Raw genomic sequence first — 60,948 nt, forward strand, 5'->3', positions numbered from 1 at the left:
GAGACAACATGAAGTCCTTGTACTCCTGAGCAAGATAGAGGCAGGAGAAAAGAGAACCCCCAAAAGTGGATTAGCTAGCAAGCCTGCTTACATAGCAGCAAGCAACAAAGAGATCCTGTCCCAGCCAAGGAGGAGGAAGGGGACTAACATTCAAGGTTGTCCTCTGTTCTCCAGATAATTGTGGAATGCATGCACGATTTTATTTATTTTTTTTTTATCCACCTGAAAGATGAGCATAGTGGGCCCGCCTCGGCTGCGGAGGAGAAAAAAGGAACATGATTTCCAGATATACTCGGAAGGCCCTGCCACAGAGCGTGGAGCTGAAAGGACTAACCAAGCACGTGACCTTAACCGTCATCCCCCTTCCAGAGTGGCCGGATGGCATTTCCTCAGACACAAGTTCTCAAAACGAGTCTGACATCACCCAAGAATCACCCTTTTAACATCGACTGACACTGGGAATTCGTGTTCTGCTTTTCCAAGCTGTGCAGGCACAGGGATCTCTACAGAAGGCAGCTCCGCATTCTCTTGGCGATATGGTGAACTTGACCAACTTGCCACTGAGAAAGCCCGAGCAATGTTCGCGGCCGTCGATGAGCTCCTGCGTGAGCAGAAGCTGAGCGTGAGCGCACACACACACAGTCTGCAGGAGGAATGCCAGCAGTGGGCGACTGGCTTCACTCACCTCAGGATTCTGGGTAGGCAGATAATCACTTCGAGTGAAGGCTTCGGATGATACCCTAGGTCCCCTCCTGCTGTGTCAGCTTCGCATGAAGCAACCTTGTCTCAAGAAAGAGATTCTACCATACTTGGCATAAGGGGAAAGAAGTGACATTTTTCATCTTCTTACAAAGCATCTCTCACCATTAAACCCTCTGGCTTGTCTGCCACGGGAGGAGAGGAGGCCAACTGTATGATCTCTTCTGAAGGAATAGTTGAGGGGTACCTGGCTTTTGACCACACGGATTTGGAAGAAGGATTTCATGGAAACAAATCATAAGCAGCTACAAAGAAACAGAAAGTAGGGTACCCTCCCATTGCTCCATTTTACTGCATGAAAGAGGATGTTCTTGCTTATGTGTTTGGTAACGTGTGGAGCAAGGTTGTGGGCTGTATGGAGCAGTTGACACATAGTCACTGGGAGGGATTTGCTTCTGGTAAGGATCCCCACGAAACCAATGTGAAAAATAATTACTTATGATTTACAAATCTAAATAATAAAACAAAACAAAAACAAACAAACAAAAACAAAACAAAACAAAACAAAGATGAGCCTAGTGGCGCATGCCTGTAATTCTAGCTCTTAGTCAGCTGAGGGAGTTAACAGACAGTTTTGGATAATTATCAAAGACCTGTCCAAAAGGGGATGCGAGAGGAAGAGAAGGAAGACAAGGAGGGAAGAGATAAGAAAGGAGGGGAGGGAAGGGTGAGAGGGAAGAAAAGAAGAAGAGACATAAAGAAAGAAAAGAGAAAGATGTCACTTTCAAATCATCCAATGCCACCTCACGGATTCACAGATAAAGGCAAGGTGTGGCCACATGAGACTTCCTGGGCAGCAGGAGCAGCAGCAGCAGCAGGAGTCATCAAGGTCCCTTTCCTGACACCTGCACGCTGCTTTCTGCCAGCGGGGATTTCTGCCTCACCAGGGCTAGCAAATGGTTTGGTTGGTCTACTCTAAAACAACTAAAAACAACCATAACAAACAAACAAACAAACAAACAAAAACCCTCAACATTTCCCAAACTATTTCTGTAATATAGAGGAAGTAGGAAGTACCTGCTAACAGGATGGGGTATAACAACAGTCCCCAGCCACCCCTGAAACTACCTCACCCCACTACATTAGCAAGACGCACAAAAGGCTGGAAGTATAGTATCCAGAAGAATAAGAAAAGTTACCATCCCTGGTCTCAACAAGCTTAATCTTAAAACAAAAGGAACAAAATATAAAGTATGTTTGAAAATGTTGCATTAAAACCCCATTACTTTGTATTCCGGCTAAAAGAAGAAAAAAAAAAGAGTTATGTTGCCAGGTGTGATGGTGGTTCTGTAAGACTGAGACCTCTAGAGAGATCTCCACTCTATTCCCAGAGTCCCCACTAAGAGACGGACTCCGTTGTCGATGCAAATGCATAAGAATAGGAATTTATTGAGCCATCGCGATGGGGTCTGTCCACTCTTTCAAGCCGCAGACCCCAAGAAACAGAGGCATGGGCCTTTTATAGATTTTAGACAAAGAAATTAGTTTTACAGTATGTGATTGATTGGCATTTGGGCAGAAAAGCTGCAAGCAGGGAGTTACAAGTCTTGGCATTTGGTGGTTGGATAATGGGCAGACGGGCAAGTCAACCTATGGAAAAGATTGGTTAAAGCAGTCACAGGGACGTTTAGGAACTTTTTTAGTTGAGGAGGGGTAGTGGAAATTTTAAACACAGCTGGTTGTCCTTGAGTCCAGCTGGACTCTGAGCACAGACTGAGACCTTGAGTCAAATTGGACTCTTCAAGGTTTTTCCTGTCCCTGCCACACACACACAGTGATCTGATATCTGTCTGTCCTTGGTTCAAGCTGGACCCTCTAGAAATTTACATGCTTTGGCCTTAATGGGGGTCTTTAAGGGAGAACTGAATAGACTTTTACATTTTCCCAGACTTTGGCCTTAATGGGGGTCCTTAAGGGGGCTGGTTCCTTCAGTTCATGCCTTTAATCCTAGCACTGGAGAGGCAGAGCCAGGTGGATCTCTGTGAGTTCCAGGCCAACCTGGTCTACAAAGTGAGTACCAGGACAGTTGGAGTTCCATAGTGAGATCTTGGTTAAAAAGAGGATAGAAGAGAGGGCTAGAGAGATGGTTCAGAGGCTAAGAGCAGTGGCTGCTCTTCCAGAGGTCCTGAGTTCAATTCCTACCATCCACGTGGTGGCTTATAAACATCTATAATGAGGTCTGGTGCCCTCTTCTGGCATGTGTGTGTATATGCAGGCAGAACACTATATACATAATAAATAAATCTTTTTTAAAAGTCCATAAATAAATCCTAAAGCTGAGTGTGTACATTACTCTATTCTTGCTTAATTTCTATTTTTGTTTATGCAGAGGATCCTCCTTCCAGACTTCTGTGGAAATACATGTGACTCTGCATAAAGTGGCTTGACTTACCACGAATAATTACTGTCTTTTGTGGTAACTCAGGTGTGGTCCAGCAGGACAAACCTCTTAGTGTTCTGTCTACTGTTGACCAATAATCAACATGACCCAGCCACAGACCCAGCCTCAACATCACATGAAGCACTCTTTTGAGCACAGGGTCTCATGTATCGTAGGCTGACCCAGAATCATTACTTTATGCAAGGACAACTTTGCATTTCTGATCCTCCTGCCCCACCTCTTCAGTGCCAGATGACAAGCGTGTGCCACTGAGACTGGCTTATATGGTGTTGGGGATCAAATCCAGAGTCTAGCTGTATTGGCTGGTTTTGTGTGTTCAACTTGACCTAAGCTAGAGTCATCAGAGAGAAAAGGAGCCTCAGATGAGGAGCCACCTCCGTGAGGTCCAGCTGGAAGGCATTTTGTCAGTTAGTGATCTGTGGGGGAAGGGTCATCCCATTGTGGGCGGGGCCATCCCTGGGCTGGAGTTCCTGAGTTCTAAAAGAAAGCAAGCCACGGGGAACCAGCCAGTAAGCAGTACTCCTCCAAGATCTCTGCATCAGCTCCTGCCTTCAGGACCCTGCCCCGCTTGAGTTTGGTCCTGACGTCCTTTGGGGGTGACCAGCAATGTGAATGTGGAAGCTGAATAAACCCTTTCCTCCCCAACTTGCTTTTTGGTCACGGTGTTTCATAGCAGCAATAGAAACCCTAACTAAGACACTAGGCGAGCACATTCTTATTTAGCTATCAAAAAATCCTAACTTTATTCTTAGATAGCGATAGTGAAGATAACTTTGAGAGACATCACCCTATTAGTCCCCTGAGAGGATGTAGCTGTGTCCTTGGAGTAACAAGTTGTTAGCAATGGGAAACCTGAAAAACATTAATGATCGCTTGCTTGGTCCACTTCAGGGATCCCATGGCTGCCTGCACTATTATTTTGACCTGATAATTACCCTGCAGTCGATGAGGGCCACAGTGGAAGTTAAGGTTTTAAACCATAATTATTAAATAAAACACCAACTTGCTCAGCCCTCCTGTCTGTGATGCATCGCTCCCCCACAGGGCTTACAATGTTAAGTTCTTATACGGCAAAACTTACTGAGGTTCGCAGGAAAAACCCTGCCCCTTGCTGCAAAAACAAAGTCTTTCCTGAAGGAGGTCTTGGCCTTTTGTATCTCTTCCCTGAAAGCTAGCTTCAAGCTCCAGACTTCTGCATTCCTGCTGTGGCCTGATGTGAAAGGTAAGGTCACAAGCATCTCTCCTTAGCATCTCTCTCTTTCCAGCAGCGCATCAGCACAGGATGAGTACTCCATCACACCATCACGGCTCTTAATAACACTCTACTCTTGGTACTAACTCCAAGAAATCTTTAAGCAACTTTATAAGGCCCAGTGACTTCTGTGATCACTCCTTAGCAACTCTCACAGTTACATCAAGGAACAGAAAGGATAAGGTCTCTTTGACAAAAGACGGTGGAGTTTTTTTGGTTGTTTTGTTTTGTTTTGTTGAGACAGGGTTTCCTGGCTGTCCTGACCTCACTATGTAGACCAGGCTGGCCTCGAACTCACAGAGATCTGCCTGCCTCGTTTTGTTGTTTTAATCTCTCTCTCTCTCTCTCTCTCTCTCCCCTCCCTCTCCTCTCCCTTCTCTCTCGTCCTCTCTCCCCCCCACAATTCTCACTCTCTCTCGTCTCCTCCTCCTCTCCTCGCTCCCATCTCTCACTCTCCTCTCTCTCTCGCTCTCGTGTGTTGTGTGTGTGTGTGTGTGTGTGTGTGTCTGTGTCTGCGTTTCTGTATGTGTCTGTGTGTGCGCATCTGTGCATACATTTATGTATATGAGTGCAAGTGGGCTCGTACCAGGGTGCACACATACCATGGTGCACATGTGATCAGAGAAAAATTTCAGGAATCTGTCTTCACCTTCCACTTTGCTTATTTTGGTTAAGGCAGAGTCTCTTCTTGTTTGTTTGGTTGGAGGGGGGTTCAGTTTTGTAAGACAGGGTTTCTCTGTGTAGCCCTGGCTGTCCTGGAACCTCTTCTGTAGACCAGCCTGACCTCAAACTCACAGATATCCACCTGCCTCTGCCTCCCAAGTGCTGGGAATAAATGCATGGGCCACCACTGCCCAGCAGCAAGGTCTTTTCTTGTTTTCCCACTATGTCTCTGTCTACTTTCACTCTATCCAGAGTGTGTCAAAGCGTCTTATCTGGGACTCTCTAAACATAGCAGAAGCTCTAAATATCCTTTGCTTTATCAGTAGTGTTGACAGGAACTTTCTGGCAGAAGATAATTAATTCATACAGTATGCAAGCTGCTGCTTTAATTTCTTGGCATTTTTTTAAGATTTATTTTTAACTTTTTAAAGTGTGTGTGTGTGTGTGTGTGTGTGTGTGTGTGTGTGTGTGTGTGTGTGTGTGTGTACTTGGGTATGTGCATGTGAGTGCAGTGCCTATGGAAGCCAGAGGAAGATGTCAGATTCCCCTGGACTGGGGTTCTAGGTGGTTTTAAGCTGCTACATGTGGATGCTGATATCCTGACTCAGGTCCTTTGGAGGAGCAGGGGATTTTATTGATAAACGTCAGCATCACTGTGGCTCTTGCTTGGATCATTTATACCAAGAGGTCCACTGCTCTTGCATAAACTCCACATGTAAGGCCGTCTCAGAATGTACTATTTAGAAGTCTTACAGAAACCATAATTTGATACATATACACAATCATATTACACAAGCAACAGTGACTTTAACAAGATATTTATTTAGTCATGAAGTTTATTTCTAATCATTTTTGTTGAGACAGGCTCTCACTGTGTAGACCAGGCTGTCCTGGAAGACATTGTGCACTGATGTTCCTGCCTCTCCGTGTCTTAAGGGCTGAGCTCACAGGTGTGTGAACCACCACACGCCGTCGCAAACAATTTTGATCTCTTGCATCAAGTAGTCTTTCTTATTTCTTTTCTTGCTTTCTTCTTTCTTTCTTCCTTTCTTCAAGTGGGTAGTGCTGAGCACTGAATGTGCAGGGGGCATCCACAACATGCTGGAAGCAAGGAATTCCCCACGGGGAAGCTTCCTTTGGTTTTGGTTTTTGGTTTTCACTATGTGCCCTGGGCTGTCCTGAGACTCACTCTGTAGACCAGGCTGGCCTCGAACTCACAGCAATCCACCTGCCTCTGCCTCCCAAGTGCCACCCCTGCCCAGTTTAAGTATTATTTCTTGATAAGGCAGGTTTGGACACCTTAAACTTCATGGGTATATAAACTTTCTCGTAGGGGCTTGCTATTCCAAGTAGCCAAACAGCACCCGCAAGGACTCCTAGCACTGTAGACTGAATTATGTTCTCAGAATTCAGATGCTGAATGAAGCCTCACTTAATTCCATGTGCCTTGAGGAGAAACTGGGGTAAGATGAGAGCATGAGAGAGCAGCTTCATCATGGCATTACTGACCTGGTTAGAAATCAGAAATCTAATTTATCTCTCTCCCTCTCCAGCCTCAATGTGATGCCACAGTAAGACAGAGGCTGCCAGGGCTGAAGAGATGGCTCAGAGGTTAAGAGCACCAACTGCTTGTCCAGAGGTCCTGAGTTCAATTCCCAGCAAGCACATGGTGGGTCACAACAATCTTTAATACGATCTAATGTCCTCTTCTGGCATGCAGATGTACAGGTAGACAGAGCACTGTATACATAATAAATAAAATAATTTTTTTTAAAAAGACCCTTTCTTAAAATGGAAGTTGCCTCCACTCAAGAGTCTTCCCCAGATTCTAGCCATGTAAACCTTGGGTTTTAACTCCCAGAAAAATTTTTTTTTAAAAATGAAGTTCTGTTAAGTCATCCAATCTGTGGTACTTTATCACCCCAAGCTAGTAAGACACCAAACCCTCCAAACATATACTCTAAGCCTGACAGAGGTGACACATGCCTTTAATCCCTGAGGCAGAGGCTTCTGGATCTCTGAGTTGGAGGCCAGCCTGGTCTACAGAATGAGTTCCAGGACATCCAGGGTGACACAGAGACACCCAGGGCTTATACCAGACCAGCCAAATCAGAATCTGCATTTCTAGAAAGTGCTTGAGTGATCTGCACACTTGTCATAGGCACAGTGACAGATGGAGAAGCTCTATTTGGGGGGAGCCGTTTCAAGATAGAATAAAATCACCTGAACATCCCAGTCCTAAAAAGAATGTCCAGTTAGTTAACGCACTCTGAATCAAGAGGTACTGGATTTCATAGCAGTCCTTGCAAATGAAATCTCAGGGTTAGCTGTATCTGCTTTCTTTCCACCTCACAATCCATCTTTGTGGGGGAAGGTGCTGTATTAGGAGATCAGAGCAGAGACAGAAGATAACAAGGCTGTAAAAATTCTCTGGTCTATTCCACCCCAAAATTACATGTTAGGGCATCAGTGGAAACTAACATTAACAGACATTTGTAAGGAGCAAAACTCGCCCCTAATCTATCTCCAGGCACAGTGAAATTCCTGCACATTTTTGGCATCTGTGATAGATCACAAAACCTCTCCCTTTTCTCTTCAGATTTTTTTGGGGGGGTCACATTTCCACCTTTTAAAAACCAAAATCTTAAGCACCACACTAGTGCTTTTATTGTTCAGTTTATATCTAAAACTACATATGGCTGTACTTGGTATTTGGTTTAAGGTTTAGTTTACTGTTTGTTTTATATATGCAAATTTCATTTTTCTAAGTGTTGTGGTTTCCCAAGAAAACTGAATCTAATGCATGGAGATTTCCCTTACTCCCCACCCCACGCTGGATCCCTCACATACACAGCCTCCTCCATTATCAGCACCCTGCGTGGAGTGGGACATTGGTCACAGCTGCTAAACCCACAATCATGCACATTATCAAAGTCTATAATTGACATTAGGGCTCAGTCTTGGTAAGGTACATTGTGGCTTTGAACAAACTATGATACTATTCACCACCATAGTAATATTCTTAGCTCCCTGTCCTCACAGCCTACCTTTCCAGTTTAGAGCACATATTTGGCCAGGTTAAGCAACAAGTGACACAGGCTAGTTTTGTCCAAAAGCAAGAGTGAATAAGACAGAACCATATTCAAAAAAAATTTTTTTCCAACCACACATGGTCTTGCAGGATATCAGAGTACAGACCACCTTTTGAGTAGTGGTTTGAAAAATAGTGTACTCACTCGCAAACTGCTCGCTTCAGCCTGTCCCTTGCCAATCCCATAGACCTCTGGGGGGAAGTATATGTATTTCCTTAGGTGTCAACAGTAGGAGACACCTTATCCTGCCTGCCCTGCCCTTTGTAGTGTGTGCCCTCAAGCATGTCTCTCCCTCTCTCCCTCCATTCCTCCCTCCTTTCTATCCCTTTACAATGCACTAATGCTGCAATAGCTTTCTAAAAGCTGACTTCCCCGGACCCAACTTTCCCAGCAACTGTAAGAGCCTGTCCACCACTTGCTTAGACTAATAAATAAAGCCAGGAGCTATTTTAAGTAGCCGGCTTTCAACTCTGTAGATTGAACTGTCCATCTCTCCCCAAAAAACTAGTAACAAATCTAAAAGAACAGAGTGTAACAAACATTGTGTCACTTCGCCAAAAGCCACAGCCGCTTTTTTTTCCTCCAGTCACATCGCAAAGCCAAAGGCTAATCGCATTTGAGCAACAATGTCACCAAGTCTTAGTCATGACCCTGACAATCCACTAAGCTGAGTCCCTGTCTTCCTCAGTTATAGGTGACTGACGTGCTTCCAACTGTACCTTCTCAGCCATAGGTTGCAAATACCCTTTGTTACATGGCAAAAGATTGTGAGGGGAACTGAAAACAACAAATAGAAGCCCTCTTCCACAAGCCTAAGCCTGACTACAAAGAGGACAGGGGAGTTGTTCCAAGACAAGTATTTTTGTGCCCCCCAAGAAGACAAAAACAAAACAAAACTTTAAGACGAGCGTAGTGACGAGCCTGTAATCCCAGCACTAAGGGAGGCAGCGGCAGGTGGATCTCTGTGCGTCCAGCCTGGTCTACAAAGTGAGTACATAGTACTACACAGAGGAAACTATGGGGGTGCTGTGAGGGCGGGGAAGAAAGAGAGAAAGCCTTAACGGCGAAGCAAGGGGCTGCGCTGTAACTCAGCTGGTAGAGTGCTTGCCTCGTATGCAGGAAAGCCCTGAGTTTAATCCCTAGCTCCACCTTGATTGACTGTGGTTGTGCAGGTCTATAAACAAAGCACTTGGGACATTGAAGATCATCCCTGGGACAGCCTGGGATACGTGAGACCCTATCTCAAAACAAAACAACAAAAGCTAAGGGGCCTATGTGTCGTGTGTGTGTGTGTGTGTGTGTGTGTGTGTGTGTGTGTGTGTGTGTGTGTGTGTGTGTGTGTGTGTAGATGGTTTCTTCCTTGATTGATGCCTTTTTTTTTTTTTTTTTTTTGAGACAGGGTGGGGCTTGTTGATTTAGCTAACCTGGCTGGCCAATGAGCTCCAGGGATCTGTCTGTTTCCCTTCCTCCCATGCCAACCCACTGTGACTACCCAGCTTTTATACAAGTGCTGGAGATTTGAACTCAGGTCCTCATGCTTGTGTAGCAGGCACTTTACTGACTGAGACGTCTTTCCTGTCCTTATCATGTTAATCTAACCCATTATTCACTTAGAAAAAAAATTGTTTTGTTTTTCGAGACAGGGTTTCTCTGTGTAGCTTTGCCTGTCCTGGACTCGCTTTGTAGACCAGGTTGGCCTCGAACTCACAGAGATCCGCCTGCCTCTGCCTCCTGAGTGCTGAGATTACGGGCATGCACCACCGTGCCCAGCCATCTAGCAATGCTTTTAACTTTATTTTTGGGTGTTTTGTTTTTAAATACATATACAGGAAGCTGGACACAGCAGCACACACCTGTAATCCCAGTACTCAGGGAGGCAGAGCCAGATGGATCTCTGTGAGTTTGAGACCAGCCTGGTCTATAAAGCAAGTGTCGGACAGTGAAGACTACACAGAGAAACCATGTCTCCTAAAACCAAAACCAAACAACAAAAAAAAAAATGGAGTTTTTGCCTGTATGGTTGTCCATGAATCACACAAGTATGTAGTGTCCTCATATCTCCTGGCACTGGGGTTATAGATGGTTGTGAGCTGCCCTGTGGGTGTTAGGAGTCAAAGCTGGGTCCTCTCAAAAAACATCCCGTGCTCTTACCTGCTGAGCCATTTCATCAGCATCATCAGCAATCTACTTGTTAAGCACCAACACTATGTGAGGAGTTGGGAGAGAGGTGAGCAAAATAAGACCGAATCTCAAAGAAGTCCTCCCCACGTGAGTCTTAAACTCCCTGTCTGTCTTCAAGGAGAAAAGTCCCCCTCCACAGCCCCACCCCCTAAGATGAGAATATTCACACCGCTGAATGCTGATTGGGTCTCCCTTTTAGGTTCCCTGAGCTGGCATCTCCAATAGGTTGGGTCTTACATTTGCATCCACAACACCTGGAAAAGCCATGAGGCAAGGAAAAGGAAGACATTATCTAGTAAATGTGTCATCTCCACAGAGAGAAGCTTAGGTCTATTTTAAACCTTGGAAGACTGGCAAGCTAGCCTGGAGCATACCTATAACACCAGTACTCAGGAGGCAGTGACATCAGGATAGCAGTGTGAGGCCAGCCCAACTACACAGCAGAGAAGGGAGAGAAGACAGTGCGAGCACGTGCACTCATAGAGAGCCTGCTATGGAGGTGCATCCTTTTTGTTTTGGTTTGGTTTGGTTTGTTGTTTTTTCAAGACAGGGGTTTTGTGTGGCCCTCGCTGTTTTGGAACTTGCTCCATAGACCCCGCTGGCCTCAAACTCAAGAGATCCACCTGCTTCTGCCTCCTGAGTGCTGGGATTAAAGGCATGTACCACCACCACCCCACAGAGATTCTTTTTCTCCTTCTTCTTCTTCTTCTTCTTCTTCTTCTTCTTCTTCTTCTTCTTCTTCTTCTTCTTCTTCTTCTTCTTCTTCTTCTTCTTGTTTTATTTATTTATTACATATATATGCCAGAAGAGGGCACCAGATCTCATCATGGATGGCTGTGAGCCAAACTCAGGACCTTTGGAAGAACAGACAGTGCTCTTAACCTCTGAGCCATCTCTCCAGTCCCAGAGATTAATTTTTAACCCGGCACTCTGAATGCTGAGGGGGAAGAATCTCAGGAACCCAGGAATTCAGAGCCAGCTTGGGCTCCATACTAAGACTGCCTCCTTCTTCAGATTTTTTTTCGAACATTTGTTTCTCAACCATTTCAGATTCCTCTATCAAGAATTCTGTTTGAATCTGTACCCCATTTTTAATTGGATTCTTTGGTGTACTTATGTCTAGTTTAAGTTCTTTATATATATTTGGATATTAGCCCTCTATAAGATGTAGAATTGATGAAAATCTTTTCCCATTCTATAGGCTCCCATTTTGAGCTATTGGCCGTGTTTTTTTTGCTTTATAGATTTTCAGTTTCATGAGCTCCCATTTATTAATTGTTGATCTTAGTGACTGAGCTGTTGGTGTTCTGTTCAGAAAGTTGTCTCCTGTGCCAGAGAGTTCAAGGCTATTTCCTACTTTTTTTTTTTCTTTCTTTTTTTTTTTTTCTTCTTTTTTTTTTCTTCTTGCTTGTTTGTTTGTTTTTCGAGACAGGGTCTCTCTGTGTTAGCTTTGGCTGTCTTGGACTCATTTTGTAGACCAGGCTGACCTCAAACTCACAGCGATCCACCTGCCTCTGCCTCCCGAGTGCTGGGATTAAAGGTGTGCACCACCACGCCCAGCTTTCTACTTTCTCTTCTATGAGGCTCAGTTATCTGGTTTTGTGTTGAGGTCTTTGATCCACTTGGACTTGAGTTTTGTGTAGGGTGATAAATATGGGCCTATTTGTATTCTTCTACATGCAGTTAGACCAGTACCATTTACTGAAGATGCTTTCTTTTTTTCCCATTGTGTATTTCTGGCTCCTTTATCAAAAATCAGGTGTCCATAGGTGTGTGGATTTATGTATGGTTCTCTAATTCTATTCCATTGATCAATGTGTCTGCTTTTTAGGAAAGTGCAAATCAAAACTAATTTGAGATTCCATCTTATACCCATCAGAATAGCTAAGATCAATAACACAAGTGACAGCTCATGCTGGCAAGGATGTGGACAAGGGGAGCACTCCTCCACTGCTGGTGGGAGTGCAAATTTGTACAACCACTAGGGAAAATGGAATCGATCTACCTCAAGACCCAGCTATACCATTCCTGGGCATACACTGAAAAGACACTCCATCCTACCACAAAGACACTTGCTCAACTATGTTCACAGCAGCTTTATTCATAATAGCCAGAAACTGGAAACAACCTAGATGTCCCTCAACCAAAGAATAGATAAAGAAAATGTAGTACATTTACACAATGGAGTATTACTCAACCGTTAAAAAAAAAAATCGTGAAGTTTGTAGGCAAACGAGCTATACTAGGAAAAAAAATCATCCTGAGTGAGGCAACCCAGACCCAGAACGGCAAACACGATCAGGGCGTAGCCCAAACGTCACCAGAGAGGCTTCCTCTGGCAGGTGATGGGAGCAGATGCAGAGACCCACAACCAAACATTAGGTGGAGCTTGAGGAAGCCCACAGAAGGCTTCCAGCAGTCAGAGGATTATGCAAAGGAGAACACGGCATCAACCAAGCAGGGCTCATAGGGGCTCATAGCCTGGCGCAGCAACCACAGAGCCTGCTTGGGTCTGTGTGACATCCTCTACATGTGTTAGGGTTTAGCTTGGTCTTCTTGTGGGACCCTGAACAGTGGAAGTGAGCGCGTCTCTGACTCTTTCGTCTGCTCTTGGGATCCATTTCCTCCTCCTCAGTTGCCTCAACCAGCCTTGACATGAGGGTTTGTGCCAAGTCTTATTGCATCTTGTTACCATGCTCAGTCTATCTCTCTCAGAGGCCTGCTCTTTTCTGAAGGGAAATAGAGAAGCAGTGGAACTGGGGATATGGAAGGGGGACCGTGAGGAGTAAAGGGAAGGAAACTGAGATCAGGATGTATTGTAGGAGAGGAAAAAAAAAGTAAATATGCTTTTATATGAAATGTAGATTTCATTAAAAAGTAAATACACTTTTATATAAAATATATATGAAACATATATATATATGAAAAATCTTCTTATATGCATGTGAATGTTGTTCCCAGAGGCCAGAAGAGGGCACCAGATCACCTGCAGCTGTTGTTTCAGGCCTTTATGAGTCACTGCCTATGTAAGTGCTGGGAACTGAACTGGGGTCCCCTGTAATAGCAACAAGTCCTTTTAACACTGAGCCACCTCTCCAGCCCCACCTTTTAAAAATAAATGTAAAAATGTAAAGCCAGAGGTAAAGTTCTGGGATTTTTATAAATGAAACGTGATGAGCCAGTCACGTCAGCATTATTGGTCCAGACAGCCCACTCCTGTCCTTCACTTGGAGGCCAGGCACACACAGGCTTACTAGGAAAGACACAGGCTGAAAGTAATCCTCCCGCCCCCCATCCTGATGATCACCCTGGAAGATTAACCATCACAGCTATCTTGCCTCAGAATCAGGGCTAACAGCAAATAGTCTCATTTTCCCACTGCCTGGAGCCAGTGGCATGGCAAGGCTCACACTGCCCCCTGCTGCCCAGTCACATATTGTCTCTTCCTTGACCATCTTTAGCTCCCACTATGAAAAAAGAAAAGCAACAGAATGCCCCCACAAAAGTCAAATGTCTTTATTTTATATAAAAAAAATTTTGTACAGTTTTAGTTCCTATGTTTAAGAAAAAAAATCCCTAAAATTGCCATAATGTTTAATTCACTGCAAACTGTAAAAACAAGCTTTTTATATATTAAAAAAAATTTACATTTTACAATTTTCTACACGCATGCACAAGGTCTCAGCTCTGTAACAAAAAAAAAGCCCAAAAATAAAAAGAAAGAAGATAAAAAAAATAAAAAGGACAAAAGAAGAAAAAGAAAAGGGGAAGAAAAAAAGGAATTTTTTTAAAAATCTAGATCCAATAATGGAAAATTCTACATTTACAATCTCACTTGGAAGAGATTTAAAAAGCCCCTTCCTTTTGGACACAGAAGAACATATTACAACAATCACACATCAGAACAGAATCCATCAGTAGATGCTGCCCCCCACAGGGAGAACAGAGGATAGAAAAGAGACTGACAGACACCAGGAAGGGACAAGGCAGAACTAGGTCCAACCACCAGGGAAAGTGCAGACCCTGGGAAACAGACACTGGGCAGGAGGCTGTTGCAAGATCCCACCTCCTTACCTTTTAAGTTAGGCAGGGCTTACAGTGGGATTGCTGGGGCAATGGGAATGCTGGGAGCAAAAGCACAAGGGCAGAGACAGAAGGAAGCAGGAAGAAGCAAGAGGCTAGAGGGACATAAATAAAAATAGAACAAAAACACAAGCTTAGGAGAAAGTAGAAAGGGACCAATGGGGAGAGTGAGCATGGCGAGGTAGGTGAAGGACTGAGGCACGCTGTCCTGGTGTGGAGGGAAAAGAGCCAAGAGCTCCGAGGTCATGAAAACCAAGGCCAAGTTGTGCGGTGGGGATGAGGGATGAGCTAGGATGCCACACAGCCAGAGCAGCAAGTGCCCTGAGTAGCCCAGCACAGCATCCCCTACGGAGACAGTAGTGACAGCGCTGAGCTGGGTAGCCACATTCCCACAGTGGAAGAATCAGAAAGCAAGTTGTGGGACAGAACTGGTTGGGGAAACTTCTCAGAGGGACCAAGTCAGCTGCCCACCCATAGCAGTTCACAGCATGAAGACAACTTCCCGTCCTGGAGAAGCAAGACAGACAGACAGACAGACAGACAGACCCACACACGCACACAGGCACACAGGCGTGCGTGCACGCGTGTGTGTGCGCGCGCACACACACACACACATACACACAGCCATACACTTGGCAATTCATCCTGACACTTAAAAAAAATAATAATAATAACAACCAAAGTAGACGAAGATACCACAGTTCTGACACAAAGGACCAAAATGTTACCATTCTTAGTCACAGCCCTTAGTGCTTTAGACAGAGTCGGGGAGACATTTTCTTTTTTGTTTTAGGAAAAAGGAATGGAAATATCACAGTGATTAAAAAACATGGCAGGTTCTTAAAAATAAACGCTCCTGTGCCCCTAACCTAGGGCATCAACTAAGATCCCAAATATTTTCCTTCTGCCCACCCCACCCATGGCTAAAACCAACACCACACCCCATTCTTGTTCACAAAGGCAACACCCCCAATCACCATCCAGGCCCTGCTTGCCAGGATAGTGAGGTATTTACGTGACCCAAAAGGTTCTCTTCTGAAAGCTGATTTGTCATTGTTGTTGTTGTTTTAAAGAAAAGATACCATCCCATGACCCAGTGGCATTAATTTCACTGGAATCTATCCAGGCACCTCTACCACAGCCCTAAGCTAAGCTTGAGGCCCTGCATTAAGTCAGCTCCAAACACCATTCCTATGGGAACAAAGCAAGCACTAATGGACGAGCCCCTTAGCAAGTGATGGGCAGGCTCCCACAGCCGCACGGTGAGATCAGTGGGTACCTCATCTCAGAGTGGGCTTTGCACAGCAGATACCAGCAAAATTTCCAAGGAAGTGAAGGACCTATGCAGGGGCTCTGGGAGTTGTTTAGAGAAGTGGTCCAGGGGCATCGCTCCATCCCAGCCATAAACACCATCTCCACACGGATCCCAGAAGGATGTGTGGGTATGTCCTATTTCTATTCCTTATGGTATAAAACAATTTTTTTAGAGGTGTCTGATTTAAAGGCTCAAATCTGCTCTGAAAATATCCATTAGAGGGTTAGTGAATCCTGCTAAAAATGAGCTTTAAATTACTGAGATTTAGATTTGGTGCAAAGGCTATGTTAGTTAAAGTGGGGTGAGGAGCTAATACCCACAAAAGGCAGTAATCCCTGGTCCCTCACCCTGATAGAGAGCCCAGAAAACGAGGCGGAAAGAGAAGAGGATGGGACCCTGGAAGAGGCCATGGAAAAGAGACCCCTGAGGCAAAGAACTGGACTTAAGGCAGGGGATGAGAAGGAGCTGCTGGCCCCTCCCCCGAAGAAGAAGAGATGAGGCCACAGGTCTCTGGAGCTAGAAGTCAGCAGGACTGGGGTAGCTGGTGCAGAAAATGCCCTGGACCACAGGGTTGGTCGGGGTCTGCATACCATATAGTCCTTACAGAAGTCAACATGCATCCTTCACAGGTAAGGGTGAGAATGAATGGCTCAGAAGGAGAGGGGTCAGTGGGTTCAGAGGGGTCAGGGCAAGGGTCTCTCCAACCTCAGGGGTCTGTGTATCCTGCCTGTCTGTCTATCCTGTCTTTCAGGAGTAGTCCCAAGAAAGACACACAGGACCTCCCCCACAGCCCTGGTAGAGTGGTCAGAGAGATTTCATCTCAGTTCACCTATGATCGTGTGACCATACAAGTCAGAAACAGCAGTGAAGACTCCTGGGTAGAAGAAGAAAGCACTTCCCTGTGTGTGTGTGTGTGTGTGTGTGTGTGTGTGTGTGTGTGTGTGTGTATACCAGAGAGTACAGATGTAACAGTGGAAAGCAAGCAACACTGCAGGGAGAATCTTAACTCTGAGACCGTTACAGGTGCTTCCTTGCCCAGGGACTCCGGGCTATAGCTGGGGACAGGGGATAGGGTTAGCTGCTGTCCCACAAGAATTTGGCACCATGGTTCTCCGGGGTCAGAGCTGTGCCCTCCCCTAAAGAAACCCTATCGGGGCCACTAGAGAGAGTGGCACTAAGAACTTCGGTTTATAAAGGTACAATCAGGAAGGCCCTGCATCTCTCAGAAGGGGCTCGCATCCAGGAGACATTTGGGGGAAGAACAGGGTATGAGGCACTGTTTCCTGCAGGGCCTGGAGTGATAACAAAACTGGGGGCAGGGTGGTTCCCAGGTATTGTTAAAGCAAGACGGTCTCTCCAGATTTACATGGGGGAAACTGAGGAGGAGAGGAGGAGACCGGATACGGGATAAGTTAATTCAAGTAAGAGAGAGAGAGAGAGAGAGAGAGAGAGAGAGAGAGAGAGAGAGAGAGAGAGAGAGAGAGAGAGAGAGAGAGAGAGAGCACAAAACAAAGCAAAACAAAAACAAGAGCAAGAGCAAGTAGGATGGCAGAGATGTGACGGGCCCAGAGAACCCAGCCATTCCCACCTGCAGGAACTCCCACATGTCCCCTGCCCCTGCTGCCGTAAAGTCACACAGAGGTCTCCGACTGCAGCCGCATGACGAACTTGTGTGACTTGGGATCCACAAATTCCTCAGAAAGTTTGAAGAATGGCACCTTCTTGGTGCTCACGACCAGGCTGAAGTCCTGGCGTTTTAAGAGGAAAACGATGCCGTCCTTCAGCCCATTGGTCACTGGCTCCTCGCTCACCAAGGTCCACTGTTTGGCCAGCCAACGTTCCTTGTGGTACTGGATGGTGGGTCCAGCTGCCAAATATCGCTCCAGGAAGGCCTGAGGAAGAGTGAGAGAACTCTGTCTAGGCATCTCTCCCGCCCACCTCTCCTTCAGGCCCTGAGACACAGCTTTCAAAGATAGATGCTTCTGAGCTTATTATAGAACGAACTGGTGTCTTCAAACGTGAAAGCAGAGGAGAGTCTGAGAGACGCCTGACGTACATATGGCATGATGACATGCACAGAAGTGGCACAGCTCCAGTCAGGACCAGAATTCACCCCCCCCCCCATCCTTCACTCTGTTCCTTGCACCAGGCCAACTAGGAACCTAAGTCTTTCTTTTTTCTTCCTTCCCTTCAATACAGCTGATATGATTAGAGCCATGGAGGGTTGCCCTAAGAGGGAAGTGGGCCAAGCAAAGATTCATATGCAACATTGTGTGTGTGTGTGTGTGTGTGTGTGTGTATGTGTGTGTGTGCGTACATGAGTATATATGCATGTATGTGTGCATGTACATGTATGTGTGTGTGCATGCGCGCATATACGCATGTATGTGTGTGTATGTGTGCATGCACAGGTTTTACTGGTGACTGAAATCAAGAACACAGGCCTGATCTAGCACTGAGTTACTTTCCCAGCCTCAAAGCACAACCTCTTTCTCACCTGCTCACCAAGAAAGCTATACTAGGAAGCTGGTAGATGGGGTGAGGTAAGCAATGGCTAAAAGTAAGCACCCGCAAAAAGCTTACTTTGGGAGTGAAAGGGGTCAGGAAGGCAAAGGTGAGACTTGGAATGCAGACATTGTAAAGATGAGAAACAGGCCTCTGACATCCCCCAAATAATTCAGAAGCCTACGCTTGCCTCCTCCACTCCACGCATGCATGCAAGACAGACAGAACAGGAAAAGAGATCTGAAAGAAGAGACGAAGAAGGGGTGAGGAGAAGGCAGAGGAGGGAGGTGAGAACAAAAGGGACTGGAAAGTGGACCCAGAGAAAGGCCTACGCGGCAGGACACGGCTGCAGGACACAGCGGCAGGACACGGCGGCAGGACACAGCGGCAGGACACGGCGGCAGGACACAGCGGCAGGACACGGCTGCAGGCCTACCTTGGGCGTCATGTCGTGGGTGATGCAGAACTCCAGGTGCTGCAGGATGCTCTCCATAGTGTGGTAGGGCTGCTGTTTGGTGGTCCGAAGGTACTTCTGCATGGCACGGGCCATGGATGCAAAGATGGCTTGGGCTGCTTCCCGGGGGTCCATCACCTCCCTGGGGTTCTTCTGTTCCTCCTCCTGCAGCCGCTTAATGTGAGTGAAGGCCTCTTCCACGGCCACCACGAGCCTGGGAGACAGGCAGTATCTGCACCAGATGCCCACGGCTCATCCTACCCTCTACCCATGGGCTCTGACTGCTGCAGCCAGAGCGAGGTCAGGCCGCTAGGCTCTCCCTCAAATAAGAGAAGCCCGTGTGGAGCCCAAGTGCCTGGGGATTAAGAGATAGGAGGTGCTTTCCTCACAGGCAGCAAGAACAGTTGTACTCAGTGGAATCGGATTAGGGACTTAACGTAAATGAGCCTAGCATCAAATCCAGAAAGTCGCCTAGGAACTAAGCTACAGAAAACGCCAAGTAGCCCATCAGACCCTAGGAAAAGACTCCACACCACACTACACTATGTAAAAAAAATCATAAGTAATGACTAAAGGGACATGATTCATTACTACTACTACTATTATTTTTTTTATTTTTATTTTTTTATTTATTGGGGGAGACATGCACACACCTTCTGTGGGGGTTAGAGTACAGTCTCTCCTTCCAACATGGATTCTGGGGATTGAACTCAGGTCATCGGGCTTGGCAGGGCTCCTGGCCCTGAAAACAACATTTCTATTCAGCCACAACAGCACATGCAGTGCTGACACCTGACTGGAGTGGGAGCATATATGCAGCAGCTCAAGACCAGCCTGCACTCCATATTAAGTTCCAGGCCAGCCAGGACCCTGTCTCAAAAAAAAAACCGGAAACAAAAAAAATCCAAGTATAGTGGCCTGTACTTTTAATCCCAGCACTAGGGACGCAGAGACAGGCATATCCTTGGGACCTGGTGGCCGGCCAGCTGAGTCTAACCTACTTGGTGAGCTCCAGAGCAACAAAGTGAATGACACCCGAGAAACAATAGCAGAGACTGTCCTTTGGCCTACACACACACACACACACACACACATACACACACACACACACACACACACACACACACAAATTATCCCGCTGGGCCTGAAAACCAGTCTTTTCTGTAGGTGGAAAATACCAGAAAGAGCTGCCTCCTGTCAGAAAAAGCCAACCAGCACGCTGAAAACTGTGGGGTAGCAGGACGTGGAGGTGATCCCATCAAAAGCCAGGGAGCTTGAAAGGGAAATCCAGGCACAATGGGAGTTGCACAGATTTTAGCCTACAGGGTCCAGGCAGACGGTCCAGCAAGCCTGAACCTGACTCACGGAACACAGCAATAATAAGTGTGTTGTTTTACAGCTGTGGTAGTCAGTCGTGGCAGCACTAGGGAACGAATATACAAACTCTATTTCATACCTGTTTTGCTTCCTCGCCCCTGCTCATCCCACAGGCTCCCTCCCTGAGGTCTCCACTTAGCCCTGAACTCATGCAGCCAGCACCCACCTGGCCCTGCGCCTGCGTACTCTGCGCTCATGCAGCCCGTACCCACCTGGCCCTGCGCTTGCGCACTCTGCGCTCTTGTTCGGCTTCCTCATAGTAGTACTCATTGTGGCTGTTGTCCCGCCTCCGTGCCGCTGCCGCAATCACAGCCCTCGACTGGCCAGTGGAGTTATTGGTGCTGTTTTCTGCACAGGAGGATAGAGGAGATGGTCAAAAATAAAAAAATAAAATATAAAAAAAGCGCGTAGCCTCTGCACTCCGTTGGAGTTCTGGGAACATGGCCTGACACATCCAGAGGATGTGTCCCCACCACCCAGCAATGCCTCCCAGTCCCAACCCTCCTGGCCACCTCTCTGGGAGAAACTGTAGGAAAGCAACCAGAAAGGCATCGGAAAAGGCAGGAGTCCTGTATATATGCCTCGCGATGCAGGAGGTTTTGCAGCGCACGGCCAAAGGGTAGAGACCGGGGCTAAGAGCAGACCCAGGAGCTAAATCAAGCATAAAAATCATAGCGTAAGAAGAATCAGCAGCTAAGAGCAGCTACCTGAAGTCAAGGGAAATGACAGAACAGAAGGGGCAGGGACACAGGCCAGAGAAAGGAAAAGACTAGGGAAGTAGCTTGGAGCCCTGCTCAGGAAGAGGCCGGGAGGGGTGGAGGAGCAGGGCCGCTCACCCTCTCCGAGAGAATACACCTTGAAGCCAGACACTTTCTTGGCCAGGACGGACTTGGGCAGGTTGAGGAGGGCGGGGTTGTAGACAGGGAAGTCATGGTAATACTTCTCCAGGATCCACACCGCCACTCGCTGGATGCTGTTGGGGAGACGGCAGGAGGGGGTAGGGAGAAGGGACAGACAAGGGGCGCGGGGGAAGGGACACATCAGGGCAGGTCGGCAGGGCTGGAGGGGACATACGACAGGGACAAGCTGCTTCCAGGAAGCCTGGCTCAAGCCTGAGGCCTATAGTTAGCAGGCCCCTAACCTTTCTTTCCCACTGCTGGGTCTGTTAGCCGTTTCCGCCAGCGCTGAAGCCCAGGGGTAAATGGGCCCCAGCCAAAGGTCTTGTCCCCTATCCCACATTCTCCCAAGGTTTCTGATAGGACCTGGGAGGTGCCACTGATGCTCTGCACAGCCTGGGGGTAAGGAGGGACACATCCTGCCCATAAGCCTATGAAAGCTGACTTTCTTTTCTTTTTTCTTTCTTTTTCCTTTTTTTTTTTTTTTTTTTTTTTTGAGACGGGTTTCTCTGTGTAGCCTTGGCTGACCTAGACTCGCTTTGTAGACCAGGCTGGCCTCGAACTCACAGCGATCCACATGCCTCTGCCTCCTGAGTGCTGGGATTAAAGGCATGCACCACCACCGCCTAGCTGGGAGCTGACTTTCTATCTCTTCTTCAGGTGGTCCGTTCCCGGGCTGGCTCATCTAAGCATCACTCACTAACTACTCACAAGAAACTGGGCCTCCAAGAAAAGGCTAGAGACCTTCTGCTTACACCCCACCCCCACCCCCGTCTCGCTCCTCCTTGGTCCATCCTCCTCTAAGATTCCTGACTTGGAATTGTTTCTATCACTCCCAGCTCACAGCTCCCACTGACATCTTGCCCACAATCCTACCTTACGGCTTCGCACTTAGGCTGAGAATATCACCGAACTCTTTATTGTGTGCACACTTCCCTTCCACCCAGCCCCTCTAGCCCGTCCCTTATTAACCCCACCATCAAACCCTTCCCTTCCCCTCCCCCACCCCCAAACCCTTCTGGGTCTCATCTTTGCCCTGTGCAAGTCCCACTTACAGTTTCACACACCCGTACCTGAGATGGCCAACATTGTAGAAGCGGCTGGCCCCATCTGTGGACCGCACGACCTTGAGTGTGAACTGGGGCTGGAGCTGCCGGAGCTCCAGCAGGACCACAGCCAGATAGTGTACGAAGAGGAGGGCATCCACTAACGAAACCGCAAACTGAACCACACCCTGGTAGCTGCGCTCCCGGGCATCCAAGATGCGCACGCCGTAGAAGAGCCAGTAGGAGATAACGAGGAGGAAGACCAGCACCATGAGCAGGGCACGTAACACGAAGACTCGGGGCAGTGAGGCCTTGGGCCGGCGGAAGAACAGGGCCCAGCTGCCCAACAGGAGGATGAGCAGCTTGAAGGCCACAGAGATGAAGAGGCCCTCACAGGCTGTCCCGCACGGTTCCAGCTCCTCCCGCCACAGGAGTGGGGGCAGCAGCAGGAAAGCCAGCGGGGTGAGGAAAGAGAGCAGTGCCAGAGTGGCCCCTGCTGCCACACCCAGGTGGCGTGAACAATCCAGAGGGACACTGTCCTCCATGTCCTTGGCGATGCGTGTGAGGTCATCGTGGGAGATGCTGTGCTCGGAAGTGCCTGTTACTACCGTGGTTGTTTCTCCCCAGTTGTCATCCTAAAGTCAGGTGGGGGGATGAAGAGGAAAGGAGAAGCAGCAAAGACGGGAGGGCGTGGGAAAGGAGAGGGGGAGAAAGGGGACGTCGGCAAATATGCAATCATCGGAGAAGTTACCGAGCTTCACCGTGTGCCCGTCTTAACGCTGCAGAAATTGCAATCTAAAAACCCAACTCCCTGGGGAGCTAGCTGCACAGAGATCAGGGAGGGAAAACACCGTGTGGGCAGCGATGACCCTCAAGAAAACAGAGCACAGGACAATTGCCTAGGGAGCTGCTCGGGCAGTGACGATGACCCAAGGGCAGGCTTGCCAGGCAAAACAGACAGCATGCAGAGAGTGATAGGGCCCGAGCTGACCCCCAGCAGCGGGTGACATGCAAAAGCTCATCTGAATTAGTGGTTCCCAACCCCAGCTGCGCACATTAGAATCACCTAGGGAGCTTGGAAAACATACCAATTATGCAAAGTGAGATCCGCTTGTCAACCTTTTTTTTTTAAAAGCTCCCCAGATGATTATAATGTTCAGCCAAGATTGGGAACTCTGAACTGAATGATCTCTAGGGGCCCCGCTAGTCAGAATGCGCCCCGAGGACCAGCAGTGTGGAAAATCACCTGGGAGCGTGTGAGAAATGCAGAACCACAGGCCCACCCCACATTTAACCAAGCCACAATCTGCACTTAAACAATATGCCCGTCCACTGTCCCAACATTCAAGTTCTAGAAGAGGTCTCTCAGGTTTTTTCCAGTTTTTTGCAGAAGTCCATGATCTCAGCAGAAGCTAGAGACAGACATTCAGAGCAGAGACTCATGAGCTAAGGCACCCCAAAAAATGAGAGAGCTGGAGTGGGGGTGTCCAAGTGCAGAGTGGCTAGGAAAAGGAAGTCAAAGCCATCTGGGCAGGCCGTGTGGCAATGCCAGGAGGATCGTGGGGGCAGTGGTATATGCCTGTAATCCTAGCACTTGGGAGGTGGAGGAAGAAAGACCAGAGGTTCAAAGCCATCCTCAGTTACATCAGTAACTTCAAGGCTAGCCTGAGCTACATGAGACCTTGCCTTTAAAAAATCATCTATCCTCCAACCATGAAGGGCTACTGTACTTTTCTCATTAAGGGAGAAGAGGGGACAGAGAGACCAACGAATGCTCTAATTAGAATACAGGAAACATGTTGCAGACTCAGGGTCACCGTAGGTCTCTGCAAAGCTACCTGTCCTGGGGGGCCATCTGAACAACACCTGAACAGAGTGTGTGGAGGGAAGCATGGGCAGGCTAGGCTCCCCCAGCCCTTTCAGAGTGAGGTCTGCTCAACCCTGTTTACCTGCAGTGGCTCGAGAGAAGCCCCAAGACCACCAGCACTTTTAGTACCCACAATCCACTTCCCACCTGACCGTACGGAGTCCTACCCTAAAACCCAGAGGATGCAAGCTACAGGACTGAGCCTCGCAGTGCAGTGTGGGAGGAGGCCTAGAAGTGACTAGAGAGCTGAGGGATCTCCTCTCCCGGGGATGGGAGAAGAATCTCATCTGAATATAGAAGGCAGAAGAGCCGGCCACTGTCAGCTGTGGGATCGCAACCACACCCTCACCCAGTGACCCCTACCCTCTCAAGCATCAAGGCCTGGGGAACCCCACCCAACAGGATGTGAGTTAATCATATCTCAAGGTCACTTCAAAAATCCACAAAGCCTGGTATCACAGAAAGGAGAGAGTTCCCAATGTCAGACAGGTCCCCTCCATCGCCGACCCATACTCCCAACCTCTAAATAAGAAGCTAAGAATCTCCATTGTCTACAATACTCCCACAGAGAAAGAACAGGAATAATAAAGCTTGAGCTATCTCAGTGTCCTGGCAAATCCTGTCCCTCCTAAATTCCAGGACTGTGTTCTGCCTACTGTCCTCTCTACCCAGGGAGAAAGTGCAAAGGACCAGAAGTTAGGAAAGAAGCAGCTGCTCACTCTGTCCTGGAGAATTCTTCTCTTTTACAAGGTGCCCCCTTTTAACTGCTCAACCTCGCTTCTCTCAGGTCCTGGATGCTTGTATCCATGGACTTCTCCCAAATCTCTTTTCCCTAGGACCTAAGTGATGCTGTTCCACAAGATGACAGCAGAGGGCGTAGGTCTGCGACTGAAGGAACCTGCGGCCTGCCCACCACTGGCGCTGCCCTCCTACTCCGGCCTGCACCAGCCTGACTGGCTGACAGGAGCTTCCAAGTAGCAGGGGCATTTCTCCTTACTCAGTTGAATCGCCTCTGCCTCTTGAGATCAGGTAGAAACTGGTACCTCCAAAAGGGTTTTCACTGAAATTCCCTGAAATCTAGTGCAACAAGGCCCCGCCTTGGGACACTAAATAAAGGAAAGACATAGCGCACAACTGTGCTTCCCTTCATGTGGGACTCAGAGATAGTCTGGCATAGTGGTGCACACCTTTTAAATCCAGCACTCAGTAGGCAGGGATAGGCAGATCTCTGTGAGTTCGATGCTAATCGGGGCAACACTGTGAGATCCTGTCTCACAACAGAAACAAACAAGCAAAAACAAAACAAAAAACAACCAACCAAACCCAACAAAACAAGTCTGGGCTACATAAGGAGATCCTGTCTCGAAAAACAAACAAAAGGATGCCCTTCTGTATGTTGGAGCTGTGCCCTTCCCTTGCCTAATGGAGACTCCACCTGCCCCGCCAAGGGACCAGAAAATGTCTGATCTAAACCATCCCCAACGCTCACCCGCTCATCCCCTCTGGTGGACTCATTGTCCAGCAGGGGCTCTCCTGGAGCCTGGATTGTCACTGATTTATCTCCACGGCTCCCATCCCGGCTCTTAGAGCGGTGTCGGTCCCGGCGGTCCCTGCGGCAGGAAGCCAGAGAAACAGGAAGAAAAGGTCAAAGAGGTGAGTTAAGGTCCCCTCAGCAGCCCCTACCCGACCACCTCAGCATACACCCGATCCCTCTCCGCCACTCCAGCCTTACCCACCTGTGCTTTCGGGAGCTTCGGGAGTGGCCTGACTTATAGGAATAGCCCGAGTACTGGGACTCGGTGTCCATGGCGTCAGAACGCCGTGCCTTGTAGCGCTCCAGGGCCGCGGGCTGGGGCCTCTTGGGGGGCCCCAAAGCCACCTCCTTCAGCACAGGCTTCTTCAGGCCAAGAGGCACCTTTAGGAAGTCAACCGTCACCCTGAGGGACTCTATTTTGCTGGACGAGTGGGCTTATCTCAGAGAAATTCAAGCGACAGCTCCCTGAGAAGAAAAACATTTGCTTAGGAGTAGCTCAGGATTCCCGTGGATCAGGACACAGGGGAAAAAACATCCCCAAATGCCACTAGAACCTCACATAAGCCCAGCCACTCTCTGAGAATACCTCATTCTTGGTTCCTGTTCTGTCCAACGGGTTCAGCTCCTCCAGCTAGAAAGACCCTTCACCCACAGTATGCCCAGTATAAGAAGCTGACAAAGGCTCCCAGGGCAAGAAGGACACCCATTAGGTTCCCCATTGGGAAGAATCAAGGCACCACTTTCTTATTCTCAGCCAGGAAAACAAGACTTGGAAACACAAGCACATCCATACAAGCTTGGGAGCACAATCAATCTCTCTCTTCTCTTTTCTCTCTTCTCTCTTCTCTCTTCTCTCTCTCTCTCTCTCTCTCTCCTCTCCTCTCCTCCTCCTCTTCTTCTCTCTCTCTTCTTTCTTCTTCTTTCTTCTCCTCCTCCTCCTCTTCTTCTTCTTCTTTCTCTCTCCCTCTCTTTCTCTCTTTCTCTCTCTCTCTCTCTCTCTCTCTCTCTCTCTCTCTCTCTCTCTCTCTCTCTCATTAATAAGTGGATGGGAGTACAGCAAAAACACAAAGAAAGAGCATCCTCTGAAAGCCTAAAGCCCCTGGAGACAAGCAAGACGAAAGTCTCTCTCCATTCAGGGCTTCCTCTACACTGCACATCTAACTCTGCAGCAGAGGACAGCATCTCCTCCCTGACTTTCCAAGTGCTAACCCACCATCCTTCAGAGGCCAGCCCCAACTCTCACAGAAGCCCTAGCTACTCTAGCAACCACGGGCATCTTCACTGATGCCGCCGACGTATCTCAAGTCATCACCATGCCCTGAGCACTTCCTGTCCTCACTCCCTGATCCAGCAAACCTGTCTAACTCACCTATTTCACACCATATACTTTACTCTGCCCTCCACAGTGTGGTGTTACTGACTCTGAGTTTATGGTCTGGGGGAGAGTGTACACTAAACAGCTAAGCCTATAAAATATAAGCAGCTGTGTCAGTGTGAGGAAAGAAAAAAGAACAAGAGGTTACATGACCTGTAAATTTATTACAAACATTGATACATTTGTTAACAGACAGATGAATCAGGGATTGAACGCTGTACTCTAAGCAAATGCTCTACCACTGAGCTAGCTACATCCCCAGCCCCATGGAAGATACATTAAACAGAGTGTCTGAGAGCTTTGAATGTGCCCAAGAAAGGAAGAAAAAGCCCAGGGAAGGGAAGGAGTGACACCACACCAAGGAAGGCCAAGTCAAGAAAAGGCTCCATGAATTTAAGGAACAAGCAACAAGGCTGGGGAGATGGCTCAGCAGTTCAGAACATCGCTTGTTCTTCCAAAGAACCACAGAACCCGAGTTCGATTCCCAGTGTCCACATGGTTCCTCACAACTATCTATAACCCCAGTTTCAGTGGATCCAATCTCTCAGAAATTCGGGCAAAATACCACTGTACAGAAAATGAACAAAAAATAAGAATAATAATTAAAGAACAAGCAACAAAGCTGAGGCCAAGAGAGGGTGGCTGAAGCAGCGGGGAGCCAATTGAAGAGTTCTGGTTTTATTTGCAGGTTACCAAGAAGTCTATTTAGCTGTGCAGATACAGATTGGAAAAAAAGAAAAAGCGGAAATGGAGAGATCCATGAGAAGGTCCCACAGCTGGAAGACTTGGCCATTAGAACCCAAGGAAGAGGTAAGAAATGGACTCACAGAACCAACCAGGCCTGGTGAGGCGGCTGACTGGGGGGTGTGGGGTGGGCTAGGGAACATGAAAAACACCCAGTCAAGCCCACGAAAACAAGCAAGTAAAGTGTAATCAAAATGAAAACACCGAGGAAGAAGATCCTGAGCCTCTGTAAGGACCAAGTGTGTGAAGGAGCGTGTTTGGGGAAGAGGGAGCTTGTGGGAGCGGGCTACAATTCCTGTTCTCCATTCACAAAGCTCATGGCTGTGAGGAATGGACAGTTGCGTGCGCAGCCAAGGAGCTGGAGGCAAGAGGGAAGAAACTAAGAAGGAGAGACCAGAGAGGCCTGTAGAGTGTAGTCTCAAGACAGCCAATAAGACAAGTGGACTTCCCCAGAGGAATAAACCCAACCAGGCCCAACAAACACTGCTGAGAGGTTCATCTGTCAAGCGCTGAAACAGACTTGCTTTGTGAAGTTACTCCGGCTACTTTCAATCACCAGCAGCTGGAGAATGAGCGAGCGATACATATTTGCATCCATCTGCCCTCCTGTGGGTACAGGCCAAGTAACTGAGACCCACCTCGTAAATGAATACGCCTGTCTGTCAGAGAGAGAAACTGCCGTTGCGGGGGAGATAAGAATCGATGTGAAATCCATTCATTTCTCCTAACAGAGCCATGCGGAGGCGAGATCCATGAGCCAGTGATTTCAATACCCTCCCCCTCCCCTGACCCCAATCAAAGCAACATGTGATAAGAGACATATTTTGGGGGTATGAACCTCTCTAAAACAGGGCCACAAACAGGGCCCGTCCCATGTTCACCCCTCTGTCTGCAAATTACATGTTGGGCTCCTCTTACCCGTCCCCTAGGAACCCACTCTACTGGTTTACTCCTCTGTACGGCTCAGACGTCACAGCTGCACCACTTTTGATGTGGCTCCCACCTATTCTTTCTAGCTCTCCTCTTGAAAACTCAACTTTGCCAAGAGGTTCCGAGACCAACAGACTACAGGAGCGGGTGATGGAGTAAAAGAACAAAAAAAGTGCTATAGATTTGATCCAGACAAACAGCAGCGCCCTCTCCTACCTCATCCTCCACCCCAAATACCTGCGGAGAGCCAACAGCAAAGAGAGCCTGGGATTTACACCAAGATCCAGGTTTGAAACCTGGCTCTCCCATGGCTGAGCTGTGCCACTGTGGGCAAGGTACGGCCCCTGTTGTGCCTATGGCCTGGTGGGCCTTCTGGTAGAACAAGAGGCGAGGATACCTCCTTCATGGAGTAGCTACAAGGAATGCAGGGATGAAAGAAGTGCTTTCATGGACACTACGGCTACTAATAGTTAAGTAATTAATAAGCTCTCAAACTCCAGTCCCCAACCACTTCCTCTGAAACCAGGGAAGGCGGTGGTATAAATAAATTGTAGGACTAAATAAAGAACGAGCTCGTGCACACACACACACACACCCCATCCTGACCCACTACTTCAAACACACCCGGATGTGAGGTGAAGCCATTCTGTTTCCCCTGCAGATAAAATTCAAGCCACACAAGGTGCCAGTCATCTCTCAACTCTTTGTTCCGAGCCTGGAACCCCTGCCTTCCTCCTCCGGCAAAAGATAGACCCTGCAGCCCTGCCATAACACAGGGCTGCCCAAAAATGCAGCAAAACATGCTTCTCCCTCAGCTACCAAACACGGGGCACAGAGGACCACAACTTCTGAAGCCTTTGCCTTCTGTTCCTCTGGGTACCCAAGAGAGCTAATCCCGGCCCTGGGAAGGGATGAAAGGTAGGCAAAGAGATGGGTAGAAGGTCCCCTTACATAATCAGTCTCAAGAATCAGGTTTGGAGGGTCTCCCGGGTGGGCAGCGTTCCCAGGAAACGAGGTGGGGGAGGGGACCAGTGGATGAGATCAACAAGTAGAAATGAGACAGGAGAGAAGTCTGGGCTTGGCACAGGGCAGAGAGCTACACCCGGCTGAGGGGCAGAGGCAGTAGAAAGCAAGTATGCCCCCACTGCTTTTCAACTCAGTCCCACCCCTCAAGACACAACCACAGGCACAGAGTCCCCTCCTCAAACCAGCCATGGATTATGTGGGGTTAAAAGGAGGCCAAAGAGGAGAGAGGGAGAGCAGAGAGAACCCCGCACAAAAAGGAGACCCTTCTCCCCTCCAAAGGCCTTTCAGAAATAAAATTAATGGAATGTGTCTCAGTATCATCCCAAGGGAATTGGGAGGAGGGCTGAAGGGAATGTGGGGGCTTTTGTCCCAGCTGCCCAGCTTCTCCCACATTGATCACCATAGCAACCAAAGCCCCCTGTTGCCTAGGTGATGGCAGCCAGGTCCTGGAACCCATACCCAGCATCCAAAGCGAGAAAGGTTATAGAGGTGGGGGAATAGGATAGAGGGGGAAAGAATGGGGTTTCTCCTCTGGCAGCCCCAGCTTTTGTCTGAGCTTGGGATCAAGTTTCTTCAGGAAACAATTGGAGGCCTCTAGAAAATATAAACTGAAAACCTGGCAAGAGGCAGAGAGAGCAAGGCCCTGGGGTACGTGGTATGTGGGTGGGTAGGGGTGCCGGGGAACAGGCCCAACTGACCCTTCCTCATCCGCCACTCACAGGAGTGCTGAGCGAATAGCCAAGTGCTGTGTGGTGCTGTGTGTGTGTGTGCGTGCGCGTGTGCGCGCGTGCACGTGCATGCACCCATGCATGCACCCATACATGCGCACGCACACATAGGCACCCCACATGTGGCAGGTGCTGAGGACAACAACCAGGCACCAGGAGTCCCTGGTCACCATCTTTTGCCACTGCTCTAGCCCTGCAGTGCAGTTCATGTCTTCAGACCTAGGATGGAGACCTGAGACAGGACACGATGAGGGTGTACCTGGGAAAGCAGAAGCCAGGGTGGCTCAGCCAGAGGAGAAAGTAGGGAAGGGACAGATCACATGTGCTCACCTGAGGGGGGGGCTAACTCTTCTTCATCTGCACCGTATGACAGGGGTGACGGCAGCAGGCCTGTGGGGTGGAGGTGCCTGAGTTTCACGTGAGAGACGACTTTGGCCAGAAAAAGATGAGGATGGTAAAACGGACAAGAAGCTAAAGTTTATCTTGGACTGGGGTCTGTCTCTGTCAGGTCCCACTTCCTCTTCTCAGCTGGGGACCAGGAAGGGTAGTCCTGCCTGGGTGTGTGTTATTCCTCCAAAGTGTGTTCTAACTCCGAAGTTATTCCTTCGGAGCCCTCCTGAAGAGGCATCCATCTGCGGGCCTGTTACAACCCTCTGAATCCTTCACAAGAACCAGGTCTCCCCACATCCGGCCTACCCCCACATCTGCACCACAACCCATGGTTAGGTGACTCCTAGGTTGCCATCTCAACTGCCGAGTACCTACTTTGGGTCGGGGTGGGGGTTTGGGGAGCACCTAGTCATAAGGCTGATCACCAAGAAACAGAACAGAGGTTCAGAGGTTTAGCATTCGCCCTACACTACACTGTTCCCTGAGTCTAACCAGGTAACCCTGTGAGGTAGTAGTAGTGAGCGTGAGTAACGGAGACTTGGAGCTGTAAAAAAAGTGGTGGAGCTCTCGGAAACTGCTCTTTACTCTCCTTCACTGGCCCACCTAACTCTCTGCAGCTGTGAGCATTAGCTGAAAGGTAATTCAGCCATAAAAATCAACCCGGGTTTACAGATAATAAATGGCTAGCCCGTGGTCACTACTTCCGGGACAGCCCATTCTGGCCTCTTACTGCTTGGAAAACCTTGCTAGCACTTGGGTTTGACGGGATCTCCAGAAAGGTGAATAGACTCTTCCACAGACCACCCTCTGCCTCTGGTTCTTTCTGGATCCAACCAGCCACCACTCCAAAGAACTCAAACACTCCTTCATTTGTCCCCATCCAGCCTTGGACACGGTCAAGCTACTCATGCCAAGAGGCTCACGCTAGGTCCTTCCTATCATAGAAAGAACCAAGAATGGGCAAAGGACCACAACCACCCTAAGCCTATAAAAACTGGGCTCCCTGACGCACTCTTTATACCCTCAGAAAAAAAAACCCAGTGACTGTAGTGAGACCCAAGAGGCCAAAGAAGGCAGCTGGACCTCAGGGGGCCCAGTGGGAAAGCTGCAGGACCAGGTGCCCAGGAGCTGGCACCGGGTGCCCCACCCCCATACTGCTAACCAAGCACTCTTCTTAGGAGGGCCAGACGTGAGCTCACCATCCTCACAGCCCCAGGGTGGGAGCAGGATCCTTCTCCTAGCAGGGGAGGGGCGGAGTAGCAGGGGAAGAACCCACAAATGGCCTCCTGCCACCGGTACACAATACTAACTAAAAAGGAGCTAGAAAGCAGAGCCACACCCCTTTCCACCTTCTGTAAATTTTCCCTCAGTGTAAACCAGGGAGTGGGGAGGGTACCCTCCAAATCCAGACACTGAAAGACTGATACACACACACACACACACACACACACACATGCGCATCTAGTTCCCCTTCTGAAACCTGGAATGGTTCCTGCCCGCCCCACCCAGCTCCACCCACCCCGGCTAGGCAGGTTCTGTAGAGACCTGTTCTGCTCTCTCTGGCACCCCCACCCCCATCCGGGCTCTCAAAGTCCCTGCCCCCAATCTGGCACACACACACATGCTCACACACAAACACATGCGCAACCCATTGCATCCCAACCTCTAGTTTTCTCTAGCCCCATCCCTGGTCAATCTCGGGCAGGATGCTGAGGGAAGAATATTCCCTTTGGCATCTTTCCCAGGCGGAGGCTATAGGGAGAGAGAGGACACAGAACTTAGGCAGAGGCAACCGAGACTGAAATGCCAGGATGCTCTATTTCATTTTCAGCACCCGCAGGGCTTTGAGCTACTGCCTCCCAGGCTGTGTCAGAAGAGGCCCCTCCCCCACATACCAGCTGAGGTATGGAAGGACTACGAAGGAAAATGGGAAAAGGACAATAGGAAGTAGGTGAGCTGTGCTGACCCACGGGCCCACTTCCTGAACACACACAGTCAAACAGAACCGCCTCCCTGCCTTACCGCGTTAAGTGAGCCTCAACTGTCCCTGACCCCAAGGGACCTCAAAGTCTGCTCCTCAGCCAGGCCCTGCCTCAAGGCAAGGAAGAATTATTTAGGAAGAGGAAGTCAGCCAACCTCAGGCTGGCAGTGTGGACCAGGAGAGCTGAGATGTGGGGAAGGAGTGTGGGGGAAGAAAGGCATATGGGACACAGTGGGTGAAGGCTGGATTGTATGGGGAAGCAATAGAGCGAGCCTCAAGGTGTGAGACGCAATGGTGGCGGGGGGAGGGCAGCTGGAGTGGCAGGCCTTGGTTTCTCCATAAAAACTCCATCTACCTCAGTCCAGGGCCACTCACATGGAGGAACACTGAGAAAGCCAAAAGGCCTTCCAATCAGCTCCTCCCTCCTGACAACACCCGCCTCCCTCGCCCTTTCAGCAAACTATCAACTCCCCCGGCCTTATATCTGCCACTTCCATTCCTGGAGTAAAGCAGGTGACAAAATACGTGTTTCTGTTCACACTTGCTGGGTTCTGAGTTACCACATCACACCTCAGGCTCAGCACCTGTTTCTGTCTGATCTCACCCCCCCCTTCATTACCCTAAAAAGCCAGAGCCCCCATTCACAAACCCCCTCTTGCCTTCTGTCCAGGCTAGGGGAGCCAGGCACTGGTGAGAGCAGAACCTGAAATACTACAGTTAAGACTGTGGGAAAATCCGATGACAGCGGCGGCCGGGTCCCTCTCCACACAAGACACAGCCGTGAGCTATGATGGTAGAGCTGTAGCTCAGCTCCAACAGGAGCCCTGCCATGGCTTAGACGATGAGGTGCTCCTCTTGGGGAAGGACTGGGCTCCTCCATAAGACCCCCATCTCGGGGCTGGAGAGATGGCTTAGCAGGTAAGAGCACTGCCTTGCTCTTCCAGAGGTCCTGAGTTCAATTCCCAGCAACCACATGGTGGCTCACAACCACCTATCTACAATGAGATCTGATGCCCTCCTCTGTCATGCAGATGTACATGCAGATAGAGCACTCATATACATAAAAATAAATAAATAAATAAATAAATAAATATTTTTTTTAAAAAAGACCTCATCCTTAAGAGCTAAACACGTCAGCTTTCCAAGGGGAAAGAGGACTTTGTCACATTCAAGATTAAAGCCAAGAATGTACAACCACACAGAATTGGGGTGACAGCACGGAAAGATGAGCAAGTACTCTGAGAAAAGGAAAACCAATGAGCGTTTAGAAGCTACACCATCTTTGAAGACTTTCTTGCCGTCTCCAAGCTTATTTTCCTGTCTGTAAAATGGGAACAATAGTTTTCTATATAATAATGTATCCAAAAATCACAGAAGTTGTAACCTGCAAGTTGCTTAATAGGGCAGTGTGATGGTCACATGCCTTTGTGATCCCAGCACTTGGAAGGCATAGGCAGGCAGATCTCAGTGAGTTTGAGGCGAAACTGGTCTACAAAGCACTTGCTTGGTTCTAGGCCAGGCAAAGCCACACAGTGAGACCATGTCTCAAAAAAAAAAAAAAAAAAAAAAAGGTAAGTAGGTAGATAAATAGATGGACAGATTAAAAACTGATGCTCAGTAAATGTTGGTTTCCCAACTCTTTTAGGTACTGTGTAGCCAATCCTTCCACTTCTTTTCCTATTGCTTCATTCTAAAAAGGAGATTCCCCTCAGAGTAAAGGAGGAGGGCAGGGGTGGCTCCCCCCCCCAACAGGAGCATGGACCAGGAACTAATCCCACACTGACCATTTCCTCCGCAACTTGGGTCCACCCCACCCCCGACCCCCAACCCCACTTCTCTCTTCTTCCTCAGTGAAGTCAAGCCTAGGATCCAATGGCTTCCCAATCTTTTCCAGGCTCTCCCCCTAGCTATTCATCGATGGGCAGGGAAAGAGGCCCCAAGCCTCCTGCCCCACCCCAGCCCCCAGACACTGCCCACACTCCCCTCTCAGGGCCCCACCCTGATTACCAGGATAGGCCCAGTGCTACTGATTCTAAGCTCGCTTTTCCCAAACCCATTCCCAGCTGTCTTGTCTATAATTACCAACCTTGCCAGGGGCAGAAGACTGGCACCACAACAGCTCATTTCCAAAGGGCCCCACCATAGAAGCCTCTGCCTCCCACTCAGTACCAAGCAGAGGGGGTTAAAAAAAAAAAAAAAAGACAGATGCAAAGATTCTGCCTGACACACTGGGGTTCTAGCCAGATCACAGCAGAGAAGAAGACAGTGGGCTACCAAAGGCCAAACAGGATAGAGAGAGTCTGTCCATCTGCACCTCTGCCATGAGCATCACATGGCGCAGAAGATTACCCACCTGTGAGGAGTGAGAGGTTTCTGGTCAACTCAGAGTGAGAGGAAGTTGATTGGAGGCAAAGCAGGAAGGAAGATGAGGATGAGAGGAGAAGCACACAGCACACAGGTGGGAGCTGCAAAGAGAGAGGAGAAAAGGGGAGGATAAATATATATATATATATATATATATATATATAATATATGTTTGACACAATACCATCCCAGCCTCTCTCCCTGATGCCTCCACATCCCAGGACAGAAAAAGATAGTTAATTTTGTTTTATAGCTAGGGAAACTGAGGCCAAATCTCCACTTTGTATTCTAAGGTCCCTCAGCAGCAAACACCCCATACTCCTTCTTGCTCATGCTCAGCAGCCTCAACAACCCCTCGATTGCCTCCCCGTCTTCCTATCCTTTAAGAATGGTCAAGAAGGGTCAGGCAGCAAGTGTAGCTAGCTAGCTAGCAGCGCACGTCTTTAATCCCAGCACTCGGGAGGCAGAGGCAGGTGGATTTCTGTGAGTTCGAGGCCAGCCTGGTCTACAAAGTGAGTCTAGGACAGCCAAGGCTACACAGAGAGACCTTGTCTCGGAAAGGAAAAAAAAAAACACAAAGGAGAAGAAGGGCCAGGTGTAATGGAGCAGGACGTTAATCCCAAAGTTCCAGGGCAGCCTAGTCTACACAGCAAGTTCCAAAAATGAAAAGCAAAACCTTGTCCCAAAATAACTATATTTATTGGCACACGAATAAGTGGGATCAGCTAAGGAACATGCATGTAGTAGAATATTACTAGGCCATAAAAAAGGGGTGAAGTACATACATGAACGAGCCTTGCAAACATTCTGAAAGGAAGCCGGACATAAAACGATGGAATTTAGAGGAACGAGCCAGAACAGGTAACTTCACACAGACAGAATGCAGGCTGGCAGTGACACGGTGGGAAGGATTGGACACAACGCGGACACACGACACACACACACACACATGACGACACACGGGACGGACACACACCAAGGATGAACAAGGACCAAACAAGAGAGCATTGGAAACAACAGCTTAATGTGTCTGCAGTTCTTTCAGGGCTAGCGAAAATGCTCCAAAACTAGGCAGACGTGGCCAAACGGTATTGTGTGCGCACTAAACTCCATTCTCTTTAAGTATGATCATTTCATGTTCACTTCTTTAAAAAAAAAAAAAAAATCCAGTGGCCAGCACATCTCCTTCAAGATCCTCGCCCAATGCTCTACCTCAGAACCAAAGTCTATGCTTCACTGGCCTCCAGAATACACCTCCGTACGCCGCTGGGGGGTTACGGGGATAGACGTGTCTAAGCATGTTTCCCCTGTGAACAGTTTCTTCCCCCCTCCCCATCCATCCCCCGTGTTTCACACAGCACCTGGCAGAAAGTGGACTGTGATGAATGCAGTCTGCCAGAGGAAAACACCAAGTCAAGTCTCCCTCACTCGCCTGCCCTACTGCCCAGCCCTCGGGCCCTTACTACATCCTTGGATTAAAATCCAAGCCACAACAACCAGGAGTTACTAAGTCATTTCCCCTGTGCCAGGCACTGAGGAACACGCTCTTCCCAGATTATTTCACTTGGTCCTCATAAACCTAAGGGGTGGGGCCCAGCGCCAACTCCATGTAACAGGTGAGGCTTTCAAAAGCCACCCCGTTTCATCTGAGGTCACAGAACTCAGACGTTCAGAGCAAACTGTCAACAAAGGAGACCGGTCACAGTGCAGGGTGGGGGACTTGGGATTCTTTGCGGATGGGTTCGGTGTAGGCTTGGCGTGTCTTCAAACACGCAGAAGGCTACGGGAGCGGAGCTATACGACACGCATCAGGTCACACTGAGCTCAGCACTAAGCGAATCTGTCTGAGTCTTCCTCGTGGCTTCATAGTGGAGGAGCCAGCAAAGGAGCAAACTGGAGTCCCTAAGACTCAGAGGGAATGCAGGTCCAGGGAAGAAGAAGATCTCCCTCCTCAAGACCTACAAGGAGGTGAGGGGAGCAGAAGACATCAAGGAAGGAAGGCCGTGGGGAATTGGGAGAAAGTAGAAAGCAGGACCAACACAATAGAGAAGGGGAAGCCAATGTGGCCACTGGCTCCCGGTCTGGAAGTACTCTTTGAAATGGTACCTCCTATTGTCTGGCCACAATTCCCTCTCCTAGGAGGGCAACTCCTCCTGATAGGTATGCCAGAAAACCAGGGCACTGACAGAGGGGACCTGCAGGCCCTGGGAAGAACCATCTGATAGGTGTCCGGTTTGAAGGAATGAAAACACTGGGTAGGGAAAAAAAGAATCTAGCCTACTCCTACCCTGTTCCTATTCCTACTCTGACATTTTCTAAAGCTCTCCCCTCCTCTCCCCAGGCTTTATGAAGGGTAGGGAGCTCTGAGGGCTAAAGATGGAACATTCCAACTGCACATGCCCATTGGAGACCGACATTCCAGCTGCAATTACCCAGGACCCTAATGGGCATGTGCAACTACAGCCTCTGCCTTAAAGCCAGTGGCTCCGCCTAACTAACCTCTGGCAGCAACAGGAAAATAGTTGAGAACCTGCAGCTGGGTCCCACAGGAGGAGGACTACCCCTCTCTCTTCCCTTCACCTCAAAAAGAGAACAAACAAGAGCAAAGAGAGAAAGAAGGTAGCTGCTACTTCTCAGAGAGGAAAAGTCTTTTTTGTTTTGTTTATGTTTTGTTTTGTTTTGTTTTGTTTTGAAATAGGGTTTGACTCTCCTGAACTCACTTTGAAGACCAGGCTAGCCTCAAACTCAGAGCAATCCGCCTGCCTCTGCCTCCAGAGTGCTGGGATTAAAGGTGTGCGCCACCGAGCTTGACTGCCCAGCCACTCTCATGGAGATAAATACAGACCCTTTCCCACCATGTGCACATCTGGCCTCTCCACTACACACACACACACAAATTCACACACAGAGAAACACAGTCACACGCGCTTGAGCACAAGCACACACACAAATTTATGCACAAACCACACACATGCAACACAAAAACACACTCGCGTACACAAGTTTGAACACAAGCATACTCACACATGCAAACTCACACAAGCACACATTCATGAACAGACACATAGACACACCCTCCATCCAAAGAGTGCCGCCTCTCATCCAGAAACTGTAGGATAAACTACCTGGACACACTTTCAGAAGCTCCCAGAGAAGCGCCCCGCGTCACTTTCTCAATCCCACGTCTCCCTACCAGGTAACTGGGGCAGAGAACCAAGCCCATAGCATCAAGGAGCACTGAAGCCCACTGAGAAAGGTCACTACTCTCATTGTATCCTTGACTCCTCCAACCCTCAAAACCCATTCGTGCCCTTCCACCTCCCCTGAACCTATTCCCCAGTCTCCACTCAGCATCTTCCAGAAAAGTCCATCTCCCCAAATAAGCACCTCCTAAGACAACTCACTACATCCGCTCCCACCCCCTGGCCCCCCTCAGCCCGTGCCCAAATGCACAATCCCCATTAGGAGGGTCTCAGATACTCAAGACACTGCCATTCAAATCCTGCAGACAGCCTTCCCTGCGGGCCTGCTGCCAGGAAAATCTGCCTGTAGAGACAAGAGAACCCCCCCCCCAATAACCACTCAAAAATACACACCCATCAGTACAGGTTACTCACAAGGCATAGCTTCACACACACACACACACACACACACACACACACACACACACACACACACACTCCCACCACGCAGGTGCACACACCTATCCATATATGCCCACCACCCATTCTGCTCTTGTAAACCCACCTCCTCTAATACCTTACTCATCTCTTTCCCATAAGCCCCTCTCTCAGCACATACACACACAGACACACACCCCTTCCCTTGAGTATACACGCGAATACATACCCAAACACACAGCAGATGTATGGTCAGCTGGGGCGCTCCCCCCCCCCTTACACACACACACCTACACATCCCACGGCCCACCTGCAGGAACACGCAGTACGTCAAGGCATGCACACATACACACACACACACACACACACAAAGAATCACGCATACTGATCCCCCAACTAACCCTTTAAAACTCACTGTGACCAGGTCCTTCGAGGAGTAAACAGGACGAGGGAAAGAGAAGATGTCGTCGGTTACCCCCCACACCCACCTCGACACACATTCCCCGGTATCGCCTTTGGGCTACACATACACACACACACACACACACACACACACTCAGAACCATCTCTCAGGGATCCGCTCTACACCCCAAACATATACCTGCCCCTTCCCTCCGCACTCTCCAGAGGTGTGTATGCATCCCTCCATACCTTCAGCTTCCAATAGCTCCAGCCTCCGATCCTTCCACGGCCTCTCCCACCACCTCCAACACACGCTTCCCAATCCCCGGCTTCAATGGGTTCCCTTGGGATCGTTCAGGCGCCCGCCCCGGGCCCCCTGGCCCAGGAAAGTCCCCGGCTCTTAAGGCCTGGGCTCCGCCCCTTGCCCAAGCGCCCCTTCCCCTCCCCAAAGTTGGGGGTACTCCGCTGTGCAGTGGAGAACAGACCGGAAGGGGGTTGCCTCAAGCCCCTCTTCCCCCAGAAGCCACCCCGCTTTCTCCAGGGCCGGGCGCTCCCTAGTCCTTTGCATGATTTCCTTCTTTTTTCTGCTGCTTTCTTTCTTTCCTTTTTTTTTTTTTTTTTTCAAACTTTGCCCGCGCCCCCGCGGCCCGCCACTCACCCGCCGCTGCGAACAGCCGGGTGGACTAGGCGCACGCCCCGCTCCGCGCCTTTGTATCCGCAGCGCACCGGGTCGTTCCGAACTCCGCGCTCTAGGACGGGCAACGCGGGCGATGGGGGTTGGCGAGGGGGACTCCTGAGGTCGCTCACCCCGGCTCCGTCCCAGACCACTCGCCTCTTTTCCCCCTCGAGGCCCCGGGGGCAGGGGGCCGGGGGACTGCAGGGCGCTCAGGCTCCCATGGCGGGACCAGAGGACCAAGCAATCGGGGATCAGGAATCAGATCTGGAGCCGGCGGCGGAGGGGGGGGAGGGGACAAAGGGGGAGGGGACCGGAGGGGGGGACAGGGGGCGGGGAGCGAGCTCCCAGGTGCCGCCTCCCGGCTGTTCCCGCAGCCACCGCCCCTCCCGCTGCTGCGTCCATTGTCTGCGGCCCGGCTCTTCCCCGAGTCGCGGCACCCCCAGCCCTGCGCCTGGCCATGCCCTGCGCCCTCGGGATCCTGGGAATCCGCGCCCGGTTTGCGGACCTGTCCAGGAAGGTGTGCTTGATGCTGCCTCGATTCTTGGCGTTGGTCCATTGGAGCTGTCCTCTTTGACTGCCTGTTGAAGACCTTTCCCCTAGGCCCTGATGCTGGCCATATTCTCTTCTTTGGGACCACAAACCCTGCCACACAAAATCCAATGGAATCTGAGATGTGGGAAGGTTGATTCCTCCCCCACCCTACCCCATTCCGGCCCAGAGCTGCAAAAAGGGTCATCCTGATATTAATTAGTGACAAGAGACCGGCCCCTCTCCCATGTATACGGGATTTCCCTGACACTATACCCCCCTTCTTCCAAAAATAATTTAATTACTCAGTGTTCTAGCTGTGAGCGAAGACCGCCTAGTCAGACTGGGACGCTCGCTCATTAACACATTTTCCTCCCCTCTGGTTTGAGTGTTGGGATTAATTACAAAGGGAATCCTGCCCTAGGGGAAGGGGAGGGGGAGAGAAGACTAGGACGGGGCGGGGTGAGGTTAGGGACTGCGACTTTGGGCGGCGGAGGAGAAGAGAGCTTCTCCCAGGAAGCCTAGGGTAAAAAAAAAAAAAAAAAAAGCCTGGGTCGGGGCGGAACTACTAGCTCTCCACTCTGGCTAGGGTAGTTTAGCTTTGTAGGCAGGACCTAGGGAGTGTAGGTTAGCACAAAATATCTGGCACATTTAAGGCATTTTCACTTCAGAGCACACTAGGAAACAAACCAGCTAGAGTCCCTAAAGTGGCTAGGAATCCAACAGGGGTAAGCCCACCATAAAGTAGCTGTGGGAAGGCCGAGTTGCCCTCATAGTGAGTGAAAAGCAAAGTATTATTACACCGCTGCTAGTAGTGTTTACCCTGTAACCTGCCACTTACCTAGAACAGTCCCGCTTCAAAAGCATCTTCACACACACGTCTCAACACCCCCACGGTCTCCACCTTTCAATTCTGATACCTACCCTCCAAACCCTGTGATTAAGAAATCCCAGAGAAGGCGACTCCCAGCCTCTGTTCCTTTCTCTGACGGAGTCTTCGCTAAAACGCAGCCTCATCTCTGCTATACGTTCTAACCTGTCCCCAAATGACGACAGACTGTCTTTGTTACTGTCCAAACAAACGCTTCCCTTCTGCTTTGCCCAGACCCTTGCGTTTCCTCAGTCACCGTTCCGACGTGGGTTAGCTAAGAACCTAGCACCAAGACTGCATGAAATATAGTCATAGTTTCAAGTACCACAGACTGTGCAAACACACTGACCCTCATTCATCTACGACGATAATGTGCCAGGCACGGGGCTGCTTTAGGGGTCCTGTGACCACACCAGAGATGTGAGGGAAGGACAAGGAGGGCAGGAGACAGTAAAAGGAGATAGGAAAGACATCAGAGTCCTCTGTCCTGCCCAAAGCACACCTCCAACATTGATCCCAAGTTTATAATTTGACGGTGTTGGGAGGGTCATGTCACTGGCAGGTTCTCTTTTATGTTTAGTGTATAGTATAGTCGCATTCTGCCAGCTTGTTTCCCAGACCCGAGGAGGCCCCCAAAGAATTGGAAATGAGTTTCTGACGTCAGAATTACAAATGATTTTTGTAGACTGGCCCCAGCTAAAGCTTGAACTTAAGTCAAGATGTCGTGTAAATAGAGGGTTTAGGGTTAATGGCTGTTAAGCATGGGACTGGGATACACTCCATCCTTCCACTCCTCTGGGGATGAAATGTAGTTTCTCAACGACATCTGCAATGAAAGTAGTCTTACAGAGGTATCCGACATTAAATGTAATTGTTCCAGTGTGTCCTATCCAACGGCCCTCTGGACAGCCCTCCGCTCTCACCCTTACGATGAATTTCACACATCCTCAAATCGCAGAGTGGAGAAACCAAGACCTAAAGACAAGGGTGATTCTATGCATTTGGGAGGCCAAAGGACTTAGCCTAATTCTTTAGAAAGAAGAAGACTGAGGAAGGTGACATCTAACCTGGGAGGACAGCCTGCAGAGGCAGAGGATGGCTGGAAACGTAGTGGGACAAATTGAACTTTGGGATTTTGGGGTGAACCGGTTGTTTGTTTATTTGTTTGTTTCATCATATAGTCCAGATCCCTCTTGTTTGTTTGTTTGTTTGTTTGTTTTCGAAACAGGGTTTCTCTGTGTAGCCTGGGCTGTCCTGGACTCACTTTGTAGACCAGGCTGACTTCCAACTCACAGAGGTCCCACCTGCCTCGGCTTCCCTGAGTGCTGGGATAAAAGTCATGTTTCACCATATCCAGCTTAGTCTGGGATTTTTTGTTTTGTTTTGTTTTAATGGTTAGGCTGCCTTGCAATATAAGACCCTCCTGTCTCAGCCTCCCAAACACCACTGTGTCTGGCTTACCATTCTTGGATGCTGAATGCACAAACAACTTATTTGTTTCTTCGGACCTCAGTTCTATTCATGTGAAACCTAGTAATGAGGTCACAGAAGCAGACCCTCCTCATATCCACAGTAAATTTCCAGTCACGCTTCCTGTCTTTCCCTGCTCCGTGCCTAGGGCTCCCCTGCTTCTTTCAGGAGGTGTTCAGGGAGGGAGACTCCTAGTCCAAGGAGTCAAGGCCTTCAGTAAAGGCTCACTGAACTCCTCGCTAGTTCATGGACTTGGGCAGCAAGGATGAAGCAGGAAGACATCCAGAGGTACCTTAGAAATCATGGGTGGTTTTGTTTAGCAGGGAAGATTAACAAGCTCTACATTTGAGTGAAACTTCTTGTCTTAGGGTTTTATCGCTGTGAAGAGACACCATGAGTATGGCAACTCTTATACAAGAACACGTGTTACTGGGGCAAGCTTTCAGTTCAGAGGCTTAGTCCATCATCGCTGTAGTGGGAAGCATGGCAGCACGTAGGCAGACGCAGTGCTGGAGAAGGAGCTGAGAGTTCTACAGCGCCATCTGCAGGTAGCAGGCAGAGAACAGGCTTGAGCTTCTCAGACCTCAAAACCTACATCTCAGTGACAAACTTTCTCCATTGAGGCCACACCTACTCCAACAAGGCCACACCTCTCTTTTTCTTTCTTTCTTTTTTTTTTTTCTTTTCTAAGGATTTATTTTTTTATTTTATGAGTGTTCTATCTGCATGTACATCTGCATGCCAGAAGGGGGCATCAGATCTCATTATAGATGGTTGTGAGCCACCATGTGGGTTGCTAGGAATTGAACTCAGGACCTCTGGAAGAACAGTCAGTGCCCTTAACCTCTGAGCCACCTCTCCAGCCACAAGGCAACACCTCTTAATAGTGCCACTCCCTATCGATCAAGTATTCAAACACATTAAGTCTATGGGAGCCAGTCCTATTCAAATCACCACACTTCTCTTTAAGAGGACAGTACAGGCTATAGAAAAATCCCTGCTTCCTGTGTCAGTAAAGCTGTTCCTGGATATTATGGTCCTTGTCCTCATGGTAAAGACTAGGTCTTCTGCTTTAATGAAAAATAGGATTTTTTAAAAAATAGTATTGCTCTTTTTAAAAAAGATGTATGATTTTTATTTTATGTGTATAAGTGTTTTGCCTGCATACGTGTATGTGTACAACATGTGTGCCTGATGTCCAAGGAGGCCAAGAGAAGGTGTCTGATCCCCTGTAACTAAAGTTAGAGGCAGTTATGGGCCACCATTAAATACTAGAAAAGCAAAGTGTTTTCAATGTGACTGCCTAGAAAGTTCCATTACCTATCAAGTTTGGTGACCACAATAAGGTACCCACAGGCCAGGATGTAGCCACCATCTTCTTCCTATTCTGTGGATAAATCTAGGGGCAAGATAATTAGAGCTCGTCCTAGCCCTTGCCCACCTTCCTGGAAGAGCTATTCTTAAGCCTTACACAAGTATTTGTAAACCAGAATGATGACACACTCAGCGTTCCAGAGGTAGAAGCAGAAGGACGGAGACATTTCGAGGCTCGCTTGAGCCACACACCAAGCTCCAGGTGATCTTGACTTATATGACGTGATCCCATCTCAGAAAACACAAGGGCTTAGGGCCATGGCTCCATGATTGGCACAACCTATGCAAGGCTTTCTGTTGGACCCATCATATATGTGGGGATTTCCAAATCCAACCTACACTGCAGAACTTCTAATGCCTTGTCTTTTAATGAAAAGGAGGAGGAAGAAGAGGAGGAGGAGGAAGAGGAGGAAGAGGAGAACAACAAAACCATTAACTGGTCAAGAACTATTCTATAGCTCTGTAGCACTGGTGCGAAGTGCCTCTCTCACAAAAGAACCTGATCTCTTTAAGATGAAGGGCTCAGTTGGAATGTGCCAGGACACATCTTTGGCTCCAGTGGACCTTCATGATTTCAGAGTCAGCCTGGTCTACATAGAGATCTCCTGGCAAGCCAGGGCTACATGATGAAACTCAGTCTCAAACAAAACAAAACAAAAGCAGAAGAGGAAGGAGGAAAGGAGACAGCAAGAAGGACTGAGCGGCATCGTTTCTAGACCTCTGAAGTAAAAAAGCCATTAGGCTGCTAACTGGCTCTTCCTTCTAACTTTTTCTTTCTCCATTTCTGATCCATCTCGAACTTTTGTGGCTCCTTCAGCGTTCCTTAATTGTGAGTTTCCTTGAATCCAATTCCATTATCGCCAATCTAAAACTTTACCTACAAATTAAACCGATGGTTCTCAACCTTAATCTCAGATTACAATCTCTCATGAGACTTTGAAAATATAGCAATGCCCAAGGCTCATCCCAGACTAATTAAACCAGAAACTTCCAAGGTGTTGTCCAACTATTGACTTTTTTTTTTTTAAAACTACCTCAGTGATGGTTCTAATGCAAGAATCACTGACTCACTACATAACTTCCATTTGATTTCTTTTCTGTTCCTGTGATAAAACACCATGACCAAAGCAATTTATAGGAAGAAGGGTTTATTTGGCTTACGGTTCCAGAAGGATGGGAGTCCATCATGGTGGCGCCGTGGGGCAGGAAACAGCAGACAAGGTGGCTGGAGCAGAAGCTGGGGCTCACATCACAGTAGGAAGAAGAAAAAGTAGAGTTGAAATGGTATAGAATCTTAAAGCCCACCTCCAGTGACATTCCTTCTCCAATAAGGCCATATCCAGAGCCTCTCCAAAGAGTGCCACCTACTGGGGACAAATACATTCAAATACCAGAAGGTGAGAGAACATCCCACTCCCCACCACAAACTTTTTGATTTCCTGTCTCCTCTCTGGGAAAAGAAAAGACTGCCCTACCTCTCTTAGGACTAACCCCTCTGGAGGCTTTTACCATTTCTGTCTGTTACCCCTAGTCTCTCCCAAACCTGATTTTGACCTCTCCACTCACCCGCATCTCACAAATCAAACTCAAATACCTCCCTCCTCCACTCAGGACCCATCTTTGCCTCAGCTTTTCCTTCCTTCTCATTCTACCTTCTTCTCTGACCCAACACAACTGTGTAGCCAAGGATGACCTTGAACTTCTGACCTTCCTGCTCCACCTCTGAAGTGCTAAGTGCTGGGATTGATGATATGTGCCATGACGTCCAGGTTATATGGTGACGGGGACTGAGCTCAGGGTGTCATGCACGTTTGGTGAGCTAAGGCACAGTCTCATCTGACCTTCTTAAAGGAAGATTCCTCACCTGTATCCTTCTTTCTACCTTCACTATGAAGCTCACTGAGATACCCTTCCACCTCTTAAATACCTAGAATCCATCCCTGTGCTGTTTACTCTTCACCTTGATCTCCCAAAACAATGTCATTCTCTCCTGTCAATTCACTCAGTGCTCACTTGCTGATACTGCAGACTACAAGTCTCTCATCTAAGCATGACATTCACATTTCCAACTTCCTACTAGGCATTTAGATGTGGATATTCTTTGGGTGCCTGTACAAGTTAAGGTTACTATTGCTGTATTGGCACACCATGACCAAAAGCAGGTTGGGAAAAAGAAAAGGTTTATCTGGCTTACACATCCACAGCACTGTTCATCATCAAAGGAAGTCAGGACAGGAACTCAAGTAGGGAAGGAACCTGGAGGCAGGAGCTGATGCAGAGGTCATGGAGGGTGCTGCTTATTGCCTTGATCTCCATGGCTTGCCCAGCCTGTTGTTTTGTTTTGTTTTTGTTTGTATGTTTGCTTTTCATGACAGGGTTTCTCTGTGTAGCCTTGGCTTTCCTAGACTCACTTTGTAGACCAGGCTGGCCTCAAACTCATAGCGAACTGCCTGCCTCTGCCTCCTGAGTGCTGGGATTAAAGGCATGCACCACCACACCTGGCCCTGATTTCTTATAGAACCCAGGAATAGCAGTTCAGGGGTGGCTCCACTCACAATTGGCTGGGCCTCCCATGTCAATGACTACTTAAGAAAATTAAGCTATAAGTTTGCCTACAGCTCAATCTCATAGAGGCATTTTCTCAATTGAGGCTCCCTCCTCTCCAGTGACTCTATCTTGTGTCAAGTTGACATAGACTAACCAGCACAGGAACTAAAATGTAAACATTTTCAAAGAAATACATAATCCTCCTTCACTGCCCATGCCCAACTTGATGTACTCTGAACTTTACCACGTGCAACTCCATCTCATCCCCTTCAGCCTGTCCTGCTATTCATTGCTAATGTGATTTTTCTTTCCTTAAGAAATGATTTATTTTTATTTTTATGTGCATTATGTATGTATATGTATGAGGGTATGCCGTGAGTGTGCAAGTGCCCACAGAGGCAAGACGAGAGTGTTGGATCTCCTGGAGCTGGTCACAGTGCCCAGTGTGAATGCTGAGAACCAAACTCCAGTGCTCTGGGAGAGCAGCAAGCACTCTTAAGCCAGGAGACGTCCCTCTATGTAAACTCTTCTACAAACGTGAGGCAGGAAGACAGACCAATTCAGAGAAACCAAATTTGGCTGGGCTCAGTAATACAAGCCTGTTATCTTAGCTCTTCTGGAAGCTGAGGCAGAAGGATTTCTAGTTCAGGCTATAGAATGGTCTCAAAGCCAGCTTAGGCAACTTATCAAAATCTTGTCTTACAATAAAAAGTAAAAACAAGTGGGGCATGCATATTCAGGCATCATACAGAGTGGCAATGGCAGAGTACTTGTGTAATGTGTGCAAAGCTCTTCATTAAAATCCCAAAGATGGAGGAGAGTCAATTATTTCTTTTCTTTTCTTTTTTTTTTTTTTTTTTTTTTTTTTTTTTTTTTTTGTTTGTTTGTTTGTTTTTTGAGACAGGGTTTCTCTGTGTAGCCTTGGCTGTCCTGGACTCGCTTTGTAGACCAGGCTGGCCTCGAACTCACAGCGATCTGCCTGCCTCTGTCTCCCAAGTGCTGAGATTAAAGGCATGCGCCACCATGCCCGGCTTAGTCAATTATTTCTACACTAAGACATTATTTATCTTAGTGTCCTATGGTGGCAATCCTGAAAATTACCACAGACTGTGATGGCAAGGAGCCTATTTCTAAGCAAGGTCAAATTTACTGTCTCTCTCTCTCTCTGTCTGTCTCTTTCTGTCTCTGTCTGTCTCTCTCTGTCTCTGTCTGTCTCTCTCTGTCTCTCTGTCTGTCTGTCTCTGTCTGTCTGTCTCTCTCTCTCTCTCTCTTTCTCTCTGTTTATCTGTATACACACACACACACACACACACACATATAAGTGTTTTGTCCACATGCATGTCTGTACCTCTTATTTGTGCCTGATGTTTAAAGAGGTCAACAGAGGGCATCAAATGACCCAGAAGTGAAGTTACAAACAGTCACAAACTGCCATGTAGGTGCTAGAATCAAATCTAGAACTTCCCATGCTCTTAATCTGAGCCATCTCTCTAACCCCCAAGAGATCTCTCTCTTTTTCTTAAATATTTATTTATTATTATGTATACAGTGTTGTCTGCTTGTACACCTGCAGGCCAGAAGAGGACATCAAGTTAAATTACGTGGTGAGCCACCATGTAGTTGCTGGAAATTGAACTCAGGAACTTCGGAAGAGCAGGCGGTGCTCTTAACCACTGAGCCATCTCTCCAGCCCAGAACACAACACAACCCTTAACATTAGCAATGAATGTATGCACAATGAAAAAATACAGTTTTGTTGGGTACAATGTTGCAAGCCTGTGTTCCCAACCACTTCAGAGACTATGTCAAAAGGATGGATGGAGTCTAGGAGTGCAAGACCAGCCTAGAGGCCATAATAGCAAGACCTCAACCCAAAAGCAGGAAGGTGAGGAGATTTGAAGATGTAGCCCAGTGGCAGAGGTCATGAGGCCTTGGAATAGGTCACCATACTATAAACAAATGCTATTTATAAGAGCATAAAACATATACAATGTGAACACAATAACACATTTAGAGCCACATCTAACAAAAGGTGTTCAAGTTCAGTGAAAACTGCAAACACTGATCAGAATAATCGAGGGGGATCTAAATGAATGGAACGGTGGACACACTTATGGCTTGAAAGGCTCAGTAATATTAAGATTTCCATTTTCAGCTGAGTGTGATGGAGCAAACTGGAAATCCCATCATGGGGGCGGCCAAAGAAAGAGGACCACAGCAAGTTCAAGGCCAGCCAAGGGTAGAGTGAGATCTTGTCTCAAAATATTACATTGAGAGAGGGAGAGAGAGAGAGAGAGAGAGAGAGAGAGAGAGAGAGAGAGAGAGAGATTTTCATTCTCCCCAAATTGGATCTATAGATTAAATTTAATCCAAATAAAATCATAACACTCCTTTAAAACAAATAGAAATTGTGGAGAGAGGGGAAACTGCAGTTGGGATGTAATATATGAGAGAAGAATTGAAAGAAGAAAGAAAGAAAGAAAGAAAGAAAGATTGCCCAGGATGGTGACACACATCTTTAATCCCAGCACTTGGGAGGCAGAGGCAGGTGGATCCCTGTGAGTTCAAGGTCAGCCTGATCTACAAAGCGAGTTCAGGACAACCAAGGCTACACAGAGAAACCTTGTCTTGAGAGAGAGAAAAAAAAAAAAGACAGGAGGATTGCCATAAGTTCAGGATTACATAGTAAGTTCCAGGCTAGCCTGGGCTATAAAGTGAGACTCTGTTTCAGAAGGGCAGGGTTGGGGGAAGCTGCGGGGGGGAGGGGTAGATGGTTCAGTAGTTAAGAAAACTGACTGTTCTTCCAGAGAATTTGGGGTTCAGTTCTCAGCAGCTCACAACCATCTGTAAATCCAGTTCCAGGGGATCTGATGTCCTCTGTGGGCACTAGGCACACAAATGGCACAGAGGCATGCATGCAAGTCAAACAACTACACGCAAAAAATATATTGGCTGGAGAGATGGCTCAGAAGAGCACTGGCTGACCTTCCAGAAGTTGTGGGTTCCATTCCCAGTACCCACATAGCAACTCACAACTGCCTGTAACTCCTGTTCCAGAAAAATCTAAGAACACCTGTGCAGAGCCGCATCAACACCCACAAATAGTTGAAAACTAAAAATAGTCTGTACACACAATTGACAAATAGTTTAAAAATAAATAAATATAATCAAGCAGGACAAAGGGGAAGGAAGATATTGGCAAGATGATTCTAAACATCACATAGAAATTCAAAGGACCCTAGTGGTTCACGTCTTTAGTGCCAGCACTAGGGAGGCAGAGGCAGGCAGACCTCTATGAGTTTGAGGCCAGCCTGATCTACAAAATGAGTCCAGATCAGCCAGGGCTATTACATAGAGAAACCCTGTCTCAAAAAAAAAACAAAAAACAAAAAACAAAAAACAAAAAAACAAAAAGAAAACAAAAACAAAAAAACCCAAACAAACAAAAAAATATTTTGAGCCAGGCGTAGTGGTCTTTAGTCCCAGCATTCAGGAAGGTAGATGCAGGCAAATCTCTGTGAGTTCAAGGCCAGCCTGGTCTATAAAGGGAGTCCAGGACAGCCAAGGCTACATAGAGAAACCTTGTCTCAGGAAAACCAGAAAAGAAAAGAGAAGGAAAGATTTTCTATTTTCAAGCTGGTCAATGGTAGCACTCAAGAGGGAGATACAGGCAGATCTCTGAGTTCAAGGCTAGCCTGTACAGATGGAGTTCCAGGACAGCCAGGGCTACACAGAGAAATTCTGTCTTGAAAAACAATAACAAAATCTATTCTCAAGATATTTGTTTTGTTTGTTTGTTTTGAGACACTATGTGTCCTTAACTGGCCTGGAACTCCCTTTGTGGACCAGGCTGCCTTCAAACTCTTAGAGATCCATCTGTCTTTGTCTCATGAGTGCTGAGATTGAGACACTTTTAATTAACTGCAGGCGAGGGAGAAAATAAGTGAAGAGTATATATTTAATAAAGAGCTTGTTGCTGAGTTATTAAAAATAATTCTTAATGACCAGTGAAATGGCTCAGCAAGTAAGGGTGCTAAGTTACTGTTTCTGCTGCTGTGATGAAACACCATGACCAAAGCAACTTGGGGAGGAAAGGGAGTTTTTTTTTTTTTGGTTTTTCGAGACAGGGTTTCTCTGTGTAGCCTTGGCCATCCTGGACTCACTTTGTAGACCAGGCTGGCCTCGAACTCACAGCGATCCGCCTGCCTCTGCCTCCCGAGTGCTGGGATTAAAGGCGTGTGCCACCACGCCCGGCCACATGGGAGTTTTTTTTTTTAATTTATACTTCCACATCCCTACTCATCATCAAAGGAAGTCAGGGAAGAATAAAAATCACTGTAACTTTGGGAACCCTAGAGGCAAGAACTGACCCAGAGGCCATGGAGGGGTGCTACTTACTGGCTTGCTCAGCATGCTTTCTCATAGACCCCAAGACCACTAGCCTAGACAAGGATGGCCCCACCCACAATGGACTGGGCCATACCCCATCAATCACTAATTAAGATAATGTCCTGTCTATCTTAGAAAGGCATTTTAGTGAATGCTTACAGCTGCATCTTAGTGAAGCATTTTCTTAATTGAGGTCCCCTCCTCTCAGATGACTTTAGCTTATGTCAAATTGACACAAAACCATCCAGCACAGGAACTTACTACAAAGCCTAATGACCTGCATTTGATGGAACCTATGGGAAGAAAGTGAGAATGAACCATAAGTTGTCTGATCACAACTCTGGGTTTGGCCTCCAGTATGAAAGGACAAGAAACAACAACAAAACAGAATAACTATTAGAGCGTACAGGGTTTGGGGTTTATTTTTGTTTGGTTTTGTTTTTCTGTTATAAATTTAGAGCAGAGAAGACTAAAATCCAAGATGCAAACATTCTCTTCATAAACTGGGACTGGTAACTCTAGCCTGTCACCCAGCTGCTCAGGCAGGTGGGTCTCCTGTTCAAGTCCTTGCTGGCCTCCTAAGTCCCATCTGGAGAAAGTGGTAAGACCTTGTCTCAAAATACAAAGTGAAAACAGGACTGGATATCTACTTCAGTGACAGAGCACTTGTCTATCCCTGGCTTAGTCCCTAGCAGCACAAAAATTAGTTAACTAACTAAACCTAGCATGACAAAAGTTATCGTCTATAGTCCCATGGCTGCTGCAATTGTGTCTAAAGATCTTAGAGTGAGTTAGAACAATCTGGACAATCAAACAGAAAATTAATATCTTTCCCATTACATCACTTTGCCCAAGTAGTACAATTTAACAGTTAGATAATATAAAATGTTAATGAAGTCTTCCTACCAAGGAAATGGAATTCAACATGAGCTATTGGTGTGGATATAAATCTGTGTGTTTTATAGGACACTTTAGCAGTCTCTACTAAAACTGAGTATGTGTATAGTCTATGATCCAGTTCCATTTTTAGGAATATATTATCAACTAACCCTGCAAATGATACACAAAATAACATAATCAAGGATGTTTATTATAGAATATGGGGGACTCTTACATGATAGGTTGCAGAGTATTCACATAGCATGTGTAGAAATAAAAGATGAATTATATGCCATACTTTGCATTTGAAATTGCACCCCCTGTACAAAAGTAGAATAGTTGGGCTAAGACTGTTCTCCTCAAGATCTGTAGACTATGTAATAAAAACCCCAACACCAGACGTGAGAAGCCTCTCAGAGGTGAAAGGTAAGTCCCTGTTGCTGAAGACACATAGGCTTCTTTGGACACAGGACTCAGAGGACCTGGGCTGGATCTGACCTGAAAGTCTATTCCTTGAGGAACAGCTTTCATGGTCCCTGAAGGTATCATGTAAGCTTCCAAGAGAGGGAAACAACCAACAGTCCTGCCCAGCTATGATGCCTGTGAACCAACATGTCACAATAACATGAGAGTGCAATAGTGGCACACATACCTTAGAGGTAACCAACAGCCCTCTAGTTGGATTTAGGGACTGATCAGCAAGAGGAAAAGTCATAGCCAACAACCCAGGGCTAGAGAAATCATGGATCTTGGAAGAGAACCTAAAAACCGCTTTACTAAACCAACATAATCCCTAACTGTAGCCTAAATATTTGCCTGTATACCCACAGATAAATGTAGTTCTCACCCCTTGACAAATAAGCTTCTGCTTGCATTAGAAAAGCCCCACAACTGATCAAAATGTAAAGAAGAAGAACCCGTGTGGTACCCAGGCCCGGCTGATACACCTTCAGCACAATTCTGGCATCTAAGACTTTGGGGATCATTGCAAAAGAAGAGTCAGAAAGACTGTAAGAGCCAAAGGAACAGAAAGTTGGCTGTGAGATTATGTCCCCTAGAAATGTCCGCGAGGTTACTCATAAAATCTCACCAACATGGCCGCCTAAACAGAATCTGAACAATGGCACCAAATAGACACTCTAACATGGAAGGGGAAAGCTCAAGAGGCCTCCACTCCAGACAAAGAACTGCAGACAAACTAAGGAATGCTAGGAGCTGGAGAAATACTCATTCCAGGGAGGAGCACACCAATTTGTTAACCAATACCAAGCAGTCAGCCCTGAAATAATATACATGCAAGTAACATTATATGGACCAAGTAAGATATATATGTATGTCAACAATTAAAAAAAAATGAGGCCATGAGTTTGAAAGAGAGAAAAGGGTGGTTATGGGATGGTTAGAGAAGGAAAGTTAAGGGAGGGAGTGATGTAATTATATCATAATTCCGAAATCTAAAAATTAATATAATTATTAAAAGAATGAAACACTGGGGTGGGAGAGATGCCTTAGTGGTTAAGAACTCTGCTTTTCCAGAGGACCGGGGTTCAAATCCCAGCATCCACATGGCAGCTTACAACTGTCTGTAACTCCAAGATCTGACACCCTCACACAGACACACATGCAAGCAAAGCACCAGTGTACATAAAATAAAAATAAATGTTAAAAAAGAATAAAACATTAAAATACAGTGTTCAATAAGAAGAAAAAAGAAAGGAGAAGAAAGTCATTGTAAGATGTACAATATAATATTGTTTGAAATGTAAGATTACAGATTAATGCATTTACTATTGGCATATACAAATAGAGAAAGGAAAAGACATAAAAGCATGCACTAAATAAATGTGTATATGTTTATGGGAAGGTGACTAGGGTCAGAGATGGGACAGAGAAAGCAAAAAAAAAAAAGTGTGAGATATATGTCATTTATAGCAGTTATATTTTATAAACAAGAAATTTTTATACTATAAATTTTAAAAATGGAGCTGGCAAGATGGCTCTATTGCCTGAGGACTTGAGTGTTCTCCTAGGGACTCATGTGAAATTAAAAGAGAGGACCGTGTTGGGTGTGGGGGCGTACGCCTTTAATCCCAGTGCTCCAGAGGCAGAGGCAGGCAGATTGTTGTGAGTTCCAGGCCAGCCTGGTCTACAAAGTGAATCCAGGACAGCCAAGGCTACACAGAGAAACCCTGTCACAAAAACCCAAGAGAGAGAGAGACAGAGAGAGAGAGAGAGAGGGAGGGAGGGAGGGAAGGAGGGAGGGAGGTAGAGACTGAGACAGAGATGGGGACCAACTTCACAAGGTTGTCTTCTGGCTTCCATGTGCACCATGGTGCGTGTGTGTCAACATCCACGCACACCCAGCACACACTCACACACACAATAACATCAAACCTGAAAGGGATTTAGGAGCCAGTGAGATGACTTAGCCACCAAACCCTGATGACCCAAGGGCGTCATCCTGGGATCTACGTGTAGAAAGGAAGAACCAGCTACGGGACACTGTCCTCTGACATCTACACATGTGCAGTGGCATGTGCATGTGTTCTCATGCCTACACACACAATGCAGAGATAGTAACAAATGAATAGATATAATAAGTATATACACAGGGATAATACTACATGAATAAATGTAATTTTTAACTCTCAAAAAAATTATATGTAGGGATCAAGCCCAGGACCTGGTACATACTATTGCAAGCACTCCACCATTGAGCTATATCCCAACTCGTTTAAAAACATGTTCATTCTAATCTTTATTTATGTGTGTGAGTGAGTGTATGTTCACAAGCCTATGAAGGCCAGAAGAGGGCATTGGATCCCTTGGAGCTGGACTTATAGGTGCTTGTGAGCCACCTAATGTGGGTGATAGGATTTAGACTTCAGTCTTCCTGACAGAGCAGTGAGTGCTCTTCACACTGAACAACATCTCCATCCCCTCCCCAGTCCTTTTGTAAATTTTTACTTTGAGACAGGGTCTTGTTAAATTGGGCCATCTGGCTTGAACTCACTCTACAACCCAACCAGGCCTTAAACTTGCACTCCTTTTTCCTCAGCCATCTGAGTAGCTAGAACTACGGACCTATGACATTAGGCCTGACTACACTGTTTGTCTGTCTGTCTGTCTATTTGTTTGTTTGAAGACAGAGTCTTACTGTGTAGACTCCTTGGCTGGCCTGGAACTTCCTTTGTAAACCAGGCTGGACTCATAGGTAGAGCTCCGTCTGCCTCTGCCTCTCTGCCTCTGCCTCTGCTTTCAAAGTGCTGGGACTAAACTGTTAGACTAAGCTTCTTTTTAAAAGACTGAAACAAAATTTTCATCAAGCCAAGGATACATAGAAGAAATAAAAATATGCATAAATACATCAACCTCAAACAAAATTTTCAGCAAGCCAGGGATATATAGAAAACATTTTTAAATGCACACCAACTTCAAATAACAAGGAAATTTTGAATTAAAAACAAATTTGATATTTTTTCTTGAAAATTGGAAATATAAAAAAGAATGACAGTATTTGTAGGATGAACATATAGAGGAATTACGACTTTTACCCATGGTTCAAAATAGAAGACATATAAGCTGGCATGGTGGCACATGCCTGTGATCTCAGCACGTGGGAGGCAGAGGCAAGAAGCAACCCTGCAAGTCCGAAGCTGTCCAGTGCTAGATAGTGAGACCCTCACTCAGAAAATAAATAAATAAATAATATTGTCCTTTTTAAGGAACAACTGTCAGTACCTAACAAAATGTTAAATGTGGGATCAGGAAATTGGCCAACAATGTGTAGGAAGCGCAGAATACTAATGAAATCTACAAATATGACAAAAACAAAACAAAAAAGAAAGACAGTGAGAGATCCTGGTGGTGAAACCCTGGACTAAGGACCACTGTTACTTTAAATATTGCAAAATCTCAGTATTGGCTCTACCGAAAACGGTGATGCTTGCCAGATCAGGAGGCAACTTAGAAGGGATGGATGGTTCTGATGCTGGGGGAAGTGGATGGTGAGGCCATGACCATCATGGACACATTCGCTTTGCCTGTAGAGGGCACTGAAACCTGAGTAATTGGCTGGTACCAGAGCCACCCTGGTTACGGCTGCTGGCTCTCTGGGATTGACGTCAGTACACAGATACTTAGCCAGTAATTCCAGGAACCATCTGTAGCAGTGGTGATTGACCCAAGCAGAACAATATCTGCAGGAAAAGTGGAGCTTGGTGCCTTCAGGACACACGCGAAGGGCTACAAATCTTCATATGAAGAACCTTAATCAAATAGAAGCTTTTGGTGTGCACTGCAGACAGTATTATGCCTTAGAAGTCTCATATTTCAACTCCTCTGGATCATAAACTGCTTGAGCTCTTGTGGAATAAATGCTGGGTGAACACCCTGAGTCCCTCCAGCTTACTAACTAATGCACACCATATCACTGGTCAGGTGCTTGATTTGTCTGAAAAGCTAGAGCAGTCGGGAGCCCATGGGAGATTCATGTCGGGTTTAGAAACACGTGACCGGAAGTCAGAAGACAAACTTGCCAGAGCTCCTAGAAACAGCTATAAAACTACCATAGAAGCCGTCCATGGATTGACGTCTCCGGCTATAAAGGATAAACTGTTCAATCAAATTAATGTCGCTTAGTTACCACTGACTACTTTTTCCTGAAAGTTGGTATGTGGAAGGAAAAAAAGCTCAAATAATGCTTTAACCCAGTTACCAAAACTCATATTAGAAGACTAAGTGCTGTCTCCAGTGTCCTGAGCATGGAAATAAAACTAGTGTGTGCCGGTATGCGCGCACACACACACACACACACACACACACACACACGATAAGTAACCTGTAGATTGCAGTCAAGTGGAAAAAACTAGACACATCTTTGGAGGAAATAACTTGTGAAAGGCCCATCTGAAACGTGCATTGGAAAAGAAACAAACCCATCCCTGGTGTTGGTGGCACACGCCTTTAATCCCAGCACTTGGGAGGCAGAGGTAGGCGTATTACTGTGAGGTTGAGGCCAGCCTGGTCTTCTCAAGGTGGATGGCAACAGGCAGGTGAGGAGCCAACTCAACAATTCGAGAAAGCATTAATTACAGCTGGGTATGGTGGCGCTTGTCTTTAATCATTCAGGGAGGCTGAGACAGGAGGACTCCGTGAGTTGTCTGGTCTACAAAGTCAGTCCAAGACAGCCAAGGCAACACAAAGAAAGACTGTCTCAAAAAACAAAACAAAAATAGAAGGCATTAATTAGCACTAATTGAGCACTGTTGTACACCAGCATAGGGCTGTGTGTGTCACCTCTGATAAGGAAATAGATGCTCAGAGATTTTTTTTTTTTAATGATTTATTCCAGATCACACAGAAATCCATGTGAGAGTACAGAGTGCAATAAAACTCCATGCAGAGAGGGTTATCATGAGACAAGCACACCCAGAGAAGGAGCACAATGGAGTGGGCTCTGGCTTGGGGCTATCAGAAGAACATGCCACATCTAAGAGGGTTCTGTAAGACCTACTCAGATGAGCAGAGCGCAGGAGGTCTGGGAGCACCTAGGCTCCCAGGTAAGGGCTGGAGAGAAGCATGCATGCGCATGTGACACAATAAAGCAGAAAATGTTTAGAGCATGCCAGAGAGTGCTGAGCTCATGAGAACTGCCAGATCACAAAATACAAGGATGGACCAGCATCTAAGCCTGGGCAGAGTGGCAGGAGAGGCGTCATCAAGGAATTTTCATCCTAAGTTAAGGAATGTGAGTTTTAGTCTGGAAATAATGAGGAACCATGAAAAGACCTGGTTACAGAAGTACCCTGGTTAGATTTTGCGTTGTGGTTGGGTACGTCTGACGTCAGACTGCACAGTGGACTAGAGCAGAGGGGCCCCAGGAAGTAAGGGAGGCGTCCAAGCAACTGCTAGAGCTCTGTGGAAAGAAAACAGAGGCACTGGTGGCCATACAGGACAGTTCAACCTCATTTAGGAGGTAACAGGCTTCTGGTGGGAGGAGACAGAAGCAAGGTGGATAGCCAGGGCAATGGAAAGCTGGCGGGGCACTGTCCGCGCCGGTGGGGGACATCGAGAGACATCCAGGGGTGGCGGGGGAGCAGGAAGAAGATGAGATAGCCTCGTCAGGCTATGTAGAGTTGGAGATTTCTGGAATGGTCTCTCGTAAAGAGACGGAGTTCTTCAGCTACAAACCAAAAGGCAAGTCTCCTTCTAGACAGCGCTATATAAGGAGCCTCCGGCGTTGGTTGGTTGTACAGCTTGCTCTCCAGCCGTCACTAGTGCCACCATGCCTGTCACGACGCTTCTCCTCCTTTCTGATCTACTTTCAAAAGTGGAAACCTGGGCTGGAGCGATGACTCAGAAGTTTAGAGCACTGACTGGTTGGTCTTCCAGAGGTCCTGAGTTCAATTCCCAGCAATCATACTCACAATCATCTATAATGTGATCTGATGCCCTCTTCTGGCCTGAAGGTGTACATGCAGACAGAGCACTCTGCATAATAATAAGTAAATACATCTTTAAAAAAAGAAAAGAAAAGTGAGCGCCTACTTCCTCCAACTGCCCTTGCTAGAAGTCTGGGAGTTCTCTCCCACCATACCTGTAGACTAAGTTACCATAACCTGTTGATTCGCCATTTACAGAGCTTTCTTAAACCTGTTTCCTCTTCCCCATCGCCACTGCCCAAATACCAATCCTTATGCAATTGCAATAGCTGCCTAAAACTGCTCCCTACCTAAGTCTAACCCCTATAGCTGTGTGTGTTCATGTGTGCATCTGTATGTGTCATATATCACAATATTTTACAATATTTCTCTATATTTCATTTTATACATAATACATATAACTATATATATGATATAAATAGATGAATAAGTATCCATTTTCTTATATACAAACTTCTATGTTTAATAATAAGAGACAAGGCAATAAGATAATAAGCCACAAGGCAGCAGATATTAGATTATATGAGGTTTATTAAATGAGCATGGGGAGAGAAAAAAGGGGGGAAGGGGTACCCCAGAGTCAGAGACAGAGGAAGGGAAAGAGAGAGTAAAAGTAAGAGAGAGAAGGGTGAGGTAGGCCTGTCTGAGACATCCCACCCTTTTCAGGCTTTCTCTGACCTGGCCACCCTCTGGCACAGTTTCTTTCCCTCTTTCCTCCTGCAGGAAAATTCCACCCTCTTACCAGTCACAGCGACTGAGCCCTTTTGTTCTCCCTGGTCTGGTGTTCCTCACCTTCCAAGCACTTCTACTTCCACCTGATATTTTTCCAACTGCTCACTCATTCTCCCAACCTTTATTGAGACAGATTATAGGAAGAAGAAAAAGAAAAACCAGGAAAAAAAAAAAACTCTGTGGGAGCAAAGGGGAGGACAGCCCAGCAGAAGCAACTGCAATAAGTTTTTTTGCTGGCATCTTGGGGGGAAGAAAAAGATTCATTCCTTCTTCCTCTGCCATTTTCTCTATGGCATTTGAAGTCAGATTTCCCATTCGCCTAGCCCTATGCCTGGGCACCACTTGTAGCTGACGTTTGCTACTTTGTGGGCTGCTTTCTCTCTGCCACCCCTTTACTTCTTCCCTTTCCGCCTCCTAACACTAGATAGGACAAAAAGGATAGAGGGGACAGGGGCATCATTGTCATTAGATGACTTCCTGCTGATTAGATTGACTTCCTGTCAAGTTCTTCAAGGCCAGTTTGAGCTTCACGCTGGATATCTAATTTTTTTTTCTTGTTTCCTTGTGCTCAACTACTTGACAAACTGCAACCAACAGCAAACAACCACCAGCCAGCCGCACAGCTATCAGGACTCTAGCACTTATATAGCCACATAAAAGTCCCCAGAATTCCAAATGTCACACACTCACAGAAACTATTGGCAGCTGGCAAAACCACACCCCTGCTAGAGCACAAGGCGAACCATAGTCAGCTGCTGCAAAGCAGCCCTGTGTCCCGACACCTAGGATTAAAATGAAGGTATTTCCATAACATGTCTGTGGTTTTTAGAGAAACCAATTTTTCCACTACAACTCTGACCTAAGCAACTTATAAAAGAAACCATTTCATTGGGGGCTGGCTTACAGTTTCAGACAGTAGAGTCCATGATCATCATGGGGTGGGGGTGGGGGGTGGAGCATGGCAGCAGGCAAGCAGGCATGGTACTGGAATAGTAACTGAGAGATTACATCTGATTCATAAATAAGAGGTTGAGAGAGAAAAAGCCAACTGGAATGGCGTAAGCTTTTTGGATACCTTAAAGCCGCTCCCCCCCCCCCCCCCCAGTGTACATCTCCAAGAAGGCCACACCTTCTAATCCTTCCCAAACAGTTCTACTAACTAGGGACCAAACATTCAAACATACGAGCTAAGGAGCCCACTCTCATTCAAATCACCATTCTTGCTATGTATCCCAGGCCAGCCTTAAACTCAAACCCAAGATCTTTTGAGTACCAGGGTTACAGGAGTGCATCAGTATGCTTGCCCTAAAAGTGATATTTTTTTAAAATTTTTTTTACTTTAATTTTAACTGTGTGTATGTGCATACAAATGTAGTGCCTTTGGAGGTCAGCAGAGGGCATCAAATACCCCGGAGCTGAAGTTACAGGCAGTTGTGAGCCTGGGTGGGTGCTGGGAACAGAATTTGGGTTCCTCTGTAAGAGCGGTATGCACTCTTAACTGTTGAACCATCTTCCCAGACCCTTAAAGTGACATTTTTAACATGTAAAGTGATGATGACACCTGTGTGCCCTATGATAGCTTGTCCACCGGTTTCCCATCGGTGCGTAGCAAAGAACTGGACACTATCTGCCTTACCTGACCATTTTGCATCCCTCCCCTGTCCACCAGCCCCTGGCATTTCTGTGTCAGTAATACCAAACTGCTCAGTAAGCTTTCTCAGAGCTCCACACCCTCACATCAATAATGCCTGGAAGATTGCTGTTGCAGGGAGAATTCCCCAGGAATCTGTGTGGTTTGTTTGGGTTTTTTTTTTGTTGTTGTTTGTTTTGTTTTGGGTTTTTTTTTTTTTTTTTGCTTGTTTGTTTGTTTGTTTCCCTTAGCTTCAGAAGGAGTTGTCCACACCCTGCTAAAATACTGCTTTATTTTGGTTTTGCTCTGTGTTTTCTGCCTGTCATCTTCATTTCTGGAGATGGGACCCAGAGCCTCGCACAGACATGGTGAGTGAGCGTTCTATTACTGAGTCACACCCACAGAGGGAACTGGATCCTCTGAT

At 47.4% G+C, this 60,948-nt stretch overlaps 1 protein-coding gene and 2 pseudogenes across 1 annotated transcript; 2 read left to right on the top strand and 1 right to left on the bottom strand.

The window, feature by feature from the left end:
* The first annotated feature begins 275 nt into the window (after nt 1-275).
* On the top strand, nt 276-1,201 carry LOC127191140 (primary cilium assembly protein FAM149B1-like; annotated as a pseudogene).
* Nucleotides 1,202-17,209: 16,008 nt separating this feature from the next.
* On the bottom strand, nt 17,210-39,930 carry Vangl2 (VANGL planar cell polarity protein 2). Its single transcript, XM_051147889.1, has 8 exons — nt 39,644-39,930; nt 25,628-25,890; nt 25,381-25,501; nt 22,052-22,659; nt 20,919-21,055; nt 20,295-20,430; nt 18,688-18,919; nt 17,210-17,638 (listed from the first exon to the last, which is right to left on the bottom strand). Exons 2-8 carry the CDS (start codon nt 25,696-25,698, stop codon nt 17,378-17,380), a joined length of 1,566 nt encoding a protein of 521 aa, XP_051003846.1. The 5' UTR covers nt 25,699-25,890; nt 39,644-39,930; the 3' UTR covers nt 17,210-17,377.
* Nucleotides 39,931-46,820: 6,890 nt separating this feature from the next.
* LOC127191141 (COP9 signalosome complex subunit 5-like) lies at nt 46,821-56,360 on the top strand (annotated as a pseudogene).
* The last annotated feature ends 4,588 nt before the right edge of the window (nt 56,361-60,948 follow it).

The sequence above is a fragment of the Acomys russatus genome, chromosome 6, assembly GCF_903995435.1.
Source record: "Acomys russatus chromosome 6, mAcoRus1.1, whole genome shotgun sequence".
NCBI lineage: Eukaryota > Metazoa > Chordata > Mammalia > Rodentia > Muridae > Acomys > Acomys russatus.

What these genes read in the sequence shown, in the direction of transcription:
- Vangl2 (XM_051147889.1), bottom strand. Translation starts at nt 25,698, where the DNA reads ATGGACACCGAGTCCCAGTACTCGGGCTATTCCTATAAGTCAGGCCAC. An exon ending in GGTGTATTCTCTCGGAGAGG is followed by an intron (nt 20,431 to 20,918) that starts GTGAGCGGCCCT and finishes CCTCCTGTGCAG; the next exon opens with AAAACAGCACCAATAACTCC. An exon ending in GTGCGCAAGCGCAGGGCCAG is followed by an intron (nt 18,920 to 20,294) that starts GTGGGTACGGGC and finishes CCTGTCTCCCAG; the next exon opens with GCTCGTGGTGGCCGTGGAAG.